The following is a 72,089-nucleotide window of genomic DNA, read 5'->3' as shown; positions in this document are numbered from 1 at the left end:
GCGGTGTGCCAGCTGTCTCCACACTTCCTGCCGCAACCATGGTAGGGGTTTTAGTCCCTGGTGTTTTCACCCTCTCGCGCCGGCCACTGCCTACCTTGGGATGTTTCTCTGGGGGTGGGCTGCCCGTGCCTTGGCTTCGTACTGAACTGGCTGCCCTGGAGGGTGGGGCACTCCACAGTCCATGGCAGACTGTGATGACAGGGGCCGGTTTTGTCGTGGCTGAGGTGCTGACTGTAGTCCTATGACATGGACGGGGTGGGGGACTTGGAGGAAAGAGGTTGAGTTTGGACAGAAAAAGCTTTTTAGGAGCAGTGGGACGGGTAGGTGTAGTGGGTATGGGAGTGGAGGAAGAGGTTGTGGTTGTAGGAGTTTTAAGTCTGGTGTCTTTGGGTGCAGGTGCTTGGGCTGTAGGCTGTCGTGAGGTGGATGGCTGTTGGGTGGGTGGCTGCCTGCGTTTGTGTATCTTGGAAGAGGGGGTCACAGACACACTGGGAGAGGACACAGGGGACATGTAAATGGTAGTGGGGGTGGTGAGTGCACGTGTGCGGGGGGTGCTGGTGTGTGTGCTGGTGATGGACGTAGTGGCTGAAGATGTTGTGCATGCAGGTGTGAGTGGAGACGTGACAGGGAGGGAGGAGGGAGACGAGGAGGAGGGGGACACAGTGGAGGCAGTGGGTGTTGGTATGTCTGTATGTGGATGTTGCTTGTGTGAATACCTGTGTGTTGTGTGGTGCTTATGTCTGGCCCAGTCGCATGAGCCATTGTCTCTTCCAGACCGAGGTCACAGCAGCACTTGCAGTGTAGGTCCTCTCCTGTCGAAGATCAGGTATCGAGTGATTAAGCAGATATAAAATGGCGGCCACGCCCACGGCGGTGCGTACCGCGACCGCCGGTGCACATCGTCATTGGCCCCTGAGACCCATAGGGTCCAATGTTAACCAATGCTGCTTAGCGGCGCGGTCTTCGACCGCCTACCGCCACGGTGTGCCACGCCAGCGCAGTTACCTCACATCCCATTGTCGCACTTCACAGGTCAGGCAGCCGCCATTTCAGGGGCCCACATGGCTTACTTTCTACTGCGTCACACATACCTAGGCCTTGTATCAACACTCATACAAACCATTCAATGGATTGAGAATCGTATTATGTGCAAGCTGTGGTTACGTACCTGTGGGTTGATTGACTCTGTGCTCGCTGTTGTCCTTCATAGGCACCGTCTGCTGGGACATGCGAGGAGATGGCGGAATCTTCCCGTGTACAGACCGCTGGTGAACCTGTCGACAATGGAGGAAAGACATGTCATACTGACATACAGGCTTGACCGAGCCACTATTCATGAACTGTGTGCCCAGTTGGAGCCAGACCTGATGTCACCAATCCGCCAACCCACAGGGATCCCCCCTCAAGTGCAGGTGCTGTCAGTGCTCCATTTCTTTGCAAGTCGGTCATTTCAAACAACAGTGGCCATATCATCAGGGATGACCCAGCCTATGTTTTCCAAGGTGTTGTCCAGAGTGTTGTCTGCCCTGCTGAAACACATGCGCAGCTACATCGTTTTCCCTGAGGTGGGGGATTTGCCTACAGTGAAGGGTGATTTCTATGCCCTTGGACATATCCCCAACATCATAGGTGCCATTGATGGGACCCATGTGGCTTTGGTTCCCCCACAGAGGAGTGAACAGGTGTACAGAAACAGGAAGAGTTATCATTCGATGAATGTACAGATGGTGTGTTTTGGCAGACCAGTACATCTCCCATGTTAATGCCAAGTTCCCCGGCTCAGTGCATGACGCGTACATCATGTGGAATAGCATCATCCCTTACGTGATGGGTCAACTCCAGAAGCACCGTGTGTGGCTAATTGGTGACTCTGGTTACCCCAACCTGTTATGGCTGCTGACCCCAGTGAGGAATCCCAGGACAAGGGCAGAGGAACGGTACAATGAGGCCCATGGGCGAACTAGGAGGGTGATTGAGCGGACCTTCGGCCTCCTGAAGGCCAGGTTCCGCTGCCTCCATATGACAGGTGGATCCCTATTCTACTCACCAAAGAAGGTGTGCCAGATCATCGTGGCCTGCTGTATGCTTCACAACCTGGCTTTGCGACGACAGGTGCCTTTTCTGCAGGAGGATTGTCCAGATGGTGGTGTTGTAGCAGCTGTGGAGCCTGTGGAGAGTGAAGACGAGGAAGCCGAAGAAGACGACATAGACAACAGGAGCACAGTAATACAGCAGTATTTTCAATGACACACAGGGAAGAATACACACCGGCATATTACATATACTTAAACACTACTACCTCTCTCCTGTCTGTCCTTTTCCCCCAGTGTATGGTAACTGAGTTGTGACTTTCCCTTCCGATTTCAGAGATGTGGGCCCCACTGCGTGACATCTGCTTTGCTTCCCCATGGACTACAGCTGGTTGACAGTGGTATGTTGGCATCACAATGTAAATAAGCATTTTGGCACGGTAATGTCTAATACATTTTTACAAAATCACAGCCAGACTCCTGATTGTTTTGTGCAATAACTGTGTTTATTACAGTGCTCTATATTGGTGGGTGGTTGCAAATCGGTGAGGGGTGATGGTGGAGGATTGTCCATGGCAGAGTCCAGAATATTTGTATCACAGTTGCATTGTCCAAATGGCTGTGGGAAGTGGAGCAGGGGCAGTTTAAGGATGGACAGGGTGACAATGTGGGACAGTGGGATGACAATCAGGGAGGTATCCTTTCCTGGCGGGGGTCTTGGCATCTTACTCTGTCTTCTTCCTGGGTCTCAGGGCCCGCTTGCGGGGTGGTTCTCCTTCTGCAGGGGGGGGGTGCTGGTGGCCTGTTGGTCCTGTGGCAGGGCCTCCTGTCCACTAGCGCCGGCAGAGGTGGTAGGCAGTTCTTGGTCCATGCTAGTGTCAGGGGCCCTTTGTGGTGCCACAGTATCCCGCAATGTGGTGACTACCTGATTCAGAGCTCCTACAATGGTGCCCAGGGCGGAACTGATGGCTCGTAGTTCCTCCCTGAACCCCAAATACTGTTCCTCCTGCAGGAGCTGGATTTCCTGAAACCTGGCCAGGACCGTCGCCATCGTCTCCTGGGAATGATGGTAGGCTCCCATGATGGAGGAGAGGGCCTCGTGGAGAGTGGGTTCCCTGGGCCTGTCCCCCCCCGTCGCACTGCAGCCCTCCCAGTTCCCCTGTTTCCCTGGGCCTCTGTCCCCTGGACCGAGTGCCCACTACCACTGCCCCCAGGTCCCTGTTGTTGTTGGGGTGGTGGGTTAACCTGGGTGCCCTGTAGTGGTGGACACACCGCTGATTGACGTGTCCTGGGGACAGAGGGATGGGCCCGCTGGGTGGGTGCTGTGCTGGTGTTCCCAGAGGAGGGAAGGTCTGCTGTGGCCTGTGGCTGTCTGAGGGGAACCGACTGTCCCGAGGTCCCCGATGGGCCGGGCTGGTCATCTAGATCCAGGTCGACAGAGGTGCTGTCATCACTGTGGGCCTCTTCTGGGGGTGGAGTGGACATTTGTGGACCCTCCTGTGCGGTGACGTGGCGTTCGGGTCCTGCAGGGGTATAAATGGATGGTTATTGCATCTGTGTGTGCCATAGCGTGAAATGGGTGGGTGCCCGTGTACCCCAGTGCTGGCATTCCTGTGTGGGGGCTTTTGTGACGGTGGTTTGGGGGGGGGATGGGGATGTGCAGTGGGCATGCTTTGGTGATGGGTGTCCATGCTTTGTGGTCGCATGCAGGGCTTGGGGTTGGGATGGGTGGGTTGTGATGGTGAGACATTTACAAGGAGTAAGTGTGATGGGGGTGAGGGTGAGGGTGGGGGTATAAGTTGGCATGCTGGTGGGGTGGGGGGGATGAATTAGTGAAGATGAGACTTACCAGAGTCCATTCCTCCAGATACTCCTGCGAGGCCCTCAGGATGCAGGATCGCCAAGACCTGCTCCTCCCATGTTGTAAATTCTGGGGGAGGAGGTGGGGGTCCGACCCAGTTCGCTGCACCGCGATGTTGTGCCAGGATACCATTGAACGCACCTTCCCCCGTAGGTCGTTCCACCGCTTCCTGATGTCGTCCCTATTTCTTGGGTGCTGTCCCACAGCGTTGACCCTGTCGACTATTCTGCTCCATAGCTCCATCTTCCTGGCAATGGTGGTGTGCTGCACCTGTGTCCCGAAGAGCTGTGGGTCAGAATGACCGTGGCGGTTTACCGCGGCCGCGTCGGTATGTTGGCGGTCTTCTGACAGCGGTAAGTGGCTTTTACCGCCAGGGTTGGAATGACCCCCATAATCTTTAAAATGCACAGGAGAGACTTTCCTCCGACTACTTCTCCTCATCCCGTCACATCTAGTCACCCCATCTCAGCTGTCATTTTGTGATCTTGACCAAAATCCTCCTCTGTTATTATCTTCCGTGATTGATTCTGGTTGCACCACATCCTTAATCCGAACCACTCGCTTCATGTTCCAAATTCTCCCATCAGAAGTTTTTATAGCGTTTTTAAACAGTTTGATTACCACATAGGGTCTTGTGAATTTTGATCCTTTTACACACCCTGTAGGTGCCCTTATCTCCACTATATCACCCACAGATATGTTCACATTTGAAACTTTTTTCCTTGCATCAAATTCTTGCTTTCTCTTCTCTAAAAGTCTTAGGGCCAGATGTAGGAAACGTTTAGCGACTCGCAAACGGCAAAAATTGCCGTTTGCGAGTCGCTAAACGCGTTTCCCAATGCAGAAATGCATATTGCGAGTCGGTACCGACTCGCAATATGCATTTCGGAATCGCAAATAGGAAGGGGTGTTCCCTTCCTATTTGCGAGTCTGAGTGGTATGCAATACCATTTGCGACCGCGTGTCGCAGTTACCATCCACTTCAAGTGGATGGTAACCCACTCGCAAATTGGAAGGGGTCCCCATGGGACCCCTTCCACTTTGTGAATGGACCCAAAAATATTTTTTCAGGGTAGGTAGTGGTCCAAGGGACCACTACCTGCCCTGAAAAAAAAAAAAAACTAAAGGTTTCGTTTTTTTTTTTTAAGTGCAGCTCGTTTTCCTTTAAGGAAAACGGGCTACACTTAAAAAAAAAAAAAATGCTTTATTGAAAGCAGTCACGAACATGGAGGTCTGCTGACGACAGCAGGCCTCCATGTTTGCGAGTGCCTATACTCGCTATGGGGCCGCAATTTGTGACCCACCTCATGAATATTTATGAGGTGGGTCATTGCGACCCCATAGCGAGTCGCAGTCGGTGTCTGAGACACCGTACTGCATACCAATTTGCGACTTGCAAATTGCGAGTCGCAGGGACTCGCAATTTGCAAGTCGCAAATTGGTTCTTTGCTACATCTGGCCCCTAGTTCTCTATCTCGCCAATCTGAATTGTCCAAATTGAAACCATTTTTTCTCCACTCCATCCAACCGCGAAACAACTTGGTATTAGGTAGCCTTTTCTTGAACAGTGCAAAAGGAGATTTTCCAGTGGTAGCATGCGGAGAAAACCGATAAATTGTGATCCTCTTCAACAACTCCACCCGCCAATTCAACGTGTTCGCCTTTGCCAGTTGGATCCTTTCTTTGAGAAATTTATTAAATCTCTCTACTGCACCACTTGTCTCGGGATGATATATTGCTGATCTTTTGTGCTTGATACCGCAGTCTCTCATAAATTTCTCAAAGCTTGTAGAACAAACTTGTGGACCATTGTCTGATAATAAAGATTTCGGAAAACCTTCTTTCCTAAAAATGTCTTCCAAAAAACTTATCACACTGGAAGAGGAGACATCAACTACATTTTTTACCTCTACCCACCTGGAATATAAATCTTTTAACACAATCAGATATGGGGTAAAATGTTCACCTGATAATGGGCCAAGAATGTCTATAGAGACTTCATCCCAAGGTTTGCATGGCAACTTGCTACAGCACATTGGTACATTGTGAGTTTTTAATATTTTATTGCTCAGTGAACATTGAATACACTCTCTGACCACTCGTTCCACCTGCAAATCCATTCTTGGCCACCAGAAATTCTCCCTTACATTTTCTTTTATTTTAACAATTCCTAGATGGCCTTCATGTGCTTGGTTCATGATCTTAACCCTTAGCACTTCAGGTGGTACTAATCTTGTGCCTCTCAACAACATACCATTATCCACTGCTAATTCATTTTTTACCAAATTCCATACTCTATTCAGTGATCTAAATCTTCCATTTTCTAATGCTTTGCACACCTCACTCAGTTCTACATCATCCTTCACTGCTTCTTTCCACTCTCGCTCAGTTATCACCCCACATGAAATTTCACATACATCACAGAATAATTCACAAGCATCATCCTCCTGGCCAGGTAATACTTTACGTTCACCCTCCTTCACATCTTTCACAACCAATCTGGACAGACAATCTGTGCTAAAATTTAATGTGCCCGGACGATATTCCACTTTAAATTTGAATTCTTGTAAATAAATAATCCACCTCCTTATCCTTGCAGAAATACAATCTAAACCTTTGCTGCAAAACACCTCCACCAAAGGTTTGTGATCAGAAAACACTACAAACTCTGCACCCCAGACAAAATGTCTGAACTTCTTCAGTGCCCAGTGTATAGCCAACGACTCCTTTTCAATTACTGAGTAATTATTCTCAGCTTCACTCAAAGCTTTAGATGCACAAGCAATCAAACACTTCTTTCCTTTGTCATCTTGCATCAAAATCGCACCCAATCCTTTTGCACTGGCATCAGTGACAATAATAGTAGGCCTGCCAGGTTTAAAAGCTTGAAGACACAGAGCATTATTCAGTTCTTCCTTAATTTTGACAAATTCCTTTTCACTTTCAGTGCCCCAAATGAACTCCTTTCCCTTCTTTGAAAGGCCTCTCATGTTCTCTGTCTTCTCTGACAAATTCCTGATGTATCTCCCATAGTTCTCTACCATCCCCAAAAATTAACTCACTTCTTCCTTGGTTTGAGGAGCTGATAATCTTTTTATTGTCATGACCAACTCAGGTTTGGGTTTTACACCTTCCCCTGTGATTAAGTGTCCCAGGTACTCAACTTCTGTTAGACCAAACCTACATTTTTTCCTTTTAAGAGTAAAACCTGCATGACTTAATATTCTCAAAACCAACCTCACACGCTCCCTATGTTCTGTCGCTGTGTCTGCAAAGATCAAAATATCATCCTGATAACACTTCACACCACCTAGGCGTGTTTCCTCTCCGCGCTGAGTGTCGGTCCACACACTCTAGCGTAATGAACAAACATTTTCTTCCACTTAGTCCACGGATATGTAGGATCCCCTGGACTACTTAAGAAGAAAGGAGGGGGTGTTACATTCTGAATTATATATTATTTTACTTTACAGATATTCTATAGTAACAAACACTTCCCTTTAAATATGCTAGTCCCGTACTACAACAAAATTCTAAATCCGCAAATTCCTATAAGATACACAGCATACACTTTTCACATTAATTGAGTGTTTGTCCAAAAGTACCCAATAAAAATACGCCACTTCCAATATTTGTGCCCGTCACCGTGCAATGTACAAGACAGGCAAAAGCGCTCTTGAAGGTGTGCCTGTCACCGTATACAGTTGTCACCACCAAGCCACTTCACCGATTGAAACCGTCCATAATGAAACAGCTGAACAGCAAAGAACACCTTCCCCTTTAATGGTGTAGCTTAGACCATCACTTTAAGGGAAAAAACCCTTAGGCCACGCCTCCATGAAACAGCATACCGAGCATTTCATGTGACTTGAAATCGACTCAGGTTTACTCCACTGCTGCGCGCTCCTCACGTTGGTAAACTCGGGTTTCACACGGCCTATAAACCAACCGGGATAATCAGCCCTTAAACGTCAGGCTAATGAACCACAACGTTCGACGGAGCCACCGTTTGCTGACAAAGTACGATGTTGGGGCAAACTTGAGTCACCCTTGTCGCCAGTGTGAAGTCGGATCCTCGTCAACCAAAACAGGACAGATCCGGCAAAGGTAGGTTATACGTTTATTCAATTGCGCCCCAGCCATCCAACGCCATCAACGTCCTCCGTCTCTCGCGCACGACTCTCCACGGAGACCGCGCGAGGTACTCCAACTCAGCATCTCCGTGGAGACCGCTTGCACGAGGATGCGGCAGTACTCCACAGACACACATAACGAAGAAACATTTTGACCTCTGTCAGGTGAATGGCCCAGAAGATCCATGGGATCCAATGTTTCTCCTCCAGTGGTGCATATTCATTAGTGCATTTACTGTGCATCACCTCTTTGTGGCACATAGTCAGTGTGCTTCACGACATCGCTTTTGCCTCTGTGTCCACGTCCATAATGGTGCATGGGAATAGGAAAAGTGTTTCTCTCATTGCCAATCCCCTTGCAAATGAGAGAACATGCCTTGATGGAAGGGGGAAGGATCACAGTGAACATATAAAGCAGAATGTACACATATGGTTGGAAAACATAGCCTCAAAGAAAGCATGCACAGTGATAAAGATGAAGCAAAGTAATGATTGAATATTATGACAAACATAGGGTCATTGCCATCACTCAGGGCATCAGTGCCATCACTCATATCATCAGTGCCAACATGTTCAAATTGTGGTGGGTTAGCTGACCTTCAAAGCATGGAAAATATTATGCATTTCTCAAATGAGATGAAGTCCAGAAATGAGAAACATATGAGGAAGACACACGAATCAGAGCTTCTGCTAAGAGCTTGGCTTATGTAGTATGAGGTATCAAGGTGCAGGTAAAATAGCATTTATTTCCAATTTAGAAACGTTTTCACATGCTTTTTAAAAGCACTCAAAGAAGGAGCTTTACTGATGGACGGTGTTAGTGAGGTCCATAGTTTGGGGGTTACTGCAGTAAACAATTGTTTGAGGGTCCTATGGATTTTTTAGAGTCGCTAAAAAGCTGTTATTCCTAATGACTCTTGTATCTCCAGAGATCATGAGATTCCTTGCTTGGTAAGTGGGAGTGTAAAAGTAAGCTGCTTCATAAGTTATACCTGCAAGTTTATTTTTATAGATTCTGGAGAAAGCGATTAGGTTATTGATATCAGTAAGGTCGCAAAGGTCATACCTTCTTCTAATATTGAAGCTGCCAGAAGTTAGGGTGACTCCTTCATAGAGCCTCTGTGTACTCAACACTTAAAACTATCACATGGAAGCAACATGTGTCTCCTTGAAATGTTACTAATTGGAGGAAAAAGCCAAACGGCATAAATAACCTCCAAACAGACAGGAAATCCAAAACGGAGAATTTTTCGAGGAACCTGGCACTCACAAAACCCAGGCCAGAGTAGATGGGGACTGGAACCAGCAGAAGCAGGATTCCAGCAGATGACGCAAGGATTCTGGTCAATTTAGCAGATTTCCGGAGATGAAGCAGTAAAACAAAGGAAACCAGGAGCAAGTATTTAGAAGAGAAACTCATCCCCACGGTTACTGGAGTGTTTTGTGATACCTGATTCTAAGAGTTACAGCTCCCTTTATGGAGTGAAAGAGTAAGGAAGCAGGAAATGACATACGGGAAGTAACGCCTTCGTATTAGGCTGTAAATTGACAACAACACAGACTGCGGAAGGGACCATGATGGTTTGGAAGGAATCAAGCGTGTCACTTGCTGTTCCTCCATTTAAAGTTTGAAGAGGAGCCATTTGTGAAAGAAGAATTTTAGACATGGGCTGAAAAGGTAATTAACAGAAAGTGTTTGAAAGTGGATTAGAAGTAAAACAGCTAAAGTTATGTTTATCGCACTTAGTGATGGAAGAAAGTACATTGAGTGTTTAGAGTGGCTTCCACAGAAAGCGTTGTGCATATTGGGACAAAGAGGGAAGGCGGCCTCCTGAACCATGCAAAGGCAAGGAGGCTGTTGCAATTCACAGACCAGAGTGAGCGCCACATTAACTGTCCAGCATAACAATTGATGATTGGTGACATATGTTTTCTGTGATCTGTTCACCCCACCACCTTTGCAGCTGTATGTAGGACTGCTTTGATAGGTGCAAACTTTGACTTATGCAGACTAATCTGGAGTGCATTTCCATAATCTATCCTGTTGAGGGCCAAAGTGCAGGCAGCTAGTTTAAGGTCATTATTTGGGATGAATAGCTTAATTTTCTGCTTGTTCTAAGTTGACACAGAGTTGCTGTTAACATATTTTTGATGAAGACATTTATTGAGAATTCCTTTAATTTCGTTTTTTGCCATTAATTAGTAAGGTTCAAAACAGTAAGATGAAGGTAAGCCATTTTGGAAACATAAAGTGATCATTTTAGGGAGATAGTAACCTCAATTCTGCCTTGTTATGAGTGAAATTATGTCTATTATATGATATTCAGTGGTCTATTTGGACAATTCATTTTGAGAGAAATTACTTTTCTTCTTCAAGAGAGAGAGAGTCCACTCTTAGGTATTGAAAGTGTATAACTGATAATATGTCAATCAAACAGTCAAAATGTTTAGAGTGCGGCTTATCACCCAGGGGGTGGGGGCTGTCATATGTATACTTAACTACTAAAGCATTCATACAGGGACTTCATACTTAGATTGAATAGAATGCAAGCAGAATTAGAACCCAGTAGGACACAGTAAGGTGTGTAAACATGAGGGGCATAGTGATTCCCCTCTTCAATTTCCATGTTTCTGTTTGAGAGAAAGAAGTAAACCATTGTAGTCTAAACCCAGTCTGTTTATAGCATCAAGGAGAATGTTATGGTTGATAAAGTCAAGTACCACAGGAGATGAACTAGGACTTGGAGGCATGACTCTCCTCAGTCGAAGACATTTAGCATGAAATACACAACCTGGAGAGTACTTGCTTCTTCGCCATAGCCAGCTTTGAAACAATTTTATTTCATCTAAATTGGTGTCATTTAAAGTACACAAATTGTTCTCAAATATGAACCACTTTGAACTCAGCAGTGGCATGTGACATGCCAAAACTTTGTTAAAAAAAGGACCTGATTTAGAGTTTGGCAGACGGAATTAACTCCATTAGGATGGAGGGGGACAATACCTCTGCCATCTTGAGGGACCTTCGTCTGACAAATTTAGAGTTGTCCACCAGCCCTGCATAGAACTTTCTACATTGAAACTGCTGCTATAGTGGTTTCTGTCACTGTAGGAAATGTTTAATGGTAGCCACTGTCAACCATGATGCTAAGCCTTCAAACTTTTTAACGTTTTTTTTAACAAAAACAAACTCAAAAAGTGAGAACTTGTTTTTGAAAAATAATAAAAAACAAATGCCCCTATGCTCCAGGAGTTTCCTCCCAGGTTGTGGGGATCATTTTGTTTTTTTTCCTGTCCCTTACTGCCAGGTCGTGAGAGACAGGTAAAAGCCTTTGCACCGACTACCTCAAGGTGGATAGTGTAAAGTCCTTCCTCCGATGGCTCCTATTCCGTCGGGCCATCAGAGGACGTATTAAATTGACAGAGCCAAAAGGGGATCTGTTGAAGGAATTCTTACAGTCTGCCTGGCTCTGAGTGAGACAGCCAGACCATCAGTTTGGTGAACAGAGTATTCTGTTGTATAGTACAGACTACATTCTGAGAAACCTTTAGTTTGCTCCAATAAAATAAGTTGCTGTAAAACAAAGGTCCTATTCTAGAGTTCAGCAGACAGTTTACTCCATCACGTGTAACGGATATACTGCCCGCTCTATTGCAAGTGCCATTGAATATAATGCACTTCTAATACGGAGGACAGGATAGCCATCACGGTTGTGACACAGTAACCCATCCGCCGCACTCTAAATCAGGCCCAAAGTGATTTGCCTTGTATCACACAGGTTGGTCAAATGGAGAAGTGTAAAGACAATATGGTACCTAGTTAATTGAAGACCACTGTTCACCTTCCTTATATTTTAATTTTTGGTGAAGTGAAACAAATGAACAAGTTGCGTGTTATTGCTAAAGTTTAAGTGGTCAGGTGTGTGCACATTATTGTTCCAAAACAAAGTATGCTGAGCATAACTGTCTCTCTTATCACTGTGTACATTAAAAAAACGTTTTTTAAATATATATCTTCTATTTGTATATGCCAAGTCTGGGTCAGAGACGGTGTTGATAACCTCAGGAACTATGAGGCAATATTTTCCTAAAAGTACAATTCAAAACAGCACTACAAAATACAATCAATTATTAAGGACCAACTCAAAAAGGAAATTGAGGTAAGTCATTTACAAAAAAACAGAAAGGTTTATTAATCATTAAAGTGCAATACAGAAAACAAAAATATAGCAAAACGCAATCATAGGGCTTGGTAATCAATTACGCTGAAGGTTCCCAGCAGTAGACATGAAAGCAGCAATTAGCAGACTCAGAAGAAATAGACAAAGTCCAAATGCAGCAAATCAGCAGGAAATTGGACGGCATACCTGGTCGAGATCAAAAAGATCTGGCTCACCTAAAATTTGGAGGGTCTTTTACCATTTTCTAGCATAGAAAGCAATAAAAATAGTAATGTCAGCATCGGATGAGCAAATGTAACAGTACTAACAACAAATCACATTGCAGCCTTATAAGTGATTATATAATCCCTTTATCCTAGCACTAAACAGCTACATGAATACTGATTCATGTCTTCTGACCTAATGTTATCGGAGGTGTCAGAACAAATGTGTTACAGTGAACAATGGAAAGACTCATATTTGAACTGCCTTCAGCAAGTGAGCAGGAGGAGCCTTGAAAGTAACAAAAGGCTTCCTCCTTCGAATACAGCATACCATTACAAAACAAAGAGTGCACATTTTGCTGCATGCGGTGACAAATGAGAAAATAGAAATAAGCAATAAATATTAGAAAATCAACAGCCATATTTCACATGATGGGATTGAGGCCCAATTAAGTAAAGGCCAGAAAAAAACACACTATAAACATCCTAGCATTTTTGCTTTAATGGCAATAAATTCATGTTAATGAGCATATATAATTAAGATCATGAAATAATGACTCCTGTCAATAAGAATCCTTGAGCCATAAAGTGAGTCCATATTCTGGAAATATCACAGGACTATGCCAATGGTAGAAATGCATTATGCAAATGCACGTAACATAACATAAAACCTCATACTTTGTTTACCAGTATAGTTGATATTTATTTACTAAAATTTGTTGCATAGTGTGGTCTGGTGCCTTTCAGTATCTTAGAGTGCACATGTATCATTTGACACTGTTATGAAGTAAATATTCTTGAGGCATGAGATGCGGCGCATCCATTTATCAGGTTTGCACACTTGTTCATAGACATAACAACAAAGGGGTTGCAAATGTGTCATGTAAAATATAGTAACCTTGGTGTAGGGCATCTAAGTCATGAAGGACGTACTGACCTCGCCAGGGGTGAGAAGGTGAACTAGTGTTGCCAGACTGGGCTTTTTCCTGCACAAATGGGCAACGTTTTTCCCATTTGTGCGGGAAAAAATCACACCTGGTGGGTGACAGATTTTTGGGCTAGGTATGTCCTGTGTGCATCTTTTTTCAGTGTGATGCGGCGCTTCATTGTTGTCTCTGGCTGCACAGTGCTCGCATTGTGCACACTACCCTTAGCAGTGTTGGCTCCTCCTCAATGGTGGAGGAGCATCACCCCACTGGCTCAGAGCCAGCAGCTGAAAAGTAAAACAATCTTTTATTATTGCTTTAGTTTTCAACTGCTGGCTGAGCCAGTGTGTGTAGGGAAGGGTGGGGCCGGGCCATGGGAGGTGGGAGCAGGAGTGGAGTCACTGGAGTGCACTTCAAAGTGAGCATGTCAGTTTGGCCAGCGATCTTAGGCCGGCCAAACAGACATGCACACTTAGGTTTCTCCAACACAGCTGTGTTGCACAGACGGGATGGAGAAACAGCACAGACTCCCATGTACTATCTGAGTGGCAGACCACCCGCTCAGATGAATCCTGGTGCTGCTCTTATGCTAGGTATAGCATAAGAGCAGTATCAGAATTGCATAGGGAGCCTGTTCTGGTGTCCAAGGGACTGCTGGGACACAATTAAGAGCAGGAGAGAAGAGGAGCAAGGCGGCCGGCAGCATCGGCAGCAGGACAGTTTTTTTTTTTTTTATTTCCCTAATCTCCCCCTCAACCGTCCACTTGAGATTGGCAGCGATGCCACTGCCCTTGACCTCAGCTGGTTGCTTTCCCTGCTATGTCTGCTTGCAGGCTCAACCCCCCTCAGCCTGCCCTCTTCTCTCCCAGGCTAACCCCCTCCCAGACCCCAACCTCTGTGGCAGCAGCAATCTGTCATGGGCACACATACAATATTGACACAAGTAGTTACATTAATAGAATGTAGGAGAGATTAGAACCCAGTGCGAGGAGATGTCGTGCATCTTAATGTAGGTGCTTGATTCATTATTGGCAGCATCCCCCAGTGGTGTTTTTGTGGCAGGGTCATCATTCTCATTTAGTGCATGAAAATGCTTCTAATGACGCCCCTGTTTGAAAGGAATCCTGCCCAGTGTGTGTGTCCAGTCGTTCTGCAACTGAGTGACCTGTGCTCAAGAAGAGAGTCAATCTTCGCAGTGACCGGGCCTGAAATACAAAGTCTCCTCTCCTTCTCCTCTTTTATGTCATGCCATGCTTGAGGCCCGGTATGAGATGAAAGAAGAATACTAATAAGGGTAAGATAAATCTGTTTGATAATTCACCTAGTGCAATGATTCTTGTTTTGTCTAATAACAGTTTTGACTTACTTCAAAGTAGCACAGAGGGTTAATGTGCCTGCTGCCTAGCACACCTCTTGTTACATCAAGTTTTAAAATTACAATCCTACAGGTATAGCGCAGTGAAGAAATAACCTATATCCTGGATCAACATCCACACTGCAAGGTATAGGTTTAAAACCCTATTGTTTTTTCCACTCTTTTGTTATTCTAGGATTGCTGCAAAGGCTTCATTTGCATAGTAATAACGTCTTTTTTTGTATAAACAACACCAACTGCAGTATTATGTGTTAAAGGTGGACTTTGTGTTTCTCCAGACCAAGCACTATTAACATATAACAGCTATCAGGGTGAATTATTACTAAAGTAATTACAGATACATAGAGTTGCATTGGAGATTCTTATAGTGTCTGCATATCTCACATACAGCAGTTGAATAAAGCCAAAATCGTGCTTCCAAATCATAGTTTCTCTACGCGCTTGCAAACTGATAACAAAATGGGTGCTTTTTTCCCTCCATTGTATTGGCATCTAGCTTTTGTAGTCCAGATAGTTCCCAGTTGGGATGAGACACCAACAAAAGGAGGGCTGGTGTCTGTATAAGTGAAATCTTTGTGTTGGCCCCAGATGGAAGTCAAAATAAGAAAACTTTCATATAGTCTACAGATTCCTTCTCTGGAAGTAAGACAAATAAGTTGTGGGTGCTGCTGAATGAACCCTACCGTCTGCAAATTACACTGGGACAAATTCAGCATATTCCACTATCTCTGACCCACATCCAGGTTAAGAAATACTACTTGCTGTGGCTGGGTCACCATCAGATTCTGCACTGTTGAAAGGGAATACATAAACAAGGAGCGGGTGAAAGCTTGATGCTGAAGAGGAGAGTGTGACACGTGAGATATGCAGGTGGAGGAATTCAGAAAGATGTTGGAAGGGCCTCACATCCCAGGCCTTACAATGCCCAGATCGGCAAACTGGCTTTAACTCAGATGCTTGCTGTCCGGGTTCAATTTACATGTTACCATCAAACTGTGTGCTCTCCAAAGAGGGAAAGGATTGAAATCCCCTCAATGGCCCACTGCTGGTACTGTGAGAAACTCAGACTGCTTTCAGCATCAGGACATTTTATGTACCCTGCCATAAACATCAGCCCACATGCTGAGCTCATCATGAGGTGACTCATTTTATAATATAGACTATACAAGGGTCAGAATTGGGACATGATTGCAGAAGTGCATTAGTGCCCATTAAACCTCCTCCCACTATACGCACTTTGTAAAGAAATTAGAATTATGCTTAAAATGTTTCCTGAAGGCTGTTTTTGCATATTTTGAGTGTTGTATCTTTGGCCTGATTTCTCGGCAGAAACTGGTCTGCGTTGGGCTGATGGGTTTGAACTTGGACAGCACTGGGCTCCGGTCAGGTATAAAAATTTGGCATCAATCCGTTTTTGAAAATGAATGTTTTCTGGCTGGTTCCCTAGTAGATATATATAAACATTGAAAGAAACAGAAAGCGACAGGAAAGAAGTCGTAACCTCCACAGTGGGCATGTGGGTGGTGAAAGTGTGCGGGGTGATGAAAGAGTGGCGGCGGAGGACTGGAACACACACAGAAACCCCTTCGCTCTGTTCTGTTTGGGAGGCGAGCTATTATGTGGGCAGTGAGTCCGATTTGCCGGAAGAAGCAAGGGCAGGGAGCTGTCAATCTGAACAAACGTGTAATAATACTCTGGTCATTGTTAGTGTTGGAGGGAAGCGCCGGAAGTCGCAGCAGACATCTGCCTGTCCCCAGGCCTTTGCAAGAGACCTCTGCCGCCAGGGCACTTTCAGGCCATTCATGTGGGTTCGGAGGTCTGGCACCAGCCAGCTGAAGGCTCGTTTCCTAGGTAGGGTCGGTGAGGTCAGTTAATAATGCAGCTAATGGATTTCATCATGAATTGCAAGCAGCTGCTGTCTAGGAGGCTGACTGAAATTAGCATGGCTTCTGCATCAAAAGAGGCGCGACTACTGCTCCGAGCAGCAGAACCATTCCGTAGCAGAGAGATGTCTGAGAAGCAGCCTCTGAGACTTAGATTCTTCAGGGTAATGGAGCAACCAAATCGCTAATTATGTCTTCCTATGCTTCATCTCATCTTTGTAAATCACCAAGGAGCCCATAATTGGTAAATATAATTCTAATTGAAATGGTTAGGTTCCCCGAAAAGCTATCTACAACACAGAGGTGTGCGAGCCAACAAAAGTCCGGGTAGAGCTGAGGCAGAGCCGAGCCAAGGGTCAGGCACAGATCTGAGGGCTGGGCAGGAGCCGAGCCCGGAAATATTTGCTATGTAAATCGCACTGCAAACACCTCGTAAAACATGATAAAGCCTCTACTAAATTAAAAAAATATATTTATTTAACACGTGGAAGCGTTGACATCATTAGGGCACATTATAGCACTGCTCTGAAAAGTACTTGTAGTCTGAACTCACATATTTGAAGTGTTTTTAAAGGTGATAATGAAGAAATAAGACTTTTGGTTAAATAAAATATATGTCTAAGAGCACGCAGTTTAGGCGGGGAAGACGTGATTTATCTCAATCTTCTGGTTTCACTTTGTACAAATCCTTCAGTATATGGGATTTGTCTTTCCTTTTGTGAAAGGTTTGTTTTTACCTCTTCATTTCTCAGTACTTTTTTTTAAAATTTAGCTAAAACTCGACCTGAAGGCTTTAGAGGAGCACCAGTTGCATTAACCAACAAGTATGGGGACTTTCAGGGGCGCAACCAGATCCAGGCTTCGTGGTGGGGGTGGGGGGGTTGGGGGAGGCTGGGAGAGCTGCCACTTCAGGCGACGCGGACAGGGATGTCCTCACAGCATGTATGAGAGCACACATTGCCAAGATGCCTGGCTTTAATGCTCTGCAAAAAGCATTCATGCATATCTGTATTTTTATGCTTCAGCAAATTAATGCCAGATCTATAAGCTTTGCAAATAATTTCCACTCGGGCACTAAGCAATGCTGGAGCTTCAAGAGTTCCGCCAGACCTGCGAGCATTGGATATGAGCAAGTTTTTTGGTAGTGAAGTAGGGATTTCTGCCTCAGAGCATGTTTGAGACTTAGAAAAGAAAGCACTGCAGCCTATTGAAAGGTATGTTTTTATACTAAAAGCAATATAGTACACATAACCAACAAATCTTTCCATAAAACAAGAAAATGTGTATGGTGTATCTCCTAATAATCACAAGAAAGTGCTCCAACAGACATCAAGAAGTACACTTTGAGGAACCGTATTAAAGCTGTGGAATGTGTACTGAGATCAAGAGAATTATACGTGGCTTCTATTGAAATGTCATAAAATGAGGGGGGTTCACAAAAGATCTCAAAAGGAAGGATCATTTACAGAGTGGAATAAGCAGGATAGCAAACAATGCAAAACATGTATGTGTTTATCTTTATGTAGCATAGACAAAACTGGGGCGCACCGGAGCGTTCTGCATTTTAGGGAGTGAGACGGCATCGGTCAAGTGAGGGTTTAACTCTTTGAATTATCTAGTTACACATTACACCATTATAACAGATGAAGTGATGTGCCCAGAAGTGCACAATTTCCAGTGAAATGCCACTGTGGTTCAAAACCAGGTTCTGATATTGACTTAGAGCCAGATGTAGCAAAGGATTTTACCCATTCTGTGTCTATGGGAAAAAGTGTTCGTATATATGGCCCGTAGTCACTACACCACATCTTCTTCCTTAGTTGCTGTTAAAAGGAAATTCACAAAAAGGTTGAGTTGAAAATGCTCCAAAAGTTCACCTTCACCAATTCTTGTGAACACTTATATTATTTTTTTATATTTTCCCATAGATATTAGACTGTGTTCCCCATGCTGCCTATTTAGTAGACCAAATGCAAATTATTGTGGTATCTAGTTATTATACAGGGGTTGCACCATGATAACATTATCGCTAGTTTAAGGTTCAGGTTTGTCTATGTGCATATGCACTATGGGTTAAAGTGCAATATGATATATAACATTAATATTTATATTCTTAGCAATGATGTAATGGTTTATTAATAGTGATGCATCTCCATGGTACCTAAGAGGGTGGAACAGGGATCATGCTACAGATGATCAGCACCTTTTTTTGCTGTGGTATTTTCTATCATTTAAAATAACATACAAAGGGTTGCTGAATCGTTTTTCCTTTTTTTGGCCCTGCTATTCTGTCTTCAAATGGCTGTGACATGACTGTACTAAGATTGCAAATTACAGCTATAAAGCCAGTTACTGTTTTGAGCTGCAGGTTAAGTATCTTTCAAAAATGCAAACATATGCCTAAGCCAAACCCGCACTCAATCACATTTGACTTTTCTTTGAACAAAATGGGTTTAGCTAAATATGCCAGAATTTAAATGTGCACATGCTGCACAAAGAAATTCATTATGGTAAATTATTTTGTCAACCATGTTTATGAAGAAGCTGAAGCTGTGTAATGAGAATACATTTTATTATGGTGACCATCAACAGCACAAGCTACAGCTGCAGGATTAGACTGAGAGATATGAAGATACCTAGATGGAGAACTGGGCATAGACCCGTGTATGTAGGAAGGTATGAGCAGGGCCGGCTTTAGGGCAGTGCGAGCGGTGCGGTTGCACTGGGTGCTGACCTGGATTGGGGAGCGCTGACCTTGGGGGGCTGCTGTGTTTAGAAATAACTTACAAAACTTGCAATTTAAAAGTTCCAACTAAAAAGTTCCTTGTGCGTCCAGCCTTCAGGAAGCAAATAAAATGTCAAAATATCTATAGGGAGAGAGATGGGAGTTTTGTCTAGCGGCAGCTTTGACTCGCCATAAAGTAGCGCAGAGGGTTAATGTGCCTACTGCAAAGAACAGAACTATTTTTGCGTGGATAACTGAGTGAATTAGTAAAGCCAGCCTTTACAAGCGCATTAAAACAAATGAATGTATGTGAAAGGGGGGTCATAGAGATATGAGCGGCACATTTGCCAGGTGGTAGTGAGGGAATCCGAAGAGGTGGTCATGGGGTAGAGGTTGCCAAAAAAGACTGTTGCACAGGGCGCCACCAGTGCAAAAGCTGGCCCTGGGTATGAGCATGCCCATGGACCCGTTGCACCCCTGACACTGGGATGCTGTAGCTCCAGCTGGTGGACAACACCTGCACCACCCGCTAGTGAGGAGCTCATGTTCCTCCACCTGAACAGATGGCTGATGATCTCTTGCAGGAAGATGAAAGGAACAGCAAGCAATCTTGTTTTTTTTTTACACCTTTGACCTTTTGTCTGCTGATGGAACTATGACTGGAGCTTGAGGCTGCTGAAGGAAACCCCTCCTCCTGTACCTTTGAAGTCGACCTGCTCACACAGGCTTTATTCTTCACACATCCCTTCAATTCATTTTGGGGTTTGACTGCTGCAACTCCCTCTGGAGAGGTGGTAGAAGAAGGACTGACTACTGGATCACCAGAACACTGTCATGAGTTATATCCATTGATGGCAATGCTCAGAGTGACAGCAGCAGGAACCAAGAGTATATGATAGCAGCAATACTCATTTGCAGGTACAAGAGCATGAGTTGCAGGTCATGGCAGCTTTAAGACCTGCAGGCACTGAAAGCAAGTCTCAGTGACAGCTGCAAGGCTCAAGGATATGACAAAAGTAAGAGTTGTGGTAACAGCAGGGCTATATTTGACAGCTTCCAAAGTTTCAGTTTATGTCAGAAGCATCTTTAACAGCACCTTAAGTAAGCAAGTGTGACTACACACATACTGTCACAATGTCACTGAAATGAGAGCAGAAGCAGCACTCCCTCTTTCCCCAATATGCCAATGAGCAGAAAGCAAAAGTCAAAGAACTAATATTAATAAAGGGGGATCCATGTTGGGGCCACTGCTATTTAGACAGGGGCCAGTGGGAGGAGCTAGGTGGTACTCAATGGCCATTTTTACCATTGTGTGTGAAAATCCAAACTTTTGGCAGAAGCCGAACAGCAAGCACCGAAGCCTGCAAAAACACAACTCCTATAAAGTCATGTGAATTCTAGATTTGGCTCTAATTGTTATCCTACGAAGGGCTGGACACAAGTCAGTGGTTCACAGAGGTAGACAGAATTCATTCACTATTTTCACAGGGTTGATGTTGTCCACCCTGCAAAGAAGCTGGGCCCCAATAAAATATGCTGAACTGGTCCCACTGTAATTTTCAGACACTGGGACACATTTGCGGCACCTGCACATTGTCTGCGACAAGAGAAATGTGTTATTTTTTATCCCTGCTGGGCCAACAAAGGCTGGATTTAAGGAGCCATCAGGTCTCCTTTTGTTTGAGTATCTTAGGAGGCAGCTATCTGGAGCCTCACACCTAGATGCAAATGCAGTGAAGAGGAAACAAAAGCACAAGGCTTGTTATCACTTCACAGGTGCTTAAGAGAGGCGTCATTTTGCCTTTGTACAGTCCATGTACATAAGAGATATGCAAGCACTGTAAGATTGTTGGTCTGTCCCAGTATTTACAAAAATAACAATTTAAATACCACTATCTAGTTTTATTTCTTTTATAGCACTACTCATTGCAATGCAGAGTGTTTGAGTACTTTACAGCGCAATACATTTACAATAAATTATGTAAATGTGTATATCAATGTACAGTATCCGTTACATAAGACAGTATGGTTTACAAAATACGGGAGTCACGTGTCCTTCATAGCTCGCGGTGCTATATTTCAATGATTACAATTTATGAATTGCAAGCAACAGAAGGATCTGTCAGGTAAAAGCAGAAAATCACTTACCTATGTACGTACCATCTGCATGTAACATCATGTGCTTTACAGGAGACACATTAGCCCTCTAAACTACTTTGATTCAAAACTGAGACTAGACAAAGTGCAGATCTCTCCAGCAAATGTGATAACCTCTGGGGTTATCTTATCATCTTTATTATTCTCTGAGACTTAGTGGACACATAAAGTAGAGGTGGGGGAGCTCACAAATTAAAAGGGAGAGTCGAGCCAGAGCTGAGCCAAGGGTCTGGCTCGTACAGCCTATGCATGAGCCGAGCCCCAGGAAATATTTACTATGTAAGTCACACAACAAACATCACTTAAAATACTATACTGTCTCTTCAAAATTAATAAAAAGTGTATTTCTTTAGCATGTGGAACTTTGACATTAATACAGCACATTATGGCACTGCACTAGAAGCACTTACTAAAAGTAAATATAAAACCTGTATGTGGCCCCAATTAATATAGAGCAATATTATAGTCTAATAAATCAAACACTATAGACTTTTGTCTGGTAATCTAAAGTCCCATATATAAAAAGGCTTTCATGCCTGATAATGAAGAAAAAGGTGTTTTGGTGGAATAAAAAAAATTGCCTAAGATCACACAATTTAAGTGGGGAAGCCATGATTTTTTCAGGTTTTCTGGTTTGACTTTGTACAGATCAGCCAGTAGGTAGGTATATGTATATGTCTTTCCTCATGTTCACACTTTGTTTTCACCTCTTTGCACATTTTTCTTTAGTTTTTATATAGCGCAAACTCTACACCGTAATACTGAAGCGCTTTAGGTGAGGACCAATTACAGTACACAAGGTCCTATTAGTTATTTATAGGCAAGGGATGATTAAGTGATTTGCCTAAACTCACAGGATATAGAGCGATGCAGACTCAAGCCTGGTTTCTCGGTCCAAAGTCAGTGGCTCTTTCCGCAGTGCCACGTCCTGGGTGGAGTGAGCATGGCAACCAGAAGCCACTTGGAGGTTCAGCTCTGAGCCAAGTTTCAGGCTGGAGCCTGGTTCAAGCTTTCAGTGGCTCGCCCACCTTTAACGCAAAGACCTCTGTAGCAGGTGCCCTAACCACATAGGATAATGCAGACTTTGCAACCAATTAAACAGAACATATTTACTACCACCTTTTTCTTTGTTGCCAATTTCTTTGTGGCAACATTTAAAAAAAAAAAATGTAAAGTTTGAGGTCCAGATTTTGCATTGGGTTGCATCACTTTCATTTTTTGATGCAAAAGTGGCGCAAACGTACAAAATACAATTGTATTTTGTAAGTTTGCACCGCTTTTGCGTCAATAAATGATGGTAATGCGGGGCAAAAAAAGTATAAATCAAGGCCTATGTGATTTTCCCAGAATCACAGAATGTTGAGCTGACTCCCAAACTCTAACCTTTTTCTACAGTTGCAGCTCTGACCATAATGCCACAGGCTGGGTAGAGGGAGGTAGGCAGGCAGAAGCCACTTGAAAGCTCAGATCCTCATGGGCTCCAGGTTCCGACAGGATCTCGAGCGGAATAAGAGCCGGGTTTCAGGCTTGAGTCTGGCTCGAGTTTTCAGTGGTTCACCCACTTCTACTATAAAAGCACTTTAAAGGGGAGTTTAGTGACTGGTTCATTGCTTTATAGGTATGCTAGGGATAGTGTGAAGGGCCCAGGCGCGTTTAGCTTGCAGGGCTATTGATCCAAGGGTCTTTCACTTCTTACGTACTTTGGGGGTCATTATGACGGTGGTAATATGGAGAAAAGTACTGCCAAGAGGCTGTCAGTACTTTTCTCCATATTAAGACATTGGCTGTTTGGCTAAAGCCAAACCACCAATGTACCACACCGACCGCCACAGCCGTAATGACTGCCGGGCTGTAGACTTTAGTCTCCAGCCCTGCGGGCGTCACTAGCTCGCCTGCAGGATTATGACTCACCCTACTGCCATGATTTTTCGTGGCAACCTTTCCCCCTCGAAAACCATGGCGGTAGGCACTATCAGTGACAGGGAATCCTCGCCCCCCTCCCCAGATTCCCCCTCGATGCCTCTTCTGCTCTGCCCGATTAACGTAATCTCTGGAAATTACAACCATATGAAAAAGTAATACCACAATTATTCTCATTTTTCTTCCCAGCAACATGAGAACTCTGTGGTACACTTTTGCTTCTAGAGGAACACAAAGTAATGGCTGACAGGAACAATGATTTGTTTTGGTAAAGAAATAGACTGCGAGCTACTGGTAGCTTTCCAGCTACCTGTAAGCTCTCATGCAACCTGTCCAGTCAATTACTGTAGATGCCTTTGCTTTTAACTGAAAAGTCTGTTATTCAAGATAAAAGCGTGTGTATTTTCAGAACTCATAAGTTGATGTTTCAAGAAAAAGTGTTGCATTTCCAAAATATATTTAAAGCTAGCATTTGAGTGACAAATCAAGTAGTGTTAGGGAGACACAGGGGCCTCCAAAATACTTTTTGCCCAGGAGGCCACACATCCTTAAGATGCCCCTGCTTTTGTCAGTACATATTCTTTATCCAGCTTATGAAGCATGTGGGTTTGATCCCGACTGGGCCAAGAATTTACTATTTTGTTTGCTTAATTTTCAATGTTATCAAATATGAAATGTTTTCTGTTAGATGTTCTTTTGGGTTTAGGTTTTGATTTTTTTTAGATCTCCTAACTTGTGGAGGGTAGTAGTCTGATCAGTTCCTTAAGGTCTTAGACAGCATAGTAGAAAAGTAAGTTTACCCATACTAAGTGTGATGCCTGGAATGTGACCTTCATTTGGTTGTGTGCCCATTTCTTGATAATTATATCTGTGTGGAGATTACCCTGCTATAGAGTGAATAGTATTACGTAATTGCTCTAGATATAAAGCTGTAGCAGGTATAGTTTAAATGTAATTAAAATTTAACTGTTTTCAGGTAACATTATGGTTGCATTTTGGCATAAGAACAGTTATTTATCTGTGGATGATGTCCTTATTCACTACGTCAAGTGAAAAGGTTTGTATGGAATATGTGTACATCCATTGTCTATGCACTGTTTTATTTTTTGTGTTAAACAGCCCTGAAAAATAGACTGTCTTGAGACATGTGTTGGCTGTTCCAGCTGTCTTACTGTCACATCATATATTGACGAATAAAAAAAAGAATCTTGGAGCAAGTAGCTGTGATGGAATTTATTCTCTGATAAATATTGTTTAAAAGTTAAAATTTTTACTTACACTGGTTGGGTACCTGTGCTCTGAGAATTGCCGCTGGGCAGATTCCAGATACCCTATTGTTTGTATTATATACACACAACACACACACAACAAGTTTCCATAGGAAATATATTTTTTTGATTTGATTATAACTTTGATGCAGTTTGACGAATCTTCACAAAAGTTTCCAAACAAGTCTCCTCCACCTCATCTTCCTAGGAAGTTTTGGGGTGATCCATCAAGCAGGGTGAGAAAAATGGGGTAGGAGGTTTCCCAAATCCCATTCTACAGAATACAGAAAAAAAAGATCTTCGCCCCGAAAGTATGCTTATTGTTGTTTGGTGTGAATCCATTCAGTAGGTTATGACAAATTAGGTTTCAAAATGCTTGCATATTTGATCAAGATAGTGATCTGATTGGCTACCTCACCGTCAACAAAGATTTTGCAGCAGCTGTTTTAGGACCCAGGGCCTCTGCCCTGCGTCCTGAAAGAGGTAAAAAAATAAATTGGGGGCAGAGTAGCGAATATTCTGACCCCCTTAGTCTGGTCGGGGGGCCTTCAGGAACAATCTCCCTCCTTTCCCCCCTGGGCCAAAAACAATATTATTTTACAGTGCTGCAGATCCATGATCGCTATACCAGGAAACAAAATAAAGTAACTATAACTTACCACTCAAAGTAACATGCTCCTTGCCATGCACTGCTTATACTTTCATATATATCATCACTTGTGAACTGTTTAGTAACCACATTGATAACATCACTGACATCGGAATTTACATAATTTATGGCAAGACTGTGCATGGCAGGTCTCAAGTTATAGTTACTTCATGTGGTGAGTTAGTTACTTCAGTTAACTATAACTGGTGAAATCCAGTGCTTTTTTAGTTTAAAGTGTTGTGCCGTAATATTTTCATCTAACTATAATGTCACTTTAACCTTTGTTTTCTTCAGTGAATATCTATATATCAATCAATCAAATGTTTTAAAGCACACTACTCACCCATAGAGTCTCAAGGTGCAGAGGGGTATGTCCTCAAAGCTCAGTTGAAGAGCCAGGTCTTGAGGTTCATCCCGAACTGAGGCTGCGATGGCGACTGTCTGAGATGAAGGGGTTCTCCAGCTGAGGACTTCTTTATGCGGGGTATGTTGGTGAGTGACTGCTGGGACGAACAGAGAGGTCTGGAAGAGGCATACCAGGTGATGCGGTGGTTGAGGTAGCTGGGTCCACTGTCATGTAGGGCTCTGTAGGCGTGCACGAGGAGTTGAAGTTGATTCTCTTCTCGATGGTGAGCAGTGGAGGTTTTTCAGGTGTACTGGGAGGTACTTTTGATGGGGAATGTTTAGCAATATAGCAGATTGTGCTGCCCACATAGTGAGGCAGAATACCCCCATATTTACACATTAAGGGGCATATTTACAAGAAAGATGATGTCTCAATTTTCTTGCGCCCCTCCTACTAGCACCTAAGGATGCAATGGTTGCACCATATTTACGATATGGCGCACCATGGCGGTCGTAGGCACAATAGTGGCGCAGCAGAAAAGCCACCTTCAAGCTTCTCACACACATGTACAAGGCCATACACAACGCAGGACCAGCTTACCTGAACCACCGTGTCTCCTTCCACACCCCGCCAGATCCCTCTGCTCCACCTAGATAGCCCTGGCCACCATCTCTCGTATCTGCAAAATCACCTCCGGAGGATGATCTTTCACCTAAACTGCAACGAGGAGCTGAAACAACCTCACCCTGCACCTCAGACAAAGCCTGTCGCTCACCATCTTCAGGAAGAACCTCAAGATGTGGATCTTCGGATGAGGTCCCTCCCCTCTCCCCAGTGCCTTGAGACCCTCACAGGTGAGTAGCCACGCTTTACAAATACTGATTAATTGATTGACTGGTGGTCACCACTAGGTAGTCATAGTTAGGCCTGCTGTTCCATAGGAAAAGCGGTTTTTGTCTCGCTAATAACTTTGGCACCGTTTGACAAATCTCCTCAACTTTCCAAAAAGTGACTACTTTTTGACTAGTTTGTGATTGGAAAGCTTTGCATGCTCTGTCAAGCAGCGGATGAGAACGAAGGGGTTCCCAAAACACAATTGCACACATTTTCCATAGACTTCCTTAGACGGGCTTCAGCAAATACTGCTGTATGGTAGGAAACTAGATCTTGGCACATAGGTTGTTTTTTGTGATTTGGTGTAAATTGGTTCAGTCGTTTTTGAGAAATTAAGGTTGAAAAATAGCTGTATATCCAGACGGTTGGGTCTGGCGAACTCTTACTGGAGGGACCCCATCCCTGGGACCAAAATCTAAGGAAGAGGGTGCAGCCATCACTTCCTGAGCCTCATTAGGCCTTGGTGACCCCCTTCCCCTGGGACCAAATAAAATAAAAGGCATGGGGACTGTGTGGCCCCCTCCCCCAGCCTTTATGCTCTAGGGCCTAATTTTGTTTAAAAGCGAAGGAGGGTTGCTTGGCCCTCCTCCCGCATCCTTATAATGACCTCGGGTCTCCATCACCCAGGGACCGAGTAAATATTGAAGTGAGTGGGGCACATGGCCCCGGTGCCAGGACTATTTTGGCCCCAATGACCCCATTCCTGGGGGCTCCCGATCAGTTACTGTTGGGTTTCCTGGTGCCCCCCTGGAGCACCCTAGGAGTAACACGTTTGGGGCACCAGGGGAAGACCCAGGGCTCCTTCTATAGCTTTCAGTACCCTTCTAAAATCTCAAATTGGGGTGTCTTGTCTTTTGTCTGAAGATAAATCTGGGTATATTGTATACAACTGTCATAAGGCAAGCCAAAGGGATGGAGCAAGAGAGATAAGGTGGACCTCCTAACTCTGACACTTCTGATGTACCTAATTCAAGGTCCAAGCTATATTCACCCTTCTCAGTAGTGTCAAGTAAAGACTTAAACTAGTGTGTTTTTTGTGCCCAATTAGCCTTGGTACCCTATGAAATAGAACTCTAGGCTGGATTGGCCTCTGGCCAATGTGATGCCAGGCGAGAACAAGGTGTTTTTTGGGAGGATCTTTGCCATGTCAATGGCAGGCTGTGTTTCCCAACTTCACCTGATGTTGCCTGACTTTGCCAAGGTGAAGTTTCTCCATCCACAGCTGCACAGTTGGCCTGTTTCCCACGCTCAGGATGTCCCATCTTCAAGGTTAAGATATTTTCTCACTAGTTGAACAGCAACACAGGAAGGGCAGGTGATCCAAAAGGACTCTGGTATGGGGGCACTGACCCTCTGGGGACAGTGCATGGGTCGGAGGGCATCAACAAAGGGACCATTTGAGGAAGAGGCAATTAGTTGACCACGGCAAGGTGCAAGGGTGGTGTGTGGAGCTGGGATTGTGCTGTGGGTGGGGTTTTGACATGAGCTAGCTGCTTGGCTGGTGTCCACCCACTGCCCTGAAATATAACCAATCGACTCAAAGTGCAGGTGGGGAAAACGTAGGGGTGCTTGGGGAAGAAAGAGATGTGGTTTTATTTTGTAAGGATTTTAAATGCATCACAACACCCGTATCTGTTAGAAATGGGGTCTCTGGTTGGCAGTCAGCTTGCACTCTGTCCAAGCAAGGACCCTTACTCTAGTCAGGGTAAGGGAGATATACACACCTATGATAACCCCTGCTCACCCCCTTTGAAGCTTGTCACATGCAGTCAGGCTTATCTCAGAGGCAATGTGTAAAGTATTTGTACCAAAACACATGGCAACTACAAAATGGACACCACACCAGTTTTAAGAAAATAGGCAATATGTATCTAAATCAAACAAGACCAAAACAACAAAAATCCAACACACACAAGCAATGATGTGAATTTTTAAAGTAAAAAGAGTCTTACTCTATAGAAAACAATGGAAACGTTGTTGTTACACAAAGTACCTCGTTTGCGTAAAAAATAAAACCACACGGGCCGTTGTGTGTCGGAAAAGTCAATGATGCGTCAATTCCTTACTCGCAAGTCATGCATAGTTTCTTCTGCGGTGGGGTCGGCGATGGGTCGTTTTTGTCTCCTGCAAGACAGCGATGCGTCGATTTCTGGACAGGGCACCTCGGATCCGTGCTGGTTCACAATGATTTTGACGCCCAGCGATGATGCGTGAGAAATCTGGCTGCACGGTGATGGAAAACCACGCTGCGTGGGGTTTGCATCATTTTCAGCAGCCGCAAGTGGGTGTTGCATTGTTTCACCAGCCGAGATGCAGTTAGTGCATCGATTTCCCAGCTGCAAAGCAGGTGGCGTGTAGTTTTTACAGCTGCATTGCAGGTGGGCCATTGAAATTTTCCCCGCAAGGCATCCTGTGCATGGATTTCAGTCCTTGCTCTACCAGCATCACCTCTCAAGGGTCCAGGGACAGGATAAGGCACCACTTGGCAGGGCAGGATTCTCAGCAGAGAGTCCAGGTGCTGGCAGAAGAAGTCTTTGATGGCCCTGAGACTTCAAAACAAGAGGCAAGCTCAGTACAAGCACTTGGAGATTCTTCACAAGCAGGAATATACCACAAAGTCTAGTCTTTGTCCTCTTTCAGGCACAACAGCAACTGCAGGCCAACCCAGCAAAGCACAGTCACAGGCAAATGAGCAGTACTCCTCCTCTAGCTCTTCAGCTCTTCTCCTTGGCAGAGGTTCCTCTTGAATCCAAAATTAATCTGAAAATCTGGAGCTTTGGTTCCACTACTTATACCCCTTTCTACCTTTGAAATAGGCACACTTCACGGGAAAGTCTCTATTGTTCACAAGATCCTGCCTTGCCCAGGCCTGACTCCATACTCACACCAGGGGATTGGAGACTGCATTGTGTGAGGGCAGGCACAGCCCTTTCAAGTGTAAGTGACCATTCCTCCCTCCACTCTAGCCCAGATGGCCCGACAGGATATGCAGTCTACACCCAGCTCCCTTTGAATCACTGTCTAGTGGAGATTCACAAACAGCCCAACTGTCAGTCTGACCCACACAGGGGATACACAAGCAGGCAGTCACAGAATGGTTTAAGCAAGAAAATGCCCACTTTCTAAAAGTGGCATTTTTAAACTGAAAATCTACAAACTAACTTTAGTAAAAGATGTAATTTTAAATTGTGAGTTCAGAGACCCCAAAGTCCATATCACTATCTGCTCTGTTGGAAAGTGGGTTACTGGTAGTGGTAACTATGAACCTACCACTGACAATAAGGCCACTAACCAAATATAGGTTCAGGACAGGTCCCAGTACATTAGCCCCTTGCTCAACCCTTGGTAGCTATAACCGAGAAAGCAGGCCTGACTTAGGAGACAAGAGTGTAAAGCATTCAAAAACACCAATACAGTAAATAAGTGAGACACAACACACAATAAAAATCCCACACCAATTTATAAAAATAGTTTATATTTTTATGAGTAAATAGACACCAAAAGGACAAAAATCCAGTGTAGGGAACCAGAGATATGAAATGTTAAAAGAATAAACACTTTATAGCGCTTAGAAACACAAAGTGCCAACTTTACCAAAATTCTCCAGACTTCAGGAGGTGTTTCCTGAAGTCCTCCTTGCAGGTTCAAAAGGTTCAAAACACAAATCCAAGAGTCTGGAATCTCCGGGTGGGTCCTTGGAACTGGAGATATGATTTTTTTAAAGAATAAACACTTCCTAGTGCTTAGAAACACAAAGCGCCAATTTTACTAAAATTCTCCAAACTTCTCCAATCTTCAGGAGGCGTTTCCTGAAGTCCTCCTTGCAGGTACAGAGGGTCCAAAACACAAATCCAAGGGTCTGGAATCTCCTGGATGGTCCTTGGAAAGTTGGACCACAATTCCCGCAATGCACCTGGCCAAATCCTTAAAAGTCCACTGGATGCACTCCAGGCTGGGGACTTTTGCTTGGGATGATGCAGGTGAAGCTCTGTTAACCTGTAGCTGCAGGGAGTCCACTCCTGAGTCCTTCTTGAAGCAAGGCACCGTCCCCAGGGCTGTAGTACCAGATTGTGCAGCAGGCACAGTTCACTTAGAAGTGCAGGCCAAGGGTGCAGATCCAGATTCCAGCAGGGCAGTCCTTCTTTCTCTCGTAGTTTCAGGCAGCAGATCTGAGAGGCTATGCACCTCTCACATATTTATTCCCAGCTCCTGGTCATCAGGAAGGGGGGCGCCCAACCAACAGAATGCAGAGTGACGCCCAGATGTATGACCACTTCCTGCAAAGTGTGGCATATTCCTGCCCCAGAAAGCACAATTTTTCCAAAATCCATGATGCCTGAAACTAAGAGCTGACTAAACCCTCCTCCAGTGTGGCTCATTTCCAAAGCTCTCCTCCTTCTAACATCTGCAAATTCCTTCCTTAAGCCTAGTATCTGGCTGAGGGGTCCAGAAGGTGGGGGTTAGGTGATATGGCATTCTCTCCTGTCTTGCTCTCCTTTGAGGCTGTATGTTTTATTACCCCTCATCCTGCTCATGCATTCCTGTGTAGCCCCTAAGCTGCCCTTCACCAGATATGCTCTCCCCTGGTCAGCCACTTATCACTTAATCAAGCAGCTCTGCTAATCCTGTTAGCACTGACCAATCAGAGGGGACAGTCAGAAGGCTGGATTTTTGCTTACAGAAAGAAAAGCCTTATAACTTATTTTCTGTACAAGTTGTGATAATTTCACCAATGTCAAATTGCTGGATTTATCAAAACAAATCTTTTAAGTCCTTGAATTACTTTTCTGCGCTGTTCCTTACTATTATTACCATGAAAATACCATATAGCAATGATAGCCTATAAAGGCCAGTATCTATAGTGGGGGAAAATGAAATGATCAGTTTTCCCTTACCTGGGTTTATAAAACATCATTTATAAGACCCCTGCTTATGGTTACATGATCCCCTGCCCCCGGGATACCTAGGGGAGATCCTGGCGGTACCTAATATGTGAAAATAAGGTAGATCATCACATTTAAAGTGCCCACAGCACCAAAGTCGGATTGGGACACCATTTCCATGTAAATACAGTCTGCAGAGTCAGGCTGCATTTTAAAATGACAGAAAACCTTCAGCAGTGCCCCATGCAAAGGGCAGCAATTCTGCTGGGTCTCTACTTCCATGCCCTGTAATGTATGAGGGTCTTATAGGTAGTTGGCACCCCCTTTCCACATTGTTTAGAAGGGACCTACAGGGGCTGTCATGCAAATGGTAGGAATGTAACTTTTTAAGACAGGCTGCAAGGCAGGTCTGCATTTAAAAGGACAGAATGCACACAACAGTGCACACATGCAAGTGCAGAAATTATGCTAGGCCTCTAATCTCCATGCCCTATTATATAGGGGCTTATATGCAGATTGTACACCCTTGCCCCATTATATACTAGGGACTTACAGGGTCTGTCAGGACAATCGAAAGGGTACCCTAGTACCTAGTGTACTCTACTACTAGTGTGTGTTTTAACATAGCACTGGCCTGGGTCTGGCTAACAGAGTCCAGGGTACAGTCAGAGTCAGTTATCATTAGCACCAGTCAGCAACAAAAAAATGGGAATGAACAGGGCAAAAAGAGGACTTTGCAACCTGCTCCCAAACGGCAACTTCATTGCAAGATATTTAAAGGCAGCCCCCATGTTAGCCTATGAAAGATCTAGGCCTTGCACCAGTGAAATACAAATTTGGCAGTATTTCACTGCTAGAACATGTAAAACACCCCAGTACATGTCCCATCTTTAACATACACTGTACCCTGCCCATGGGGCTACCTAGGGCCTCCCTTAGGGGTGCCTTACTTGCATAGGAAGGGAAGGTTTGGGCCTGGCAAATGGGCACACTTGCCAGGTCGAACTGGCAGATTAAAACAGCACACACAGACACTGCAATGGCAGGTCTGAGCCATGTTTACAGGCCCACAAGTAGCATTTGATTTGCAGGCCCTGGACAACTCTGGTGCACTTTACTAGGGACTTACTAGTAAATCAAATATGTCAATCATGGAAAAGCCAATTACACATACACTTTACACAGGAGCTCTTGCGCTTTAACACTGGTCAGCGGTGGCAAAGTGCCCAGAGTAACTAACACAGCAAAAACAGGGTGCAGCACACAGTCACAACATGGGAAGCAGAGGCAAAAAAGGCAGTGGAGACCACGCCAAGGATGTCAGGTCTAACACTATTAGTCATAAAAACATTTTACAATCATCCAAAAAGGACATGACAGAATAATGTGGGGTGGAAAGAATGAGAAGAATTGAAAGGGGAAAGTTGTATCTGCAACTCTGTATGTAAACCTGAATACTATCTACAGCACTAACTTGTATTCACAGTTTCTTTTGTGCACATTATTATCCGTGGCTAGAGACTATTTTTTTAAAGTACATAATTCCCGGTACAGCTCCTGAAAAGCTGGGCGTGGGCCAGCTTTCCTGGCATATTACTTCCTATATCTTGTAACATTTTTGGATACAGTATAATTGTACACACAGTATAAGTCTGCATTTAGAAGAGCCAGTGGATATGTGTAATTGCAAGTGTATTCCTGCAAGGAACTTTCTAAACAGGACCCATGAAATCTGGAAGCGCTCCATCCCCTTTCCTTGAAAGAGGATTTACTCGAGGTCTTTTCAGGAACAAACCTTTGACCATTTCCAAGCCAAGTAAGAATCGGAGAGACTTTGTGGTTGCTTGCAGACTGACAGGTTGGGAGACCGTTCACAAACTGACACGGTAAACCACCTTAATCTGCCCACTTCCCACCTCATGTGTAGAGTAGAATTTCACATAGGTACTATGTGCACCTATGCAAGAATTTATGCTTTATGCCTGCTACTCCCTGAGTGGATACCAAATAGGTGTGAATTCAGCTTTCAAGGCATAAATCTGTTTGTGACTGAAAATGGGTTTGTGAATCCAGGCCAAAAGCAAACATAACCACCAGTTTCCTGCAAAAGTAGGCCAACTTCTTTGTCCCTTCCACCGCGCCCGTGTGCCTTTACCCTTGGTATCTGGCAGCTGATTTAGAAGAGACGTTTGAACCACAGAAGGAAGGATCAGGCTGGTACAGCTACCTCGGTTTCCTTATTTGCAACCTATTAACTCTGAGCAAGGAACCAAATAGTGAGCCCTGTCAGAAACTGCCTACACATGAAAATACCTATACAACTTCTCCCACCCATACTCCTCGGCTGGGGTGACGCTATTGCCACAGCAGATCTGGATCATTCCCTCTCTCGGGGGGGAGATCGTCCTCCTGAACAAGAGGGACTTTGGCGCCAACAAAGAGTTCGAAACCAGCATTATCTGCTTTTTAAAAGGTTGTATAGATTCAGGTACGCCACAGCCTGGATTATTGTGTCTTTACTTCGCTTACAGGGCTACCGTTCCCCCTGTAGCTGGCCGGTGCTATATAAACACCTTGAATAACATGTATTACCATAAAAGTATCACCCTATGGATGGAAGCACCTGACAGGCCCTTGGCACAGACTTCCACACCGGGCCCGCTCATTTTCTAATCCCTCTCTCCATTTGCTTGAAAGAAAACCCTCCCTTAATCGTATCTGGAAGGGACGTCTTTATCGTATGGCAGGCCTGATGGTTTTACGCCGGAGGAATGTGTAAAAAGCATAATGACCTTTTAGGAGTCCGGCTTATAAGTGATTGGAAAATGGCTGAAACAGAGAGAGATAGAGAACCTTTTGACACCTCTGGGAAAAATGCTAGTTCTTCTCACATTTGAATTGCATACTAGGGACCTGGCTCGTCCATCTCTGTTGCCAGACGTTTGATAAATGACAGGGCCCCCCAAGGTGACCTCCTGTACGTATCCTCCCGTTCCCTCCGCTCGAGATCATCAATATACCTATAGCCCACTCTGAGTGGGGAAGGACTCACAACCCCCCCTCCCCCGAGAACCCCCACCGTCTGTATGATGTGCAAACTACCGTTGCTTCTAGCTTGAGCCTGCTAGGGTGAGTAATAGCAAACCCCCTCGCATACTTCTTTTACGAGATGAGATACCTCATGAAATATGCACTATTACCGAAGTATGACTGCAAATCACAGACAGAACGCAAATAAACTGCAAAACGTGCAGTCATTGATTTGTACTACTGTGCTGTACTACTAAAGCATTTGCTTTCCATGCCAGTTAAGCTCTTTTATATAGATTGCACGTGGCCAGAGTATATGAACGTCAACTGACGTGGCACCGTTTGCCCAAGATAGCACATCAAAAGTGCGAATATGCCAGGTGCATAAGCAGTTGTTTTTACTTTTTCCTGGTGTGTTCTTCGATTACAAAAGCCATCTCTGTCCAGCCTTCTCTGTGAATGTCAGTTGGGGGGTAGCCAGAGGTATTTACTGTCCCCGGCACCAGGCATTCACTTTCAGTCTCCTGTCAGTGAACTTTCAACTCCTGGCATCAGACGCCATGAAGTCGTCAGCACGAACGGAAAGCATACATGGCTGCAGGTTGTCCTGCCTATTTTCTGTCTTTTCCAGTCTTGCCTGAAGCCTAGCTCCTCAGCAGCAAACAGTTACAAGTAGCTCTTGATGATCCATAGTGAAATTTAACTTTGGCTCTCCCTAGCGTTTTGGTCGGTTATTACCCATGGTCTGCGTTCTACTAGGCCATCATTACTTCATGAGGTGATTCCTTAAGCAAAATATTGACTTTGCTCATATTTAACCCCTTCGCTGCCAGGCCTTTTCCCCCTCAGGTGCCGAGCCTTTTTTAGACTACTTGGGATAGTTCACGCTTAGGCCCTCATAACTTTTTGTCCACATAAGCTACCCACATCAAATTTGCATCCTTTTTTCCCAACATTATAGGATTCTAGAGGTACCTAGAGTTTGTGAGTTCCCCTGGAGGAGACCAAGAAATTATCCAAAATACAGCTAAAATTTCGTTTTTTTTTTCAAAAAGTGGGAAAAAAGTGCTGCAGAAGAAAGCATGTGGTTTATCCCCCTGAAAATGGTATCAACCAAGCTAAAATCACCATTTCCCAGCTTTCCAGAACAGGAAGACTTGAATCAGAAAACCACATTTTTCAACTCAATTTTGGCATTTTACTGGGACATACCCCTTTTTGTTTTTTCAGCCTCCTTTCAGTTAGTGACAGATATGGGTGTGAAACCAATGCTGGATCTCGGACAGCTAAACATTTCTGAAAAGTAGACAAAACTCTGAATTCACCTAGGGGTCATTTGCGTAGATCCTTCAAGGAAATTCAGGTGAAAAAAGAGCGATTTCCGTCCATGTTTTCTTCTATAACTTTTTCCAACTATGGCACATTTTTTTAAGCAATATAGCGTTACGTCTGCTGGACCCTTCTGGTTTCGAGGATATATAGGACTTATAGGTTCATCAAGAACCCTAGGTACCCAGAGCCAATACATGAGCTGCACCTTGCAATGGGGTTTCATTGTATACAGGGTGTACAGCAATTTATTTCGTGAAATATAAAAAGTGAAAAATAGGTGTCAAGGAAACCTTTGTATTTCCACAATGGGCACAAAATAAGATTTTGAGAAGCTGTGGTTATTTGCAGACCTCTGAATTCCAGGGTCCCCATACTAGCATGTGAATTACAGGGCATTTCTCAAATAGACACACCTCTTACATTTGGAAGGAAAAAATGTAGAGAAAGACAAGGGGCAATAACACTTGTTTTTCTATTCTGTGCTCCACCAAGTCTTCCGATTAAAAATAGTACCTCACTTGTGTGGGTAGGCCTAGTGCCCACAACAGGAAACGCAACATGGACACATCACATTTTTACAATGAAATCTGATGTGTTTTTTGGAAATTGCCTAGCTTTGGATTTTGGCCTCTATCTCAGCCGGCACCTAGGGAAACCTAGCAAAACTGGATTTTTTATAACTAGACACCTAGGGGACTCCAGGATAGGGTTCTCACCAGTTTCTGTTGCCCAGAATCTATGTAAACTTTACAATTTGGCAAAAAAACACCTTTCCCTCACATTTCGATGCTGCACAGTTTTGGAATCTGAGAAGAGCCACAAACTTCCTTTCACCCAGCATTACCCCAAGTCTCCCGATAAAATTGGTATCTCACTTGTGTGGATAGGCCTAGTGCCCACATGAGGAAATGCCCCAAAACACAACGTGGAACACATCACATTTCCCCTGAAGAAAACTGACCTGTTTTTTGGAAAGTGCCTAGCTGTGGATTTTGGCCTCTAGCTCAGCTGACACCTAGGGAAACCTAGCACACCTGGTCATTTTTGAAAGCTAGACACCTAGGGGAATCCAGGACGGTGACATGTGGGGCTCTCACCAGGTTCTGTTACCCAGAATCCTTTGCAATCCTCAGCATTTGGCAAAAACCCTACTTTTTCCTCACATTTCAGTGATAGAAAGTTCTGGAATCTGAGAGGAGCCACAAACGTCCTTCCATCCAGCATTCCGCCAAGTCTCCTGATAAAAATAGTAGCTCACTTGTTTTGGTAGGCCTAGTGCCTGGGACAGTAAACACCCCAAAACGCAACATGGACGCATCAATTTTTTACATTAAAAACTGATGTGTTTTTTGGAAAGTGCCTAGCTGTGGATTTTCGTCTGTAGCTCAGCCGGCACCTAGGAAAACCTAGGAAACCTGTGCATTTTTTAAAACTAGACACCTAGGGGAAACCAGGATGGGGTAATTTGTGGCACTCTCACCAGATTCTGTTACCCAGAATCCTTTGCAAACCTCAACATTTGGCAAAAAAAACCCACTTTTTTCTCACATTTCGGTGATGGGAAGTTCTGGAATCTGAGAGGAGCCACAAACTTCCTTCCACCCAGCATTCCCCTAAGTCTCCCGATAAAAATTGTACCTCACTTGTTTTGGTAGGCCTAGTGCCCAGGACAGGAAACACCCCAAAACGCAACATGGACACATCAAATTTTTACATTCAAAACTGATGTGTTTTTTGGAAAGTGCCTAGCTGTGGATTTTGGTCTCTAGCTCAGCTGGCACCTAGAAAAACCTACCAAACCTGTGCATTTTTTAAAACTAGACACCTAGGGGAACCCAGGATAGGGTACCCTGTGGAGGTCTCACCAGGTTCTGTTACCCAGAATCCTTTGCAAACCTCAAAAGTTGGCAAGAAAAACACTTTTTCCTCACATTTCAGTGATAGAAAGTTCTGGAATCTGAGAGGAGCCACAAAGTTCCTTCCACCCAGCATTCCCCCAATTCTCTCGATAAAAATGGTACCTCACTTGTGTGGGTAGGCCCAGTGCACGCAACAGGAAATGCCCCAAAACACAATATGAACACATCAAAATTATCTATTACAAAACTGCCTGTTTTTGCAAGGGCACAGGCACAAGCTTCCTACCACCCAGCATTCCCCTCAGTCTCCTGATAAAAATGATACCTCACTTGTGTAGGTGGGCCAAGTACCAGTGACAGGGAAGGGCCAAAAACATGTTAAAATTGAGAGGAAACCAAAGCGGATCCAAAAGAGCAGTTTGGAAAAAAACATTTTTAGGCCGACAAGTGGGGCAGAATTTTTATCAGTACATCTGCAGCTATACTGGGTTGTAGGAATTTTGTGGATTCCTGCAGATTCTGGAAGGTTCCATCACAAAAATGTAGGGAAAATGCATGATTTCAAGCAACGTTTGAGGTTTGCAGGGGATTGTGGGTAAGAAAATGGAATGGGGTGCATGTGAAGCACATCACCCTGGACTCACACAGATGTTTAGTTTTTAGATGTGTGTAGGTCTGTTAGATTTTTCTAGGTGGCAGCATCCCAAACCAAAGTCCAAAAGGTGCAGCTGTTCACCATTCCAAGTGGGACGATTTTGAAAGCTAGCCATGCTCCCTTGGCCCAAATGTAAAATCAAAACCCCAAATAATCAAATGTCCTCTTGCTTGCTGTTGGGATAAGATCATTTAGTTTGCAGGGGGGCTGAAAAACTGTTACCCCCTTCAGTTGGCGTGGGGGGCATAACCATGCCCATTCTGGTTGGTAGCTCCCACCCCTCTATTTTATTTTATTCAATTACCTGGCATTGAGTAGGCTCTCGCCCCACCCTCCCCCCGGGGAGTGGATCGGGGTTAATTGCCCCATCTGTCCAGCGGTGGGCAGAACAACTTTTCCCCCATTTATTTGGGGTGGGGGTATGGCCATAACCGCTTTAAAAAAAATATATATGTATTTCTGGTGTCATGTGGGCTCTTGCCTAATAAAAATAGGCCAATCTGCCCCCAAAGGGGGGCAGAAATGGTCAACAGTAATTTGCCCCATGGGGAGCGACCCTTGCCCAAGGGGCTGTCCCCCCAAACAAAACACACACACACACACAACAATCCCTGGTGCCTAAGTGGTTTCTGCCTCCCTTGGGGGCAGAAATGGCCTAATATATTATGCCTCTCCTGGGGAGTGACCCTTGCCTAAGGGGTCGCTAACCTCATGTAAAGATATTTAAAAAAAAGCCCTGGTGACTAGTGGTTTCTGCCCCCCTGCGGGGCAGATTGGCCTCATAAAAATAGGCTGATCTGCCCCCAAGGGGGGCAGAAATGGCCTTATAGAATATGCCTCCCGGGGATTGACCCTTCCTAAGGGGTCGCTCCCCTTGTGAAATTATATTTAAAAAAATCCTGGTGTCTAGTGGTTTCTGTCCCTCTTGGGGGCAGATTAGTCCAATAAAAATAGGCAGATCTAGTGGGCTATGTGATCGTGCTGCAGAAATGCTCAGAGAGACATCGGAGGAAAGGAAAAGCTTTTCCTTTACTCCAATGCCTCTCTGGCCTCCCCTTCCCCCGTACTAAGGAGAGACTAACCTGGGGGCGACCTCTGATAAGGTCAGCGCGTGATCACTACGTGATTGTTGGGGGGGTCAGGGTGGAAAGGGAAGCAATTCCCCTTCCCTCCCTGCCCAGGGGAGGTGGGTGGGAGGCCCACGGGGGGAGCACTAGCACTAGCCCGTTGGCCAGGTGCAGGACGAGCTGGTTACATCCTCGGCACACAAGCATCATCCCCGACGTAACCAGCTTGTCCCCAGCACTCAAGGGGTTAAACGTTTCCCTGATAGTAGGGCCATTAAAAATGTCCCTTTCCTGAGCGAACATACTCTGCTGACTATCTAAGTGTCTCACCCAAGTTAAAGTCTACAACAGAAGTGGCAGCAATCAGTAGGAGTAAAGTATTTTCTCCTGGCCCTTTGGTAGCCAGTGGTTACTAGTAGTATTAATCTTGGAGGGTTCAGTCACTTACCACTCGTGTTCAGCTACTTTTAAACCCCAAGAGGATTACCGACATTTTCTCTATGAACCCTGCTTCTCCGAGGAGAGCTAGCTTGAGTGGTCAAGGTTTACTCCAGGACGTTGCATTAGGTCAATATGACACAGTAATGAACTCTTTGGCACATTTACTATTTGATGCAATGCAACGGAGGAAGGATAACTTCCTGCATTACATTGCATGAAAGGGAGAGAGTGCAGAAATGCTCCATATTTACAAAGTTTTGTAGCATTCCTGCTCTCTCTCTGAGCTGGCGCACTATGTGCTGCCTGATACCAACACAGGTACCCATGTTTGATAGTGCAAGGGTACCTGTGTTACATGCACTATTGTTTTTGCACACAAAAGGATAGCTCCCTTCACAAAAGCAATCCTTGGAGGCATATTTCCCCTTCTGTTTGCTGCAGAATGCAACAAACATGGAAAGAGGAAGTCACAAGGAAAAATACATATATTTCTCCTCATTACACCTATGTCAGGAATGCACACCATTTTGGCACAACACACAGGATTACAAGTCTTTGTAAATCAAAGTTTGCATCAAAATAGATGGGTGGGATGGGTGGCTGTATGGGAACGCCCATGCTCCACCCTTGTAATGCCTATTCAACACAAAGTAATGCAAGGGAGCATTATGTGCTGTGTTGCATTACTTCATATTTACTGAACCACGAAAAGCCAAGCAGAGCCTAGTAAATGCCAAAAAGGATTTTGTGTCAGAGCTGTGCCACAAAAGGGATGCAACCCCAATGCAAAATAATAGTAAATTTGAGCCTCTGTGTATACCCTGAAAGTTCTTTATTTACATTAGGAAATGTGTCAAAATATTATTAACAAAATCTAAATGTCCTCACAACTTTAGGATCTGGAATAAGCTCAAACACATTTCTACCACTTACATATTCTTACATTATAATATTTTAGCTTATGGGCTATCTAAATCTATGAGCGACATAGCATCACTTCTAAGCTATCTTCATAAACTCTCCTGTCTCAAGTTGCTTACTATGGCATTGTTCATAATCTCTTGTCGGAGCAGCAAAGGTACCAGACATAGGGCCTGATTCTAACTTTGGAGGACGGTGTTAAACCGTCCCAAAAGTGGCGGATATACCACCTACCGTATTACGAGTCCATTATATCCTATGGAACTCGTAATACGGTAGGTGGTATATCCGCCACTTTTGGGACGGTTTAACACCGTCCTCCAAAGTTAGAATCAGGCCCATAATGTTCCAGTGGATCAAGTCTGTTAACATAAGTCTGCATTGTATGCTAATTTCTCAGTGGCTGTGGGTCTAAGAAAGGGCAGTTCAGTGGTTTGAGTGCTGGCTGCTGAGAATCTGTAAAATATGTCCCTAGAAGTCGAGTACTAAAAAATCTGCAACTCATTTTGAACAATTTCCCCCCTCCACTCTTACAAATTACACATCAAACAGGCTAGTTTATAATGTATTGATGTACATTTAAAAGGCCACCAGGGTCCAGTTGTCAGTGTACTTTCTAAGCCATATATAGGTTGCTTTGTGTGTTTACACCACCCATGTATGACAGCTGTAAGAAATTGGAGTATTATTTTAAAGGGGGTGAGGACCCAACTCAAATAGTAATGGCAGGGTGCACCTCTAAAGCATTGGATACAGGGACCAGGTTCATCCCAGTTAAAAGTTTATGTTCTGACTTTAAAGGAGAAACAGTGATTGTTGATGAGTCGTCTGCAGGGCAAGTTGGATCTGAAATGGGGCTTGACATTGGTGGGTTGCTGAAGAGCAAGAACCTAGTGCGGTCGTCGATGAAGGAAGGAGAAATCCAAGGAGGTGTACTCCAGAGCCCGGCCTGGGAATGCCTCCATGTCAATTGGATGTTGCTCAGTGTCGATCCTGATGAAGCCCTCAGTGTTCAGACTTAAAAATGTTTCTGTAAGTCAGATCTCTTTCAGTTGGTCAAACCAGCAGTTTGAGGTCGACTGCTGGTTCAATGTCGACAGCTGTGACTTTGACAGTGATCCCAATCTCTGTTGGTTCTCCAGATAGGAATATCTGGAAAGTCTGATTTCGTGCAGTTTCAGAGACAGGAGGAGTACATTATAATACCAGCCCAGTGTCAAGGATATGGGGGGCACCCCTTGGGTTTGGACTCACTCCCACAGAAGGTGGCAGCAGTGTCTAGGGCAGGTCCAGATGGAACTGGTCAGCTGGGCAGTTGCAGGGTGAGAAGCCTCTGGAAGCATGTTGTGGCACTATAGTTGAAACAGGAGGTCAGCCATCTGACCCTTGGAGTCACTTCTGGGGTCCTGAGTTCATGGCAAGGAGGTCGAGTCTTCCTTTAGGTTTCAGACAACAAGGCAGTCCTTCTGATCTTCACAGGTCATGGAGTGCTCGGAGGCTGAAGGGATGTCTGTAGGGGCCACTTGTATGTTCAGTGACAGTCTGTAAGTGGAGGGCAAGCCTGTGCCCGCCCCTTAAACTAGTTCTGGTCAGTTGGTGAACACCTGACTAGAGAGACAAAGGAGAGGCAGGCCTAGTTGTGACCCTCATCTGCCAGTGACAAGGTATGCATCCTTTGAAGCTCAGGAAGAGGCTGGACACAGACCCCCAGGCTATGTTGTCCAAGGAGGAGTCCCTCTCCCCAGTCCCAGAGCACTTTTCACACTGTAGCAATATGCATCTCGCCAGTGGGGAGCCATCAGGGGTCAGTTGACAGCTGGACGTTACCCGGAAAGCCTTTTATTTTTGGACAGGAACATGACAACGTCCTAAAAATGTAATTTTCAAAATAGTAATATCAGCCATTAAGAAAGATCATGTTTTACAGTGTTGCTTTAGTGGGTGGCACAATATGTGCTGCAGGCCACTAGTAGCAATTTATTTACATGCCACGTGTACAGGTGTTAACATACTAGGGATTTACAAGTAACCTGAATATGCTAATTAGGGGTATGCAAATTCCAAAATGTTAAGAGAGGACAGCACAAGCACTTTAGCACTGGTTAGCAGGAGTAAAGTGTGTAGAGTCCCATGGCCAGCAAAAAACATGAGTTCAGTAACAGAAGGCAAAAACCTGGAGTGATCCTGCAAAAAAGGCACATTTTCAAAAAAACTTGATTATGTTATGTTACCAAATTTGTAGAATGCTTTGTTACTCCACTCGGAGTGAACCTGCACTAGGATTACAGATCCCCTGTGGTCTTATATTCCTAGCTGAGGCCTAGAAAGATTGTCTAAAAAAACACATTTTCAGTTTCCTATGAAAGACCCATTCTGAACATTCCTCCCTCAAATCGACAGGAAGAGAAATCCAAAGTTTGACAGCCAGGAAGTTAAAAGAGCGACCACTTATTTGCGCTCTTTCTACTCTTGGAATCACAGTGAGAGCAGTTCCTGAAGATCTAAGAAATCTATTAGAATGATGGGGCTTAGGCAAGAAGTGGAGATAGTGGGGTCTTTTCAGATTCAAGATCTTGTGGCAAACGCATAGGGCTTTAAAAGAAACTTTCATTTATAGGAAGCCAATGTAGTTTTACCAGAGCTGGCCTTGTTTGTGAAAATCTAAGAATGTTCACAACAACCGAGGGCTGCTGAGTTTTGGACCCTTGAGAGCCTTGATATACTGCCTTGAGTGGCTCCAAAATGGAACACATTGCAATAGTCCAGCCTCAACAACAAAAGAGCTTGGACTACCGTTTTCCTGGCAGCATCTGGGAGAACAGCAAGGATCTTGCATAGGGTTTTTAGAATACTGAAGCTGACCCCCAGCAAGACTGGCTAGATGGCTGCCAAAAGTGTTGTCAAACCAGATGCTGAGATTCTTAACTCTCTGTTTAGGTGTTGGAATCTTCCCCAAAGTATCAGGTCACCAAACAGAAGACCAAATTGAAGGATGTTTATCTCTAACCAGAACCTTGTTTTTTTTTCCATGTTATGTTTAAGACAGCTGTGATCCATCCCCTCCGCTAGCCCTAGAAAGCGTGAATTTAAAGGTGGCTGCGGAGGTTCCCTCATCTTGTGTCAGGGTGATGATAAGCTCAGTATCATCTGCATGTGATAAAATGTTTATGCCAAAGCATTCAATCACATCAGCAAGAGGGTGCCTATAAAGATTGAATAAAGTCAGGCTTAAAGCTGACCCCTGTGGCACCCTCTGTTGCAGATATAAAACCTCAGACGAGCATGGCTGTTGAGTCAACCTGAAGATGCAATTATGTAGAAAGCATGCCAGTCACCTCAAGGCAAGACCCCCGAACACTGCACATCCAGAGCTGTTCAAAAAGGAGGCTGTGGGATACGGTATAAAAGGCTGCATTCAGGTCTAGCATTACCAGAGCAGCCATCTTTCCCTTTTCCGCAATGTGTCTTAGAGACTCAGAGGCGAGTAGCATTGCAGAGCAGATTCCATGCTGAACTGAGGGCGAAAATTCAGGTTAGGTCTCATGCAAAAGTTGTTTGTTTTAAATAAAGTTAATCAGCTGTAGAGTAACATGCTTTTCTGCTATCTTGGAAAAGAAAGGAAGAAGGGAGATAGGCCTAAAGTTCTCTGTTTTGGTGGGATCTAATGTGGGTTTCTTTTACAGAGGTACAATGGTGGCATGTTTCAATGTGCAGGGGAGCTGACCTGGACTAAAGGACTGGTTAAGTAGTTCACACAGTGCTGGTAGAATGGCCTCCCTACCGTGCTCCAATATCCTCAGCGGGGCTGGGTCAGGAGGTGACCCAGATTTTACTTTAGGCAGAAGGGCTTGTAAATCTGTCAAAGATAGACTGTTCATGTGATGTAAACCATCTGCAGACTTGGGTGGTAAAGATCAATTTGCAGGACTTGAGACCTCACTCACTACCTTAGGGAAGGAAGCATAAATCTTAGATCTTACCTAAGAAAAAATGCACAATTAAATTACAATTGTCAACCGAAGGACTAGTAGACAGGGAGACCCGCTCTAAGGAGGATAAAGAATTCACTATCTGGAAAAGCTCCTATGGCAAATTCTTGACCTGCTCAAACCTCTGGGCATAAAAAAATTGACTACGTGTGCATCTGATGTATTTGTGATATTCTTTTAATGGCTTAAGGTAGTTAGCTTTATCAGAAGTACAATAGTTCCTACACAATATACGATCCAGGCGTTTACCAGACATTTTCATAGCCAACAGTTCAGCGTTGAAACATTCTGCTGAAGGTTTAGAGTGAGCATCCTTATAGCTCTTTCGGAGGGCAATGCTATCAAGGGCCTCACTGATTAAGAAATGTAGACGAACGCTGCCAATATTTCTTCCCTGCTTAGCTCTTGTTTTTAATGTTGGCACTGTCATACACACTGTCTCTCTTTACTTGTAACTTTTAATCTCGATCTCTCTCTGCCGCTTCTTTTTGCTCACCTTCTCGCTTCTGGCTAGTTATTAACTTATGTATTTGTGTCTTTGTTTATTTGTGTTTACTACTCCACTTTTTGCTTAAATTTACAAAAACAGTACACAGAAGTGAAAAAACAAGGCCTCTCAAATCTGACTACAAAATGGCGGCGTGTTCCCTTATTCTTTTTACGGGTAGCCAATGAGGAGGCTGATCTGATATGAACCAGAAATGCAGTCTAAAGTTCAGAGACTAACAGAAAAAAGCGCAAGAGGATACACAAGCTAGAAGAGGTACAGAGAGAAGATATAGTGAAGAAGAGCGCGAGGAATGGCTGAGCATAGAAAGCCCAATGCAGAACACAGATAAGGAGGGATTAAGATGTAAAGGCACAGAGGTTTGCAAGAGCATTTTCGGAGCAGAGAAAGGTAAAAAGGTTTGATGTTCTGAAGAGTGTGCAGATGGAACCAACAGGAGTTAGTAATTACAGAAATCTGTGGAATTAACTCCCACGATGCACTGAAGAGAGATTCAAGATTACAAGCAGGAGCAGGAGCAGGGTCATTATTGATTTGCATTAGATGGGACTCTGAGGCTGATTTAGAGTTTGGCAGAAGGGTACTGCATTGCCCCGGCAACAGAGTACCTTGTCCGCCAAGCTCAAGGCCTGCGGACTTTAAGTTTTACTATGTCGGGCTTAAAGTTTTACTATGATGGAGTAAAATTTACTTCATAGGAGTATAACTTCCTCTGATTCCCCAATGGAGTAAGGGCCATCAGAGGTAAGCCATCCGACCGTCTGCTTCATTTACAGTGGGAGGTAGAATGGGTTTCTATTTTTTTTACTTGTCTCACCACCAAGTATACCCTGGCATTGGGGACAGTCAAAAACTGAAAAAATAACCTCCACACTACGGGAGAACGCTCCCCTGCGTGAAGGTCATTCGTTTTTCCATTGTTCAAAAACGAACTCATAATTTGGGAGTTTGTTTTTGAAAAATTAAAAAACCTTGGAAAAGTTTGATGGCAGGCCCTCATGTTTAACGGAGCAGTCTGTCAAACGTTTCCTGCATTGACCGGAACCTGCCAACATAGAGAGATGTCCGTGGGATGGTGGACAGCTCTAAATTTGCCCGGCGGAGTAAATGCAGGGTGGTAGATGTAAAATCCTCCTCTATTCTCTGTGCTTTTGAACCATCTGCTAAACCCTAAATCAGGCGCTTTGTTTAGTGTGGCGCAGTAAGTGAAAAACAATGGTTCAGATTGCCATGCTAGTGATAGAGCGGTCCGTACTAATAATTTACCTGTATTCGGACGCTCTTTAGGCCGATGAATCTTTTGACTAAGTGGGAACTCTCCGTACTCTTATATCAATCAATTGCATCAAATCAATAATCAATAACGGACATAAGCAATACCCTGATCAACATAACACTTAACAATTAATCCAGAATACATTTTGGCGAACCCTGACCTTTCAGTCAGGAATAACCACACCAGTTTATTGCAAAGTTAGTGAATTTATTTCCCTATATTAACAAAGCTAGCACAATATAAATGTGTCTCAACACCAAGTGATAAACATAAATGAACATTAATAGCTGTCCATAGCGGCGAAACAAGTGTAATCTATGCAGCATTTGAATAACAAGGCATTCGATAATAGCTATGCAAATCACTAATACGATAATCTGTAAAGAGCTAATTGCATACATTTAGTCAGCATAACAAGGTCTCAAATTGCATCGTGCAACAAAAGGAGTCCTCATCTAACCTCAAATTAGCATCGGCATGTGGGACTTCATGCAAAACAATTTAGCAACATTAATTTGGAAAAACTCCTAACTAGGGATCTTGTCAAAAATCAGCAGTTGGTTACCTAAAAGAAACACAATGCAATTGTACAATTTCCTTTCATATTTACCAATTACGATCAGCATACAAGGAAGTCTTCGTCTCACAGGTACCGTTTCTCGATCAGCGTGGGTACCGTTTCAATCGGCATGGGACGGGGCAAAGGGGCAGGGGTGGACGGGGCTATTGCCTCACGGCGGCAAGGTAAAACTACTACTTCATGCAAAGGGACAAATCAAAGTTAAAGTCTCTAGGGTAAGAATCATTTAAAGTTTCTTTCTCTCGATTAGAGAAAGCATCAAAGTCTCTCAAAATGGCGTCGCAGCAAGGTGGGCCATAATAGCTACGAAGTCTGCAAAAAGGCGGGTATCGAGCTGGTAATGTCTGTAATGATCTAATTTCTTCTCGTGCACCTGGTTTTTATAGACAACAGTTCAAATCCAGTAGGGTCTTCCATTGGAGGGTTCATAGGTTAGCTTCAAATTGTCCAATCAAAAACGACAGTTCTCAAGCTTTTACTTAAGCATACATTATCCTTGGAGATGGGTACGCAAGTTGCAACATTGTCTACCAATTAGCTCACTTTCAGAGCCTCCATTGTCCGCACCTGCAAGTCGACCTTGAAGTAAAGAGAAAATATGCCAGGCTGGCACGAAACTTTAAGATAAGCATGTGAACAGTTTCTGTGGAAAAGTACAGCTTCAAGCAGAAATACACGTTTAATAGCACATTGGAAAAATACGAGCATCTAAACCGTGAGACCAGGCCACTAGGCCAAAGCCTCCGCTAAAGTAATGCTAAGCTAACGCATTTCAAACAAGCAAATCGTAGCACACGTTTATGGTTATGTCGGATTAGTGCAATTCTAATACACCACGTTACATAAAGCGCGCTTATAAATGTTGGCAAACTACTCTAAGGGCACATTTTGTCCCCGTACAATCTTTATTAGTTCGGTTAAAGTCACACATGATTATTTCACACTACGTTTATGCGTTAATAAATCAAAACCTTCATTTTCTGCTTCATCAATCCCTCCTCTGATGACTACTTGTCATCACACAAATTAAGCCCACAAATTTTATTCCATTAAAATTCTGTCAGTTCTCTTTTCCTTTTAGTTCCCCTAGTTTGCGCTTTGTATTCTTCTGCCATTCTTTTCATAATTTTCTCCTCCTTTCTTCTTTTTATTCTTTCCATAATCATTATTATTCCCCTTTTTATTCCCCAAATTCCAAATACACAAATTATCACTATTAAAATTCCCTCTATTATTTTTAGCAATATTCCATTCCAAATTCCCCCAATCCAATGTCCCACTGAAGCAAGTCCTTTTCCAACCTTCTCCCACACTCCTGGTTCTTTCAGTTCCTTCAAATCTGCACTTTCTTTTGTTAGATTAGCAAGCATAGTTTTAATTTTCACACTATTGTCAGGTATATAGGTACAACAGTGTCGTGCACCAAGCATTTTGCAAACACCGCCATCCTTTGCTAAAAGAATGTCTAAAGCAAGCCTATTTTGAAGAGTCATAGCTCTTTCCGCTGCAAGTTCAGCATCTATCAGGATTATAGCACCTGAAAACTTTGTCAACATGTTATCCACTATAGTAGACAACTTTCTTATTTTGATGGAATTCAGCACAACTCCCAATGAAGGAATCATGGCTCCAAATATATCACCTACTACAGCAGCTGCGGTCTCTCTCTTCTGGATACAATGGGATCCAGATGTCTTTTGAATCATCGATAGGTCATCCAGTTGATAAACCTTTGGGAACACTATACCCAAATAACATCTCCCCCACCATCCCTTTGGAAGACGATAATAGGCATTATACCCACAAATGTAATATACACCTGGAATGACAGGGTCAAGTCCGTTCATCATGAATGTCCATTTGGCCTTAAAGATAAACGTATGTTTACACTCACTCGCTCCTACAAAAATGTTATCATAATAAGATTCACCTCGATATATACAAAATTTCCCTACATGCCAAGCGTCTAAAGCAATTCTCCCTTGTGTCTTTATTGCGGCAAAATCATAATTATCTACTGAAGTCCTCTTATGTAGCTCCTTTTCTAATTTCGCATTCATTTGTGCCCTTCCATCATCTGTGCGATCTAAAAAGCTTATTTCTACTGCAGAGAGCGAGCAGGTAAGGTTTTCCCTATGAGCGTGAGCCGTTTCAAAAGGTAGCATTGGCTCGAAAAATTCCCTCATTATTTTAGCATCCCAATCCTTAGCAATCTGGCTTAGCTGCGCTATTATAGGAACATATGCAAAGGTAACATCATAATTCGAATAAAAATACTGTATGTTAGTTTGACCATAAAATCTAGACATTACTATACTACATGTAATCCCATAGGTAAGAGGCATGTGGTGATATGTCACCCCTTCCTTCACTGATGTCGGTATCTGGGTACACACATAACAATCTTTCGCATCCATTGTCTCAACATATTCTGTTAGTAAGCGATAGAAAACATTATACGAAAGCTCTTTCCTATCATGCAAGAGTCTCTCATCCAGTGCTAGCCTTTTCAATGCGGTTAGTTCAGTGACAGTAACAGGAGCAAAAGTAGAAGCCTCAATTCTCTCATTCTCAGTTTTACCACGTATTCCAAGCACAATTGCCATTACTATTAGTACACATGTAATTACCAAGCCTATACACACATATTTACAATATTTCTTTCTATTGTTTTGCGTCATGATCTGTATAGAATCAGAGAGCTAGAAGCACTTATAAATGAAACTTATTTAGCAATTCAGTTACAAAGCTGAGCGAGCGCAATGTTCACACCGTCTTCTCCAAAGGCCAAGTCACTTATCGGTTAGCAGCATTTGTCTCAATTCGGCAATAACTCAGTCTTTATCTGTATAGCAAATGTCTCAGCTGGTTGTTTGTTTCACGTTAGATTGTAGCAAGCAATATCATTTATCACCCTTTCAATCAACACTGTCCATAAAACTTTTCTTTTCTATTGGTATCTCTTCCTCTTCTTCGTTCTCGATGCTTAGAGATACAAACTCGTCAGTCCAATCGTCATTGACTGCATATGCCCATTCTGGACCCGAATATCTCCTGTTTGGTATCCTTTTCCTTTTCAATTTTGCTTCTCTTTTCGATTCTGCCTCGCTGGTACTTTCCTCTTTTGTCAAGTCTTTTTCTTCACTCGAGGTTGGTACCACGACAGACACTTCTTTTCTTTTCTCTTTTACTTTTGGCCTTTCTCCGTCGTTCAAACCTTCTCCAGACCTTTGTTTTACTGGTGATATACTTAGTCTCCTCTTTGCACCATGTCCATTTGATGGACCTGCGACCTTTTCTGTAGAGGTTTGAACTTTTTCGTTCTGCTCTGCCTTGTCCCCTCCTTCAGGGGAATCGATCACGTTCTCTTTTTCTTTCTCTGTATCGTCTGTTTCTGGGAAAGCCCTCTTCTGATCAGGCTCTCCTGCTTTTTCACCTTTTTCGAGCCCTTCCTCACCGTTACTTTCGTCAGGCTCTGTATCACTTTAAGCTGCTTCAGGTTCTTTGTCACCTTCGGCTGCTTCAGGCTTTTCGCTATCCTCAGCTGCTTCAGGCTCTTTGTCACCTTCAGTTTCTCCGTCGCTGTCTGAACTTTCTCCTTGGTCTTCCCCAAGTGAGTCGGACTCTTCGTTCTCCAATAATATCTCTCTCTCTCCTGCTTCTGCCTGTCCGTTTTCAGTTTGGTTTTGTTCTGTCTCAGCACTCAGCACTGTTTTATCAGGCACTGGCAGTTTCAGCGCTTCAACTTCCTCATCTGTGGGACACAACACCTTCTTTGTGTGACTGGCGTGAATCCAGTTGGGAACCCCCGCACACTTCACAGCGGTAGTTGTCGTCAGGATCACTTGGAAAGGGCCTTTCCAACGGGGTTCCAGACACGACTTTCTCACGTGCTTCTTTACCACGACCCAGTCACCTGCTTTCAGTGCGTGTCCTGGACCTTGGATCGGTGGCAAGGTGGTCGCTTCCACCTGGTGAGAGAAAGAGCGAACCACGTCAGCCAGTCCTTTGCAGTAGTCTAACACCATATCATCTGTAATATTCAAAAGCGCGTTTGCGGGAACTGCAGGAAGTCTCATAGCCCTGCCCATGAGAATTTCGTGCGGAGACAGTCCAGTTTTTCTATCAGGGGTGTTTCTCATTGACATTAGCACTAAGGGTAATGCGTCAGGCCATTTCAAATTTGTTGATGCACATATTTTCGCCATTCTTGATTTCAGTGTACCATTCATCTGCTCCACCAGTCCTGATGCTTCAGGGCGATAGCTACAATGCAGTTTTTGCTCAATGTTCAGCGCTTCGCAGAGTAACTTTATCACCTCGTTATTGAAGTGACTTCCCCTATCTGATTCTAAAGAGATCGGGAATCCGAAACGTGGTATTAACTCTCTCAACAATAACTTTGCAACTGTAAGGCTGTCATTTCTACGTGTTGGGTATGCCTCTATCCAATGACTAAAAATGCACACAATCACCAACACATATTTCAGACCTCCATGCACAGGCATCTCAATTAAGTCCATCTGCATACGACTAAAAGGCCCGCTTGCCCTACCAATGTGACTCGCGTTCACAACCGTTCCCTTTCCTGGGTTCATCTGCTGGCAAGTGACACATCGATGGCAAACTGCTTCTGCAGCTTGACGAAATCTGGGGTTAACCCAATCAGTTTTGAACAATCTTATCATGGCATCTCTCCCTAGGTGAGCTTGCCCATGATAGAACCGCGCAAGCTGTGATAAGAGACTGTTTGGCAAAACAAATTTTCCCTCATTTGAAACCCATAACTTATCTGGTCTCTTTATACATTGTGATTTAATCCAGGAATCTCTCTCATCCTCCCTGACGTTATTCTGCAATGCTTTTAGTTCATCTATTGTATCTACGACCTTTAAGGCAAATGCTTCAGCTGGTTCGAGTTCTGGTTCACTTATCGAATTCCATTCATCCCTGAGTAATATACAATTCAAGGCACAAAATCTTGCGACTTGATCCGCATATGCATTTCCCAGAGAAACATAGTCCTGTCCTTTTGTATGAGCACTGCACTTTACCACTGCAACTTCGGCTGGCATTTGAATGGCGTGTAACAATTCCCTTATTCTCTCCCCGTTTTTCACTGGGGGATCCTGAAGAAGTCAGGAAACCTCTCTGTGACCATAGTTGTCCAAAGTCATGCACAATCCCAAACCCATATTGGCTATCAGTGTAAATGGTGACTTTCATCAATGCAGACAGTTGACATGCTCTGGTAAGGGCTACAAGTTCTGTTACTTGTGCAGAATAGACTCCTTGGAGCCATTCCGCTTCCAAGACACCTGTTACAGTACAGACAGCATATCCTGCTTTCAAAATCCCCATCCCGTCTCTTAGACATGAACCATCAACAAAAAGAATTTGGTCATTTTCATCAAGTTTAGTATCTTTAATGTCCGGTCGAGGTTTTGTGCAAAATTCAGTCACCTGAAGGCAGTCATGCTCGACGTCTTCAGCGTTCTCAATTCCAGCATTTTCTCCAGGGAGCAAGGTTGCTGGATTCAACGTAGTGCACCTTTTCAGCTGCACATTCGGTGAGCCCAGAATTATCGTTTCATACCTAGTGAGTCTAGCTCCAGTCATGTGCTGCGTTCGGGAGCGGGTCAAAAGTATCTCGACTGAGTGAGGGACCATGACTGTTACTGGGTGTCCCATCACTATTCCTTCACTCTGAGTGAGGCTGATACCAACTGCTGCTACGGCGCGCAAACACCCTGGGAGTGCTGCTGCGACCGGATCCAAGGTAGCTGAAAAATACGCTACTGGTCTGTTTACGCCACCATGGGCTTGAGTCAAGACAGACAAAGAACATGCATCACGTTCATGGCAAAACAATGTGAAAGGCTTTGTGTAATCAGGCATACCTAAAGCTGGAGCCCTGCACATGCACTCTTTCAATTCGACAAAAGCATCCATCTCATCTCCTTTCAGCTCAATTTGATCCAAAGCATCGTTCTGGGTCAGTTTCAGTAAAGGCTTCGCTAGAGTCGAGAAGTTGGGAATCCACTGGCGACAGTAGCCCACCATTCCCAAAAACTTCCTCACCTCCTTTCTCGTCTTGGGCGGACTCATTTGAAGTACATTTGTTATTCTTTCCTTCATTGTTCTCCGTGATCCCTTCTCTATCTGGTGACCCAAGTATTTCACTTTCTTCTGACAGAACTGCAATTTGGAAGGAGACACCTTGTGTCCATTCCTTCCCAAATGGTTCAACAGAGCAATGGTATCGGCCGTGCAGTTGCTTTCTGTCTTTGATGCAACCAGTAAGTCGTCAATGTACTGTACTAGGGTTGACTCGAATGGCAATTCTAACTCTTCCAAGTCTTTCTTTAGAATCTGATTGAATATTGACGGTGACTCAGAAAACCCTTGAGGAATTCGACACCAACTGTACACTCTGTCTAGGAATTTGAAACAAAAGAGAAATTGGCTGTCCTCATGAAGAGGCACAGAAAAGAATGCTTGTGACAAATCGATGACCGAGAACCATTCAGCATCGCAAGGAATTTGAAACATTATCACAGCTGGATTCGGTACTACTGGGCAGCATTTGACTATGATGTCATTTATTTTCCTCAAGTCCTGCACAAGTCGGACCTTTCCACTCGGCTTTATTAGTCCCGTTATTGGTGAATTACATGGACTACTCAACACTTCTTTCAGTACTCCCTGCTTTACAAATTCATCAATAAGTTGGGCAACTTTCATGAGGGTATCTTGTGCCATGTGGTATTGTGGGGTCTGGGGAAAGATTGCATTGGGCTTTACAGTCACTTTCACTGGTTCCACTCCTTTCATCAATCCCACCTCTTTCCCTGTCATATCCCACACTTCCTTTCCGACTGTTTCCCGTAATTCAGCTGGAATATCTTCTTCGGTTATCATCGGGAAAAGACAAATCAGAGGATACTCTTCATCGACAGTTTCCATCTCATCCCCCTCTACACTGTCCTCTTCTTCCCCATCACTGCTCGTCTGAATTGTTATTCCCTCGTTCGAACACATGATCGAACAACCCAATTTGCACAATAGGTCTCTCCCTAACAGTGCTATCGGGCTTGAGTCACATATCACAAACTGATGTACCCCTTGATAGTTACCGATGCTGACTGGTACCGGATCTGTTATTGGGTTCGTCAGGTGCCTGTTTGCTACTCCCACCACTTGAACTGTCCTCCCTGAGAGTGGCAAATTTGGTACTTCACTGCTCTTAACAGTTGAACGTGTGGCTCCCGTGTCCACCAAGAATGAAACACGATGACCCATTACTCTTCCCTCTACGTACGGACCCTTTTGATCAACTTCCAAGGATGCTGCAAGCACACAATCTCCTTCTTCTTCTGAGCTTTCACTCTCCCATACATTGTTTATTCCACTCTCACTGTGTAATGGGAACTGTTGTACGGTGCCATTTGTACTCATTACCTGACCCGAGACCTGTGGAGGAACCATCACTTGCTGCTGACTCATTGGTGCCAAGGGTATTTGCATTTGCTGATTAGGTACCATGGGTAACTGCTGTTGCATTGGCTGCATTTGCGTCATCTGCATACGAGGCATCTGCATCTGCTGCGGCTGCATAGGTTGCAATCCCTGCAATTGATTTACGGTCTGAAAATTTGGGCTTGGACCTCTCATTTTCGGTCCCCTCATCGTCTGAAATGCATTGACATCATTGTTTTGCTGACCAATACCTACACCTGCACCTGCACCTTCCTGCACCACCATCGGGCACTCGCGTTTCCAATGATCGACAATTCCGCACACGTGAATCGGCATCACCTTCTTCATTGCCTGCACACCCGTCACAACAGTGTTTAAATCCGGACCATTATTCACAAAAGCTCCTCTGCCTCTGCCTCTGGCCTGTGGCTGAAACGACATGTTTCCCTGCAACTGCGGCTGCGGTTGCGGTACCTGCTGTTGGAACCCTTGCATCCCTTGCAAACCTTGCAGACCTGTCTGAGCTGCTTTAAGTTGCATCATCATCACCTTCTCTTTCAGCTTTTTCTGTTTCACCTCAATCTCGTCGCTACAGTATTTCGCATAATTCAAGACCTCATCAATCGGTTTCGACTGCCAGCAAATCAAATGCGACTTTATCATCTGACTTATCTCTGGCCTCAGCCCTTCCACAAACCTGAACACAAAATGAAGCATGTCCTTCGCCTCTATTGTTTCCGTGCCACTGTAGTTCTTGAACGCCTTCAACAACCTCTCATAGTAACTATGAATCGACTCTTTAGCCTCTTGGGCCGTTCGATCGATCTTCTGCCAATCCACATTTTTCGCGGCAACCTTCGTCTTCAAATGCTCAACCACCTTGTAGTACAAGCTCATCACCATAGGTGATGGTGCACCCGTCTCCCTGTCTCTTTCTGGTTCACTTGTCGGCCAACCTACAGCTCTTTTGCAATCCTCCCACAAATCTGCTGGAACCACAATCTCAAAGAGAGTATTCAGGTCTTCCCAGAGACATTTTGCAAGCTTCACAAACCTATCAGTCTGCTGATACCATTCAATCGGTTTCTCTCTCAGTTTGGGAAAATCATCCGTAAAAGACTGAATGTCGCTTCTGTGCCATGGTACATGTATTAATTTTCCCCCTGCTGTCTCCCTCATTGGTAACATGGTTACTGTTTCGCTACTCTGTGGTCTTTTCTCATTATGCTCTGTAGCACTGTCCCTCCTCTTTTCCTTCCTCTTTACCCATCTGCTTTCCCACTTGTCTAAGCACCTCCACACTTGTGCACTCTGTAGCAATTCTCTAAGGTGCGCCTTCATACCTGCTGACCTCATGTGTTCAAAATCTGTGGTCCCAAAATCCAACCTATAGCTCCTGCTCAAGTGTTTCATCTTGTCTATATCAACCCCGTTTTTGTCAGCTACTTCCTGCAAGCTTTTGTGTACCTTGTTCACTTCTTTTGTTATCCTGGGACATAGATACCTCAGCTCTTCTTCCGAGTAGGATTCTAACCTATTCACACCCATAGTCCCTTCCACCAATTCTTGTGCTTCCATGTTCAACCTCATCCTATTCACATAATCTTCTCCCTTCCCACTGTCCGAGCTTTGTGTGGAATTTAGACTGTTGAACCACTGTGTCAGCTGTTGCGCATTCAACCCCATCAGTGTAGCATTCACATCGACTGCCATTGATGGTTGCGGCAACTTTTCAGTATTCGATGTTAGAGGTATTATCAGTGGGGGGCTCGACCTCACCAGTGTCGACTGAGCACACATGGGACTAAACTCCATCAAGGTCCCAGATCCAGTTGGCTGAGCCGCTATCGGAGTTATCCCTGGAGTGTTTTCTATGCACCTCCTTTCGGTCCCACTCTGCAGCATTGATCCCTGACCGCTCATACCTAAATTAGGCTGACTGTACAGAGGTACCGGTGGACCTACAGTAATGGGTAGTGATATCGCGTCTGGGTTCTGTCCATTTCCCATGTTCTGAGGCATGTTCATTCCCATACTATAGGTCATCATTGCCGGCATGCCCATCTGACTCCCCGTCATCTGAGCATGTGCGTTTCCTCCCTGCATCTGCTTTTGAGGCATCAAAAACTGAGTTGATTCAGCTTGTGCCAATGTCTGGTTGTGACCATTCTGTACTCCCCTTACGGTTTGTTCTAGAATCATTCCTCCACTGTTGTCACTGCTGTAGTACCCTGGCATCTGCGGCTGATAATTTTCTGCTGGTTTCAACATGGGCACATCTGGATATATTCTCCTAACCTGCGGTATCTGCGGGGTAAACAGTAAACTCGGGTCCTTAGATCCCGATGACGCTCCTGAACTCTGGGTTTCACTGTTCTGTACCGGTGCCGGAGGGGCAGAACTGGTACTTGGACCTTGTCCATTCTCCGCATAAGGTGGTGGACGGTCGTTCAGCAATTGCATTATTAACTCCTCATCCTCTAACTCCTCTTCTCTTCTCAATTTTTCCTCGTCCTCTCTACCCTTGGAACACTTCCTGTCTGTCTTACAGGTAGCTTTCTTACCTGTCTCCTCTTCTTCCTTAGTAATTGCGGGAAACAATTTTATCCCCTGCAATACATCTGACCTCCACACCTTCTGCGCATTATCCCACCTAGCATCCGCTAGTGTCTTTTCTCCCTTCCTCATCCTTGTTTCAAACTTATTTTTCTGTTGCTGTCTAGCCATTAATTCCCAGATTGCTAGAGCCTCAAACTGGGCTGGCCTTGGAGGCACCTTCATGTCATACATCGTGAATCTCAAATTCTCTAGGATCGTTATATTGAATGTCCCATGTATCGGGAACGCTACGCTCCCATGTTTCTCTGTCAGTTTGTGCCATTGCTTTAGCCAAAGACACGGAGCTACCCCTTTTTCCTCCATTACAATGTAAGCTGGTGTGCCCTCGGGCGGCGTCTCCTCTCCTACGCTCGCTTTGATGTAAGACTCCCCCTTCATCGCGCTCCTAAATGCTTTAAGGAATTTCATTTTCCCGTCTTTTATTTCACAAAGTTTAAAATCAATAGGTCACTTTTATTCCACAAAATTTGTAATCAATAGGTGACTTTAATTCCCGGAATACTCTTCGCCTGCCTTTCCCCTTGCAATCGAGCCCCACGGACTGCGTCCAATCCGTGCGCGACCCTTCTCTCCAACCAACCTATCCCAGCGCGGCTCCTAGTGACGTCACACTCACACACACTGCGACTGACAAAGCCTCGCGGCTAGTCTTCCTTCACTCAGCTCCTCTCGTAACAACTTCTTGCATGTATCGCGAGCTACCAAAAACTAAAACAGATCTGTCGGTTTACTACAGGAAGGGTAACACAGTCGCTTCAGGACCTTAGGGACTTTTCACCAGCCTCGGCCGCTATTCCGTCTTTCTCGGTCCCCACGTTCGCAAGCAAATCTGACCTGCAGACCTACTCTCAACTTGTCAATGATCTATTCTAGTGCACTAAGAATCTTGTCAAAGCCCGAAGTCGAAGTTTCTTTCACTCCCTAACACACGTACCGACTCGTTGACCACGCCCGATCAACCTACTAAACCGCCCAGACCACAACATGGATCAACATACTCCGGAGTCTCTTTACCTCGCAGGGCCCGTCTCAACAACAACAACCACGTGGACCTTTTTATGCACAAAGCGCCACACGCACATGAAGTTCGACGACTTCCCTACTCTCACACTCGGAGCCGCACCTCTGCTATTTCTGTGAAGTTCGACGACTTCTCTACTTCTACACTCAGAGTCGCACCTCCGCTATCCTCTAAAAGAAAAAAAATCCCTCGCACCCTTTTCACACACCCTGCGGCAATAAGCTGTGCAAGCGCAAAACCCTAACTTCACTCATACCATCACTAGTACCGCCAACGCTGATTCCACACCTCCGTTCTCTCCATACGCAAGCTCCGAGATCCCGGGAAAGTCGTGGTGGACCTAGCCCATCATCATTCTGTCAATCAGTTTTATCCAAGGAAAAATCAAATTCAACTTCTTGAGTGGGGTCTCAAAATGCGTAACCGTTAATTCAACACCATGTACTTTAAGAGTACAGGGTCCCAAAAGACGTAACCATCCTCTGCTACCATCTACTGATAGAGCGGTCCGTACTAATAATTTACCTGTATTCGGACGCTCTTTAGGCCGATGAATCTTTTGACTAAGTGGGAACTCTCCGTACTCTTATATCAATCAATTGCATCAAATCAATAATCAATAGCGAACATAAGCAATACCCTGATCAACATAACACTTAACAATTAATCCAGAATACATTTCGGCGAACCCTGACCTTTCAGTCAGGAATAACCACACCAGTTTATTGCAAAGTTAGTGAATTTATTTCCCTATATTAACAAAGCTAGCACAATATAAATGTGTCTCAACACCAAGTGATAAACATAAATGAACATTAATAGCTGTCCATAGCGGCGAAACAAGTGTAATCTATGCAGCATTTGAATAACAAGGCATTCGATAATAGCTATGCAAATCACTAATACGATAATCTGTAAAGAGCTAATTGCATACATTTAGTCAGCATAACAAGGTCTCAAATTGCATCGTGCAACAAAAGGAGTCCTCATCTAACCTCAAATTAGCATCGGCATGTGGGACTTCATGCAAAACAATTTAGCAACATTAATTTGGAAAAACTCCTAACTAGGGATCTTGTCAAAAATCAGCAGTTGGTTACCTAAAAGAAACACAATGCAATTGTACAATTTCCTTGCATATTTACCAATTACGATCAGCATACAAGGAAGTCTTCGTCTCACAGGTACCGTTTCTCGATCAGCGTGGGTACCGTTTCAATCGACATGGGACGGGGCAAAGGGGCAGGGGTGGACGGGGCTATTGCCTCACGGCGGCAAGGTAAAACTACTACTTCATGCAAAGGGACAAATCAAAGTTAAAGTCTCTAGGGTAAGAATCATTTAAAGTTTCTTTCTCTCGATTAGAGAAAGCATCAAAGTCTCTCAAAATGGCGTCGCAGCAAGGTGGGCCATAATAGCTACGAAGTCTGCAAAAAGGCGGGTATCGAGCTGGTAATGTCTGTAATGATCTAATTTCTTCTCGTGCACCTGGTTTTTATGACAACAGTTCAAATCCAGTAGGGTCTTCCATTGGAGGGTTCATAGGTTAGCTTCAAATTGTCCAATCAAAAACGACAGTTCTCAAGCTTTTACTTAAGCATACATTATCCTTGGAGATGGGTACGCAAGTTGCAACATTGTCTACCAATTAGCTCACTTTCAGAGCCTCCATTGTCCGCACCTGCAAGTCGACCTTGAAGTAAAGAGAAAATATGCCAGGCTGGCACGAAACTTTAAGATAAGCATGTGAACAGTTTCTGTGGAAAAGTACAGCTTCAAGCAGAAATACACGTTTAATAGCACATTGGAAAAATACGAGCATCTAAACCGTGAGACCAGGCCACTAGGCCAAAGCCTCCGCTAAAGTAATGCTAAGCTAACGCATTTCAAACAAGCAAATCGTAGCACACGTTTATGGTTATGTCGGATTAGTGCAATTCTAATACACCACGTTACATAAAGCGCGCTTATAAATGTTGGCAAACTACTCTAAGGGCACATTTTGTCCCCGTACAATCTTTATTAGTTCGGTTAAAGTCACACATGATTATTTCACACTACGTTTATGCGTTAATAAATCAAAACCTTCATTTTCTGCTTCATCACTAGCCATTACCAGTAGTTAGACTAGTTACAAGCATTCTTCCCATCACTTTTTGGGTGTTTGATTGCAAATAGTCTGCCTGGAAACCTGAGACTGGCACAGCTTTTCAAGCCTACTACTTGCAATGTTTGTGAATTCCAAAAAGTAGTAAGTTTGCAACAATTAAAAAGGTCAGTCTACGGGTGCAGATTTGCTATTTTTGTGGTAAACAGGTTACTATATGTATATATGTTTCTCATCCAAAAAAAATAAGTTAACAAGTTACTAAATGTTAGTGATATCAGGACAACAAGAAAAACCAATACAGATATAACAGATCTGGCACAAGCCCCCGCAGTACATCCCAAACTGTTAATTCCACACGTCCGCTAGGTATGCAAGCTTCCACTGGGAGGCAGCCCACAGATTTGTCATGTATACTTTGTCTACTGACCATTTCCTTCGCCAACTGCGTCTCATGCCGAACAGCAAATAAAGATGGAGGTGAGAAAATAGCAACTGTTTCAAGTCTTCCAGCGTAGGAATATATTTTGTTTTAACATGAACAGGACATGTTTTTAACAGTGCTGTTAATTAGAGATAAGCTTACAGTGTCAACTATTTAAATGGCACACAAGCAAATCAGTCCCCTGTGAGTTTGATGTCTTCAAGGCTCAGCAGAAACATATCTACTGTCGAAACAATCTGGGTTATAGAACTGCTGTCTGTATCTGGGCCCTGCCAACGACTGACTGTTCCCATAAGGTCCTCTTCTTTGTCACATAAAAACACAAATATGTATTCGAAAACATACGTGCATACTCAGATCTACACCAGTCGCTCTTACTCAAGCTTCCACATACACCCATGCATACAGATGTCCACACATACTTGCACACTATTCCACATGAACACAGACGCACATATCTGTCCACCTATTTCAACACGCATTCATCAATAAATCTATGACTCTCTTTCTCTCTCTCTCTCTCTCTCTCTCTCTCTCTCTCTCTCTCTCTCTCCCCTCTCTGTCAGCTCCTCTCTCTGTCTCGCTCTGTCTCTCACTGCCTGTTCTGTCCGTCTCTCTATCTCTCTGTCCATCTATCTCTCTGTCCGTCTCTCTGTCTGTCTCTCTCGCTGTCTGTTTCTCTCTGACTGCCTCTCTTGCTGTCTGTGTCTCTCTCTGTCTTTCTATCTGTTTGTCTCTCTCTGTCTCTCTGGCTCGCTCTGTCTCTTTCTCTTGGTCTCTTTCTCTCAGTCTGTTTCTCTTTGTCTGTCTCTCTCTGTCTGTCTCTGTCTGTGTCTGTCTCTCTCTCTCTGTCCCTCTCTTTCTCTCTCTCTGCCTGTCTCTCTCTGTCTCTCTGTGTCTGTCTCTGTCCATCCCTCTGCCTGTTTCTCTGTCTCTCTGTCTTTCACTCTGTCCATGTGTCTCTCTGTCTGTCTGTCTCTCTGTCTGTCTGTTCCTCTCTCTCACTCTGTCTCTCTGTCTGTCTCTGTCTGTCTGTCTGTCTGTCTCTCACTCTGTCCCTTTTTCTGTCTCTCCCTGTGTCTGTCTCTCTCTCTCTTTCTGTCTCTCTCTCACTGTCTCTCTGTCTGTCTCTTACTTGCGGCGAGGAAAGGTTTCCTCTGTTTCCCTGACCGCAGGCAGGGAAACTGAGGAAACAATTGCTTTTGCAGACAGGGAGCTGCATGTAGCTCCCTGTGAGCAAAAGCAATGTCAGCTCCTGCAGGAGGCAGGGAGCTGGGTGGGACAGTGGGGACCTTCAGGCTACCCCTGCTGGTCCCAAAGCACACTGGGTGCCCTAAGGGGCACCCAGAATTGATGGCCCGGCCCCGGGGGATGGGGTCCTGAGGCAAAAATCAGCCTGGGGAGAGGGGCTATGCGGTCCCCCTCACCTTAAATAAATAAGAAAAGGCCGGGCCCTGGAGTAAGTGGTACCCGGGGCCTGAAATGCGTGGCAGGATGAGTTGCCCCCACTCCCCCTAAAAAAAAAAGAATTATAGAGTGAGCCAGGCCCCAGGAGATGGGGTCCCAAGGGCTGAAATCGACCAGGAGAGGGGGCCTGTTCACCCCCTTACCCCCCAAAAAAATATTAGAAATCTAGGACATTCTGGCCTAGATGCTGATTTCACAGAAATTAAAACTCAACAGGAAGCACTTACAAATATGAACATAGCAGGTGCTCCAGTTGAACTTCCACTTCTGAATAAGCATGAGGGCTGTGCACAGAGTGGTGTTGGGTTGTTAGGATGGTTGGCTGCAGGCCCTGCGGCCAACCTCCCACACAGCTGTGGTTTGATTAACGTATAGTAATGAAAATAACTTTAAGTTAAAAAAAAATAGTAATTCATTGGAAAAAACAAAGGTTTTAGGGACTTTATAGTTAAGTTCGGAATTCACTCACACAACACCATAGAAATTCAGTAGTTATAGTTATAGTTATTTCAAGTAACTGTAACTCGTGGCCAAACATAACCATAACTCGCGCCCTCTCCATGCACTGTTAATTACCCCAGTCGCTACAGCACTCATGACAACTTTTATAACGTCAAAAAAAGTATCAAAGAAACATTAGCAGCCAAATTATTGAAGAAAAAAATGTGCATGACAGGGGCACGGGTTATAGTTGCCCTAGGCCGCGAGTTAGAGTTTTCTTAATATAACTACAACCATAAATGCTTAATTTCAATAGTTTTGTGTGAGTTAATTGAGAACCTAACTATAACGTCCCTGTAACCTTTGTTTTTTTAGTGAAAAAATAAATAAATAAAAAAAAAAAAATATATATATATATATATATATATATATATATATATATATATATATATATATATATATATATATATATATATATATATATATATCCACTAGGTAGTTATAGTTAGGACCTATATCTTTGGCGCCGGTTGACAAATCTTCAGGAAATTTCCCCAAAAATTTGCCGCTCACATGAGCTGCCGTATGGAAAGTTTTGGGGAGATCCGTCAAGCGGGGGCCGAGAAAAAAGGTGGGGTCCCAAAATGCTTTTTCCCCAATAATTTTTCCATAGGGATTTCGAACAGAGAGAGCACCCAAACCACTGGACGGAATGACACAAAATTTGGCTGATAGGTAGCTCTTGGTCCGGAAAGCGACCTTCTTGTTATTTGGTGTAAATCCATTCAGTAGTTTTTTTAGTAATTGAAGAAAAAACACATTTGTATATATAGGGATGTGAAGCCTCCGCAAACCTTCCCGATCGTGCTGAGACCTGATTGACTGACAACACTTCAACAGGAAGTGTTGGCAGCCATGTTGGGACTCTGCTTCAGCTGAGTCCCCCCCAAAAAGTGAAAAAATAAGAAAAGGGGCTAGGGTAGGAACACCCTAACCCCTTTGCTCTGGTGGTGTGGTCACAGAGGGGACACCCCCTCCCCCAGGGCGTGAAAAGTATTTTTTTGAAAATTTTCAGCACGCAATTTTTGAAAAAAAGAGCAGGCTCTTGTGCTTGCTTTGTAAACAGCCCCCGGTGGGCTGACAACCACTCTCACCTCCAAATACACCTTCTCTCTCACACCTATTCTCACTCCCAGAGAGACAGGCCGCAGCCAACTCCTGCTGTGCACAGCTGAAGGACCCTGCCCAGCATACGGGTTGGGTGGTTAGGGGGTTGACCAAAGGGTCTGGCTGCAGGTCAGGCCTTGCAGGAACCCCCCCGCACATGGCCAAAGGCCAAGCATGACGTAAAGTTGGGTGCTTATAGCGGGTTGGCTTGAGGATCTGGCCGCAGGCCAGACCAATTCGGACAACAGCCGCCACGCGTTGCCATAAACAAAATGAAAATTACTATAGGTAAAAAAAAACAAAGGAAATCACTGAAAAAAACAAAGGTTACAGGGGCATTAAAAAAACATAAGGCCCTCGCTATGCACTGCTAATTAGCCCACAAATTAGGACACTCAGGACATCTTTGATAACATCATTGATAATATCAATGTAATGTTTGCAGTAACATTTTTAATGAAAAAACTGTGCATGGCGGAGGCACGAGTCATAGTTACTTAAGATAACTCTAACAGTTGAATTTCTATGGTTTGGTATGTTTAAAATGTGAGCGTAACAATAACGTCTCTGTAACATCTTTTTAATTGAAAATATATATGTATTTTAATACCTTTTTATGTTTTCACCTCACCTATCATATTATATTCTTACCTAAATTATACAAATGTATGATGCAAGACCTTTGTACCTCTACTCCTCTACTCTACCTATATACTTTCACATATCCTCCTGCAGGCCCACTACTATCGCAATCCCTGCCCTATACCCTAGTACCTCTATGAATACAGAAAGCCTAACTTTGCTATCCTTCTTCATACTCTAATAACTTCACAGCAGCCCCTGCAGTAGTACAACTACCCTATATATATTCTAGTACTTTTGCATTCCTAATTCCTACTATGTCTATTGCACAATACCTACACCCCTACCTTAGGAGTGTTACCACTGCCATACTCCTACCTCTGCCCACAGTACTTCTAGTACTACACTCTAAAACATCTCCTCTACATATTCTCTAGTACTTTTTTTTGTCCTTATCTATTTTCTTGTGTTTATTTACTTTCCCTTTCCACTTTTTAGTTCTGGCTGGACAGTGAAGCTGTCACCATCCTCATACCTTTTATGATCAACAAAAAATACCTTTCAGAGTACCAAGAGAGTGGCTGAGGCTCCACCTACATGTTGGTACTCCTAAGTACAAAATTAGATTTGGCTGAGAATTAGTGCTTGCACTGAAAGCGTGCTTGTATGGCACTTTTTGGCTTGTGGCAGAACGTATACTCAATATAGCAGAACTGAGTTGGTTATGGTGGCAAACTAATCATCATGGCTAGGGGTCTGATCTGTTTGTTAGGATGAAAGCGGTATGTTATCATGAAAAGCATATGTTAACATCAATCCATTTAAGAGCGGATTGTTATTATTCAGTTGAAATGCCTACGGTGAAGTATTTTGTTACATGGAATCTCAGGGATTACTGTAGTGGGTAAGGAGTTTGGTGTTGGTTACCATGTGTGACAAACTGTGGATACAGAAGATTTGTTCTGTGAAAATCATTGTTAGGACCTCTTGGACCTGGAAGCCTTGGTGTGGTTTCCCTAATTTTCTTTTGCCTTCTGACCTATTTTCAAGACCTCGTTTTTGCTGGCCTTAGGATTCTGGGCACTCTACCACTGCTAACCAGTGCTAAAGTGTATGTGCTCTCCGGTTAACTGGTTTGCCACCACGGACATAATGATCACATCCAGTGGCGCGGCACTCAGGCACCACAGAAGTAACCATTACGTCCTGGGACTGGCCCTCGGGGGAAATGCTAGCGCTCCCCCCAAGGGCCTCCCTCCCACCAGCCCAGGGCAGGACTGGAAGGTGAATCGCTTCCTCTTCCACCCCCACCCACACCCCCTCCCACCTCCCTAGTGACGTCTCATGACATCAGAGCGCAATTGCGCGCTGACCTCATCAGAGGTCATCTCCCTTCACGCTGGAATCCATACTTCAAGCACGAACAAGGAGAAACAGATTAGTTTCTCCTCGGTACGGGGGGCAGGGGAGGCAGAGATGCATGAAAAGGGAAGGAAAGGCTTTTCCTTCCCTTTTCATGTCTCTCTGAGCATTCTTGCAGCACAATCGCATAGCGATCATGCTGCAATAATGCCCACTAGACACCAGGGATGTTTGTTTAAAATAGGTAAACAAAGAAGGGGAGAGGCCCCTTGGGCAAGGGTCGCTCCCTAAGGGGGGCAATTTATTACAAGGACATTTATGCCCCCCCCCCGGGCAGAAGCCATTAGGCACCAGGGATGTTTTTTTTTATATTTATAATTACTGATAAGGGGATCAACCCCTTAGGCAAGGGTCACTCCAAAGGGGGCAATTTTTTTATTAGGCCTTTTCTGCCGGCCCCTGGGGACAGATCGGCCTATATAATAATAATAATAATAATAACACAAGCTTTATTCGGTGATAAACCATCAAAGCGGAAAAAACATTATTCACATAATTACATATATAAGTCAAATTCAGTAGAAAAAAATTAATAAATAACGAACAGTAAAAACATCATTCATTGTTGGCGATAAGACCAATAAAATCTCTAAATACATATCACAGGGCATACATAATTATAAATTAAAATAATTTTTAAAAATGAGCCCATATATACCATGTAGCCACAAGGAACTTGCTAACTGCATGGATCAAAATGACAGAAGTATCGCTCTTTAGAATCCTAATAGCTATAGCAAATTGCCTAAAGCCGAACATCTGACAGACTGGACGGATCCACTTACGACGGGGGAGGGCATACGCTGTACAGGAGAACATAAAGTGTTCAACTGATTCAAAAGCAGAATTACAGCATGGACATAAGCTAAGTACCGGCGATGACCTCCGACTGCCGGCAAAAGACAGTAGCAGTAAACATCCATAACGAAAGCGAACATACAAACTCTTCCTCAGGATACCAGGGATAAGATCTAAAAAAGGCTCAAACTCTGGGTACCATTAAAAACCAAGGAAAGCATTAGTCAAGCGTCCATGTGATAAGCCAAGGAGATAGTTATTACTAATGTAGGACCAATATGCTATTTTCAAAGGCAGTTTATGGGCCTTCTCTAAGTCCTGTGAGTTCTCCCAATAATTCCCAAGCCCCAGGGTACAGAACCAGTTAGAAACATGCCTAAACCATGGGATAAATGCTACATTAGATCTTTTTAAGAGGTCAAGAAGAGAGGCCCTATAAAGACAAGCTGGGGAGTCGTCCAAATTCTTACCCAGAAGAGTAGCGGTTTTAGGGCTATCATATCAGAGATACGATTAAAACCAAGATAAATAAAAATGTGAATCAGGGGGGTACTACATGGGCACGCAAGTAGTGCTTTAGCAAAGTTGTTCTCGCCCACCGATAATTTAGAGGTTTTACAAGAGCCCCACACTTCAGCGCCATAAATAGCAGCATTTGGCGCTTTAGCTAAATAAATCTTTATAGCTGGAGAAACGGCTTTCGTAGCTATACTCTTATAGAAGCGCAGAATACCCCCAGATCTATGTTGAAGAAGGGACACACTCTTGTTAATCTGTTCCTCCCAGAGCAATTTATTAGAGATCCTCACACCCAAGTAATCTATTGAACTTATTTCCCACAAAGGGGCCCCAGCTAAAGTGATAGTACATCTCCCAGCTGATCGTTGGCTAAGCACCATTAATTTAGTTTTACTAGCATTTAGTTCTAGCCCATGATCAGAACAGAAGGTTATAAACTTATCCACAAAAGTCTGGAGACCCACTGGGGTCTTAGAAATAAGGAGGGAGACATCCGCAAAAAGCAGTATGGGGATCTTTTGCTCATTTAAGGAAGGGGCATAATTTTGGCAAAGAGACACAGCTTGTACCACCTAATTTATGTATGAAGTAAATAGGATTGGTGCCAAAATACAACCTTGACAGACCCCCCGTTGAATAGCAATGTGATCTGTCAATTCACCCTGATTGCCCCACCTCACCTGGGCGTATGTGCCCTCATGTAACCGTTGTAGGAGGTAGATTATGTTCGTTGGAGTACCTTTTTTATATAGAACATCCCATAATTTCCCTCTTGGGACCATGTCAAATGCAGACTGAAGGTCCACAAAGGCAACATACAGTTTTTGTTTGGCAAGCATTTACATATTTCCAATATAAAAGTGCCAGCCTAAAAACCTGATCCACGGTATTAATTTTGGGGTGAAAGCCTGCCTGAAGTGGAGAAATCTCATAATGGGTGTCAACCCAATCTAAAAGCCTTTCCAGTAGTTGTTTGGCAAAAGATTTTGGGAAGATTATCAATAAGACTAAAAGGTATATAATTGCCAGGAGAACGCACCACTCCCTTTTCATAGATGGGAACTATTTTGGCCCCTTTTCCGGTGCTGGGTATCGAACCCCCCGCTGCAATTGCATTACATATCATATTTATATAACTGGACCAAATCACTGACTCAGACTTATATAGGTCCCTGGTATCTTATCTGGACCTGGGGCTTTGGAGGGTTTCACAGAATTAATTGCAGCTAGTGTTTCATCCTGTTTGTCCACATCTGTTCCCAGGTCACAAAATGGCAGACACACTGCAGCTGACTGTTGGGAGTAGAGGTTACAAGGGGAGGATTACACAGCATAGCATAAAGGTTAGAAAAGTGATCAACCCAACTCTCAGGCTGGAAATGGGTACAAATTATGTTCTTGCCCTCTCTATGTCTGTCAGACAGTACTTTCCGAAAGACATATTATTGTTAAGTCTGGCAGCATCCAACAGTTTCTGCCAGATTGAGCCGTCCCAGCTTTTCTTTGCCTGTGCTATAACTTTATAATAGGCTAGTCTGGCTGTTCTAATCACCTCCTGGGAGTGGGACACAATGGCTAGTTTTAATAAATATTTGACCTTCGAACAGTCCTTATTAAACCATTCTCTATTTTTAGGTGAGTGATCAAATTGCCTACTGGGAGTTTTTTTGTAAAAAAGGTTCTGCAGCTTATTTATCATTATCTCATGGATGGTAAGAATTGGAATATTGGCAACCTCATGTTCCTCATAATCCATCATAACTCCAATAAACAATTTGTAAATCTCCCTGATCATATCTGGATTGGACAGTACTTTTGGCCAACTGACACGGGTAAGACTGTTATTCATTTGTGGCTCAGGAACAACAGTGTAATGAGTTTTCAAGGACCTCCTAAATTTAACACTATGGGGGTCATTACAACCCTGGCGGACGGTGTTAAAGCAGCGGTAATACCGCAAACAGGCCGGCGGACAAAAAAAGGGAATCATGACCCTGGAGGAAACCGCCAACAAAGACAGCCACTTTAACACCCCACCCGCCACGGCGGTACAGACAAGCAGCGCGGCGGTCACTACCAACAGACAGGCGGAAGACAATGTACCGCCCATAGTATCACAACCAGCCAATCCGCCACCTTTTCCGGGGCGGATTCACCGTGGATAAAAACACAGCAGAAACAGTTTCTGCAATGGGAAACTGCTCACCTTAACACATCCCACGAGGAAGGAGGACACCATGGAGCCAGAATTACAAATCCTACCGGCCCTTGTATTCCTACTCATCTACGAAGACCAACGCCAGCGCCGGCGAAGACAACGGTGAGTACTGCACCTACGACACAGGGGAGGGGGAGGCAAAAGTCAGGGGGACACACACGCTCACCCCCACCCCCACCCTCGCACATTACAACACACACACCAATGCATTTACAAACATCACAGTAACAACCCACAACCCCCCCGGAAGAATGCAAAGACAAAACAAAATCAGTTCAAACATTGTAATGTATCAATATACGTGTATCAAATATATACAGATATATCATAAAATCATTAGGAAATATATACATAACGAGAAGTAGTGCAGATATGCCCATATCAATGTCCGTGCACCACTAGTCCAAAAATGCATGGGCGAGGCCCACACAAGATACCTGTCCACAAACGGAGAGAACATTGCTGGGGCATCAGAGATAAATACAACAGGCACCTCAGGGGGAAGGGAACGGGGGGGCACTTCAGCCAGATGAGTGCAAAGCCAGATCCACGACGGGGCTCCATGCCCATTGATGTATCCTGGGGAGTGCAAAGCCACAGTCTCTCAAGTCTCTACAGTGGGTGGCTTGCCCACTGTACCATCCTGGGGAGTGCAAAGCCACAGTCTCTCAAGTCTCTACAGTGGGTGGGTTGCCCACTGTACCATCCTGGGGACTGCAAAGCCACAGTCTCTCTGTTCAGCGGTGCTTTGCCATTGCGGTTCTGGACTGTTCAGCGGTGCTTTGCCTTGGCGGTGCTTGCCCTGTTCAGCAGTGCTTTGCCATGGCTGTTCTGGACTGTTCAGCGGTGCTTTGTCATGGTGATGCTTGCCCTGTTCAGCGGTGCTTTGCCATGGCGGTGCTTGCCCTGTTCAGCGGTGCTTTGCCATGGCGGTTCTGGACTGTTTAGCGGTGCTTTGCCATGGCGGTGCTTGTCCTGTTCAGCAGTGCTTTGCCATGGCGGTTCTGGACTGTTCATTGGTGTGTGGCATGACGTTCTCTGGACTGGGCATTGGTGTGTGGCATGACGTTCTCTGGACTGGGCATTGGTGCGTGGCATGACGTTCTCTGGACTGGGCATTGGTGTGTGGCATGACGGTCCCTCATTGCCCAGCGGGGCTGTGGCTGCCGGGGCCCTCCTGGGCACTGACTCCGGCGGTGGTCTCCTGACCAGTGACGATACTTGGGCCCTCCTGGGCACTGACTCCGGCGGCGGTCTCCTGACCAGTGACGATACTTGGGCCCTCCTGGGTACTGACTCCGGCGGTGGTCTCCTGACCAGTGACGATACTTGGGCCCTCCTGGGCACTGACTGGCGGTGGTCTCCTGACCAGTGACGTTACTTGGGCCCTCCTGGGCACTGACTCTGGCGGTGGTCTCCTGACCAGTGACGATACTTGGGCCCTCCTGGGCACTGACTCCGGCGGTGGCGGTGGTCTCCTGACCAGTGACAATACTTGGGCCCTCCTGGGCACTGACTCCGGCGGTGGTCTCCTGACCAGTGACGATACTTGGGTCCTCCTGGGCACTGACTCCGGCGGTGGCGGTGGTCTCCTGACCAGTGACGACGGTGCTTTGCGACGCCAGGTGCCTTTTCTGCAGGAGGATGGTCCAGATGGCGGTGTTGTGGCAGCTGTGGAGCCTGTGGAGCCTGTGGACAGTGATGAGGAGGAAGCTGAGGAAGAAGACAACGACAACAGGGAGTCAGTCATACAGCAATATTTCCAGTGACAAACAGGTGAGAACATTTTCATTTTTACCATTACATTCACTGTCACACGTCTTCCTCTATCCTGTGTGTAATTTCATAGCATTATTTGGTAACTGAGTTGTACCTTTCCATTATGGTTTCACAGGTGTGGTTACCAACGTGTGTCATCTGCATGCATCCTTCAAGGACATGTGATGTGTGACATAGGTATGTTGCCTTTACAACTAGAAACGCATTTTCACACTGTCATTGATAATATATTTTACCAAATCATAGACTGACTCCAGATTTTTTTGTGGTTCAAGGGTGTTTATTTAAGTGCTAAAAAATGGAGGGGGGGTGTAAAATGGTGATGGGGGACGGTGGAGGAATGTCCATGGCAGAGTCCAGTCTATTGGTCACACAGGTGCACTGCCCATATGGGCATAGGAAGTGGAGCTGGGGCAGTTTAAGTATGGACAGGGTAACAAAGTAAGACAGTGGGAGGACAATCAAGGTGGTCTCATTTCCTGGCGGGGGTCTTGCCATCTTGCTCTGTCCTGTTCCTGGATCTCAGGGACCGCTTGCGTGGTGGTTGTCCGTCTGCAGGGGGTGGGGTGCTGGTGTGGTGGTCCTGTGGCGGGGCGTTCTGTCCACTAGCGCCGGTGGAGGTGGTGGGCAGTTCATCGTCCTGGCTAGTGTCAGGGGCCCCTTGGACTGCCACGGTGTCCCTCAAGGTCTGCTGTATGTCCTTCAGCACCCCTACGATGGTGCCCAAGGCGGAGCTGATGGTCCTGAGCTCCTCCCTGAACCCCAAATACTGGTCCTCCTGCAGGCGCTGGGTCTCCTGAAACTTGACCAGGACCGTCGCCATCGTCTCCTGGGAGTGGTGGTATGCTCCCATGATGGAGCAGAGGGCCTCGTGGAGAGTGGGTTCCCTTGGCCTGTCCGCCCCCTGTCGCACAGCAGCCCTCCCAGTTCCCC

This window comes from Pleurodeles waltl, chromosome 3_1 (genome assembly GCF_031143425.1).
Source record: "Pleurodeles waltl isolate 20211129_DDA chromosome 3_1, aPleWal1.hap1.20221129, whole genome shotgun sequence".
NCBI lineage: Eukaryota > Metazoa > Chordata > Amphibia > Caudata > Salamandridae > Pleurodeles > Pleurodeles waltl.
This window is presented reverse-complemented; position numbering follows the sequence as displayed.